The following is a 61,522-nucleotide window of genomic DNA, read 5'->3' as shown; positions in this document are numbered from 1 at the left end:
CATCCTCCGAGTAGCCTATCCTCCCCTCCGAGGAGCTGGGTCGGACCTGGTCTCAGCCCCGCCCACAGCTCTAATCCCGCCTTCTGCAAAACCCCGCACCCTTAGCGCACCTGCGCGATCACGTGGTTGTCATAGGCCCGCCCCCTCTGGAACCCCGCCTCATGCTGAGACCCCTCCCCCACCCCATCCCAGCCGGGAGATTTCCCCAGATCTAGCTAGACCCTGGCTCTGTGTCTGTGTCGCGTCGGGGACATCCCTCAGCATAACCCTCGTCTCTTTCTAACCTCTGCCTCGGATTCTGGGTGTCGCCGCTTGGTTTTCTGCTAGATTTCTCTCTTAATGTCTTTGTGTATCTCTCAGTATTTTTGCGTGCCCGTCTCCGTCCCGGTGTTTCTCTACTACTGGATATTTCGGTCCTGACGTCTCAATGTCGTTCTGCTTCTGGTCTTTGTCTCTTAGTGTTTCTGTGTCACTCGTTCCTTTTGTCTTTTTCCATCCCTTTGTGTGTGTGTCTCTATGTCTCTACCTCTTTTTCTCTCCGCGTCTGTCTGTGTCGCTTAATGTGTTTTTCTCAGTGTGTCGCTCTTTTCATGTCTCTGTCCCTGCTTCTGTGTTCTGTGTCCCTCTCTTGAGTCCTGAGTCGTCCTATCCACCTTTCATACAGGGTCCTCGCCGCAGCTTTACTCCGGACTCCCGCCAGGGGGCAGCCCAGACCCGCTCCGGTGCTTCGCTGACCCGGCCCTAGGCTAGGGTCCAGCCTCTGGACCTGCCAGTCCCTCCCCGTGTCCTTGTCCCACTTCTCCTATCTCCCCAGCTTCCTCACGTCTTTGTGTGTCGCTCTGACTCGACCCTTTTGTCTCCCTGGCGGCTCCGGCTTCTCCCCACCCCCACCTACCACTTCACATTCCTCCTGCTGCCCAGGGGAGCTGATGAGGCCACCGAGCCAGGCCCAGGCCGGTGAGGTCACCTAGCAGGGGGGATGCAGCTGAGGGCCTGAGATCTAAGATACTCTTGGGCCCCAGGTGCCAAGCTGGTAAGCTCAGGGCAAGCGCTTGGGGGCTTCTTGCTAGCAAGAGGGCCACCTGGGTAGGCTAGACCCTCCCCACCTGGCTTTCCTTCCCAAAGAAGCAACGAAGCAACGGTTCCAAATAGTGGAGGCTCTTACTGACCCTTCTTGGTGATGACAGTATTAATACATGTATTCAACACTGTGTGCCGGGCACTGATCTCGGCTGGTTGCAGGTGTTAACCCACGCAGCATTCTATGTAGTAAGGAGACTGAGGCACAAAGATGAAGTGACTTCACCTAAAGCCATAGTTATGAAAAAACAATCTGGGACTGACGCTGCTCTAACTATCTATTTTTCTTAATTAATTCCTCACAAGAATTCCATGAGGAGCACAATATCATGATCCCCATTTCATTGAAAAGTAAACTGAGGCATAGACTGACTGTTAATCTCCAAGCCATCAGCAAGGAGGTAGCAAGGCTGGGATTTGAACCTGGACAGTCTGAATTCTTAGCATCTATCTCAAGCTGGGCACAAGCCCGGTGTGAGGGCAGCTGGACAAACAGGTGCATAAATGCTCTTCAGAGCTCTCTGGCCTTCTCTCCCAAGTCTGTGGCCAGGTTAGAGGGCCAGGAGGTCTGGCTCTTAGCAGCAGCTGTTCGCTTTCTTTGCAAGACCTGCCTTGCTCCGCATTTCTCCCTGAGCAAGGGAAGCGAGGCCGGGGAATCTTCTTCCAGGACGGCCCTCTAGCACCTGCTCTTCCTGGGTGCTTGGCCTGACTTCGTCTTTGCTAGTCTTTGTGGGTGAGCCCAGAAAGGAAACCCAGAACGACAGGCTGGAGTTTCACACTACCAGTAAGGCTGAGCACTGCCACCTTTATTGACAAATGCCTGGGTGGGTCCCATGCCTCAGGAGTCAACTTCCAGTGTCAAGGAGTCCCAGAGGTGGCACTTCACTGAAGAGCCATAACCAGGAGGTAGGGGCACAGGGCCAAAGACTTTCTGATGGACCCTTGAAGTTGATGCCAAGTACTTTACCTGCCCAGACGACTCTCTCTTCTCCCAGCAGAGACTGCCTGTGCTGCCACCACCCCAGGTTTCCTTATTACTTAGTTCGTATTACTTGTTCAGAGTAAGGCCAACCTAGACCTGACCAGTCAGTGGCATTGTATCAAGGATGGGAAGGAATTTGAGCTCCTAGATCCAGCTATGCCTGGAGGCCATCAGCCCTTGCACTTCTCTAATATTTGAATGAAAAATGTTCCCCTTTTCACCTGCATGAATTTTTCACTTTGCCTGCTTTTCTCCCTCCCTACCTTCCTTCCTACCTTCCTTCTTTCTTCTTTCTTTTTCTCCATCATTTTTTTATTTTTATTTTTTGCAGTGCTGGGGATTTTGAACCCAGGGTTTAGGCTTGCAAGGCAAGTACTCTACCAACTGAGCTATAGCCCCAGTCCTCCTTCTCCATCTTTTCTTTTGCAGTACTAGGGATAGAACTCAGGGGCGCTCTACTCCAGAGCTATATCTCCACCCCTTTCTATTTTTTATTTTAAGAAGGGTTTCGCCAAGTTGTCCAGACTGGTCTTCAATTTGCGATCCTCCTGCTGCAGCCTCCCGAGTCAGTGGGATAACACCCATCAGCTACTGCTCCTTTTTTTTTTTTTTTTTTTTTTTTTTGTCATTTACAACCAAACACAGTCTTGCTAATAAAAGCTACACTAGTTAGAGGTACAGATTTCTGTGACATTCCAGGAGCAGGCAAAGGGGGCGGTAGCGAGCACTTTTCAGAATCTACGATGGCCAGGCTTTGAAGGATAGTCACGTTTTTTTCAGAGGCATTCCAGGTAAGGGGAAGTATAATGTCACCAAAGCCTGGCGGGGACAGGGAGAGAGGAACTCCGGGTGTGTGTGAGGAGCAGCACCTTAGAAGGCCTTGCATGCCAGGCGAAGGGTGGCCCTGCTCCTGGGAACAGGGAGCCCCGAGGTGAGTTTACGACAGTCTTGCTTTTACTTCCTGGAGCCCCGGATTCTGTGGCTCCCGCTTCCCTCTATGCTCCTCCCCCAGGCCCTTGGCCAGTGTGAGTGGGGGTAGTTCTAAGGTGGGACCAGACTGCCATCTGTATGCAGATTACCTGGGATGCCGAGCAGATGAGGGACCTTATGCAAATGTCCTCCTGGGGGACAGACTGGGACCCTACCTCATTAACTTGGGGACCAGGTGCTGGGTGGAGAACTCCATCCTCCCTGGGGTCCCCTCTTTCCCCTCCCCCACCCATCTGTTCTCTCCCCCTCCACCCCCCAGACTCCCTTCCCCAGTGTCTGTCCTTAGAGTGGCACCTCTCCACAGCTGCTCCTGTCCTAGACTAAGGGAACCTTCTCAGCTTTTCTCCGGGTCCCTCCATTTTTCCTTGCATAGGAATAATAACTAACATTACTGCACAGATATTCCATGCCAGGCTTTGTCCTCTACACTTTCCTTGGTTTCCATCTACCCTCTGATCCTCTGGGTGTTGGATATTTTGTGGGGGAGGTACTGGAGATTGAACCCAGGGCGCTCTCCCACTGCGCTACGTCCCCAGCCCTTTTTCATTTTTTATTTTGAGACAGGGTCTTGCTAACTTGCTGAGGCTGGCCTCAAACTTGTGATCCTCCCACCTCAGCCTCCTCAGTGGGACTACAGGTGTGCGCCACTGCCCCCTGCCCACCTTTGTTTTAAATAAACTCAATAAATTGTGAGATCAGAGTGCCTTTATCTGACCTGAGAGCTCTTTTGCTCTCCTTTCTGGGCAGACTGCTTGGAGGCTACCATAGCAGGCCCCCAATTTCCCTTGGTGCCAGATCCCACTAGGTGGGAGGAGCAAGCTGTGGGAGGAGAGTGGTTACTTGCCTGAGATGGGGGTGGGGGGCAGCAGCACCAGAAAGCCTTGGGGGGCATCTGGGAGGAGGGCCCACCCTCAACCCCACCTCCTACTGATGTAGCACAGCAGCGGGTTTGCATGGACTCCTCACAGCTGCCCTCTAGGGGCCACAGTGGGACTTACTCCAAATGATGCACAAGAATCAAGGCTCAGAGGTGAAGTCACCAGCCAAGGTCACTGATGCCTGCCTCCTAGGCGCTTCCGAGGTCCCTCTTGCAACATTTTCTTTCCCTTTCTTGCCAAAACCCTCTCTGAAGCCCAGGTTTTCTTCTTCTTTTTCTGTCTCTCACTCTGTTTCTGTCTCCCCCCAAATCTGCCTCAGTCTCTCTTTTATCTGTGAGTCTCCCTGCCCACCTCTCCCTCCTGCCTCCCCCAAAGTCTTCCCATCCTTCCTCAGATGGCTCCTCCAGGGCCTCAGAGGTCTGTCTCTGCCTGCCCCAGGCCGTCACCACATTCCTCCCAGCCGGAGTCTGCACCCCCCCCCCACCCGCAGGCGGCTCCATCGCTGTTTCCATCAACTCCACAGCTGGGAGGGCTCCCGTCTCCGCCCAGCCTTAATTCCCTGGGGGGCTCTGGCCAGGAGACTGGGAATTTTTCCTTAAGAGGACAGCACCCCATTCCCAAGGAGACACTGGTCCCTCCCTGGTCCTCAGGGGGAGGACCCCAGCATCTCTCTTTCACCTTCGGCTGGCTGAGTCGCCTCTGTGAGCCCTCTCTCTCCCCTCTCTTTCTCCATGACATCAGCCTCTCCTGAGGTCTTGAAGGGAAGTGAACGGGCGAGGCAGCTGGAAGGGGGAATCACCTGCACCCTGCTTCCCTTCCCTGACCCCAGAGGAAGATCTGGCCTCAGGATGGTGTCGACATGTCAGACAGCCTTTATTCCAGACTCCAGTGTCCACAGATGATGGGCCGGGGGTGAGGGCAGGGCAGGGCAGGGGCGGGGATCCAGTGTCAGACTATGCAGCAGGACGTCAGGTGGGGGGACCAGCAAGAGAGGCAGGAGGTAAAAATAGCCCCGGCCAGCCGACCCTCGGTGCCTTGTCCCGGGCAGGGCGCTGGGCTTGGGTCCAGGAGCTATTCTGGGGCCTGGGAGAGTCACCCTCCCTAGAGGAAGGCCCCCTCCCAGCCACCCACCCTCCCTCCTTCCCTCCCAGAGGCTGGAGGCCGGCTGGCCGGGAGGTCCCTGCCCAGCAGCGGAGGAAGGAAGGGAGGGCCCCAGCAGAAGGAAGAGGGGGCGGCAGAGCGAGCACAGCTTCTGATGCCCGCAGCTCTGGTCCAGTGACGGCCTCACGGAGGTCCTTGGGCTCAGCACTGAGGAGAGTGGGGAACTCAGCCTGTGCCCCAGCTGGTCCCCTGTCACCGGGGGCCCAGGCCCCTCACTCACCTCATCTCCAAAGCCCCCGCTGCCACCCCTGGCTCCTCCAGAGGAACCTCCCATGAGAAGGCCCTTCTGCTCTGGCCGCTGGGATCCCGAGTGGCTCAGCTCTGGCTCCCCAGGTGGCCTGCAGGGAGAAGGGCCACATGGGGAAGTGGGGGGGGGGTGGAGTGGTGTCAGTACTGGGGTTAGGAACAGTGGCAGGCAGGGGGCTGGAGGGATTGCCAGGGGGTCGGCAGTGGCTGGTGGGGTAGCCTTGGGATGAGTCTGGAACGGTTATGGGTTGGAACTGAGGTGCCCTGTGCCTGGGGGTGGAGACAAGCTCAGATGGGAGCAGGTTTAAGGTGGCGATGGAGTTAGGAGATGGCTAGGGAAGTTTCTTGTTTTTTTTTTTTTTTTTTTTTGGTACCATGGACTGACCCCAGGTGCTTAACCACTAAGCCACATTCCCAACCCTTTTTCTTGTTTTATTTGGAGACAGGTTCTTGCTGAGCTGCTTAAAGCCTAAGTTGCTGAGGCTGGCTTTGAACTCCAGATCCTCCTGCCTCAGCCTCCCGAGCCACATGGAAGTTCTGAATGGTGATAGGCAGAGACGAGGTCAGGGCCAGGGTGGCATTGGGGCCGGGTGGGGATAAGGTGATGCTGAGAGAGGGCTGTGGCTACTGAGGGCCTGGGCTGGACTGTTGATGGGACCGAGGCTGGGTGGAGAGGAGGCTGGGGCGGGAAGTGTTAAGAGGGGCTTGGGGCAGGTTTGGGAGGTGAGGGGGTGGGGCTGCGTTGAAGTGGGCGGGGCAGTCGTGGGTGAGGAGGCGGGGCTGAAGGCTGCGGGCTTGGCTGGAGAACTATGTGGGCCTGGGTCTGGGGCTGGGGAAAGGACGTGGTGGGCTTGAGGTGGCAGCGGGAGCTGGGCGTGAGGCCGCAGGGGATGGCTCGGGTCCTACAGACACTCACGGGGACCCTTTCTCCCGCCTCCGGCAGCAGCCAGGGCGCCCCTTGCGTCTCATGCAGTAGAAGGCGGCAACCACGAGGAGCAGGAGGCCCACGCTGACGGCCACGGCCATGACGGCCACTCCGGCCTGGGCTGTCTGGGGGGCCACTGCGGAGAGCGGAGGGCCGAGGGCCTCAGGCAGGGCTCCGTGTGCCGGCGCCCAGCTCCCCGCACCCCCGGGCCTACTCACCAGCGCCAAAGTGGAAGACGTGGCTGACCCTCCCGTGGGGGTTGGAGGCCTCACAGGAGACGCCCTCTCGGCCTAGGGCACTGGTCACTTTCAGGGTCAGGGAGCTGCTCACCCAGCCCTGGCCTCCGGGGGCTGGCTCTGCAGGCTGTGGAGGCTCGGGTCAGGCCCAGGCCCCTGGGCCAAGGGCGGGGTGAGGGCAGAGGTGAAGGATGTCCAAACCCCCCAGAAGCTGGGGGGGACAGGATGCTTGGATCAGTGACGGTCAGGGAGGGTCCCCTGTGGGGCTTAGGGAGGGTTCAGGTGGAGAGGACAGCCCCTTACACTGCCACCCAGCTGGCTCCAGGTGAGTTCAGGCTCTGGGTAGCCGCGGGCCGAGCAGGTGAGCCTGGCTTCATCCCCCTCCGTCCAGCCGCCCTCTGCCTTGGGCTCTATCTCCTCTGCCCTTAACTCTGGTGACCCTGTGGGTGGGTGGCCACCGGAAAAAAAAGACAGTGGGAGGCACACATGGGAAGGGAGAGGAAGGAGAGAGGAAACGAGGAGTGGAGAAGACGGAGGGCCCCACCTGGGCCACCCCATTTGTCCCCACGGGCCATCTTCCCACCCTGCCGACTCCCACCCCAACCTTGGACCAGCAGCTTGAAGCTCCGGGTGCGGCTGAGGAAGGGGACCATGGGCATGGAGGCCTCACACACGTAGGTGCCAGTAGAGTCGAAGGTGACAGAGCTGAGTGAGAGTGTGGGACCGTCCCCCAGGGGCACCGAGTCCTGGGAGGGGAGAGGAGAAAGCCAGGCAGGGCCATGAGGGAGGGGGAGGCGCCGATGGAAGAGGGTGCGGGCCCAGGGCGGGGGCTCCTCTGCTTCTCACCTTGGTCCAGCGCAGGGTGGGGGCGGGCAGGCCTCGCGTGGAGCAGTTCACGGCCGTGTGGCTGCTGTTGAGGAGCACAGAGAGCTCCTCCCCCGCGCTGAGTTCCAGGGGGTCCAGGTCTGGAGAGGGGTATAGGGCGTCACCTTCCCCAGCCCCTCGCCCACTCGCTAGGGCTCTCCAGGGCTGTCAGGGTGCAGACATTAGTGGACAGTTATCAGCAGAGGAACGCCAAGCCCTCCCGGCCCTGATTCTGTGAGCTCTCCACGCTCCAGGCCCAGGGGCCCACATCTAGGAATCTCACTCCACAGAATATGCCCGCTCGGCCACTTTCTCCAGAGCTGACATCTGAGCCAAGGTTAATGGATAACCTTGGGAGACAAGGTGCTCCTGGGACTTTCCGCCCCATTTTTTTTTTTTTTTTTGCAATACCGGACACTTTACCACTGAGCCACATCCCTGTCCTTTATTATTTTGAGTTGGGGGTGTTTCTATAAGCTGTCCAGACTGGACTTCAACTTGTGATCCTCCTGCCACATCCTCCCAAGTGGCTGGGATTACAGTCATGTGCCATTGCACCTGGCCACCCAAACCATTTTTTATCATTTTGCAGTGCTGGGGATAAAAACCCTGACCTCCGGCATGCTAGGCAAGTGATCTACCACTGAGCCACATCCGAGACCTCCATCCTCCCTCCTGCCCAACACCTGCCGTTTAAGACCGTCTGTTCTGCATCTTGTTAAGACTGTCTGTTCTGCCTCAAGATGCATCCTCCTGCCACCTTCCTGCTCTAGTCCTTGGTTTCACCTGTCTTGAGCACCTCTGCCCTGGTCTAGTCTTCACTTTCATCCTCCCAGTGAATCCTCCAGAGCAGCCAGAGGCAGCTTTATAAAGCACACACTGGTCCCATCTCCCGTCTTTAAAATCTGGCTGCTACCCTTGGCATTATGGCCAAACTCCTTGATGATGCAGAGAGATCCTGCCAGGTCAGGTCCGGCCTGTCTTGTTGGCTATCTCCCACCCTCCTCTCTTGCCCACTAATTTCCAGCCGCCTTGCCTCTTGCTGGTTTTCTTGAGGACACCAAGTCCCGTCCTGCCTCAGGGCCTTTGCACTTGCTCGCTCTGCCCACAGTGTCTTATCTAGATCGTTGTGCTTCTGCGTTCACTCTTCAGTTTCTCACTCATGTTCCCTTCTCACGGAGGCCTCCCTGGCCCCATTGAGGACACACAGATCTCCTCACAATGCTGAAGGATTTATTCTCCCAGCTGCCGAGGAGGACAGCAGCTGTCAGCCCTCAGCTGTCAGCCCTCTCTGGGAACTGCCTCAGCCGCAGGGACCCTTGTCCAAAGCCATGCCCCTTTCCCTGGGCAGTGACAGCCAAGGCCTGGTTGCTGTGCCGGTAGAAAGGTCCAGCCCACTCATCCCATCTGGGGACAACTGCAAAGGACCATCCTAGCATCCCAAGTGTCCTGGGGGTCCAGCCAAGGCCTTCTTTAGACAACGGCCACATGGTGTCCCCTGCCCAATCTTGCTTCCTTCACCTCCTGACTCCCAACAGAGGTACATCCCCAGGGCCTCCCTGGAACTTTCTGCCCCTAGACCTCCGCATCAGAATCAGGGGACTCAGGCTGCAAACCACCCCATCTAAAGTAGTCCACGCTCCACCCGGCCAGTTCTCAGATCTTATTAGGTCCTGGCACAGAGATGGCACAGAGATGCTAGTGGAAGTGTCTCATTTAGCATTTCACGACCCTCTTTCCTATTACTGTGGCTGGGGACCGGTTTGTCTGGCTCACAGATGTGTCCCCAATATCTACTGCAGAGCGGACTCCAGGAAGGGATCGTAAGGAATGCTGAGCCTTTACCCTGCACGCTAACTGAAACCCAGATCCAAGAGACTGGCTGGAAGTTGATGGAAGAGAGGACAGAGATTCAAGTAGGAAGGAAGAGCGGAGCTCAGGCCAGGTGGGAGAAGGGTCAGCTGATAGCAAAGCCGGCCAGGTGGGCCTCCAAAGCCGTGGATCCTGGGCTTTCTCCCCAGGGAACTGGGGAGCCACAGCAGGTTCTAGTTGTGTGTGTGGGAGGGGTCAGGGCTCTCTGCAGCCTGTGCAGGGTAGACTGGAGGAGGAAGGACAGGGGCCCAGGGGCAGAAACGCAGAGCAAGGGTGGAGGCAGGACGTTCAGGATGAGCAGAGCGAATGCAGGGCTGTGGGGTGGACAGGAGGCAGCCGACACGGGGTCCCCTCCTCGTCGCCCGGCTCTCACAGGCCACGTGCAGCTCCAGAGTCTGGGCGAGCTGGACGTCCTCAGCGGCATCGTAATCTTCCACTCTGCAGCCGTAGGTTCCGCTCTGGCTCCGGTTCACACCCACCAGGGTCAAGTTGCCCTCAAGGGTTATAGTCAGCACTTCCTCCTGCTTGTCCTGGGTGACCAGAGATGAGGAACGGAGCTCAGGGGTCACCAGGTTAGTGCCGGGGCCCATTCAAGTCAGGGGTTACCATCTCAGGTGCCCTACTAAGCCCAGGGGCACTCAAGTCAAATGACGAGATGGGGTCTGAGGGTGTGGCTTAGCAGAGCGCTTGCCTGGCATGCACCAGGCCCTGGGTTCCAACCCCAGTGCCACGGAAAAAAAAGAAAAAAAGAAAAGAAAAGAAAAAAGAAAGAAAGAAAAAGAAAGAAAGTTAGCAGTTAGTGCAGGTTAGTAATCACAGAGATCAGGGGCCAGAAACTCCAGAGACTACGGATGGGTCACCTGAAGGCGGAAAAACGTGTACTCCGGGCTGGGGCTGCCGTCCCCCTGGCAGAGCAGCTGGACGGAATCGCCCTCGCGTACCCAGCCCTCAGTGGTGGACGGACTGCCCACCCAGAACTGCACATGCTCCGTGGGATCTGGTGGAAGGGCAGGGAAGACAGGAATCCCAGTCAGGGCCAGGGTCAAGGTTGACAAAGGGAGAGACATCACCTTGGTTCAAGATTGGGGATTGTTTGTTTCAAGGGTCACTTGGCACTTCTGAGAATGGGCACCAGAGGTCAGAGGCTGAGATGAGTGGAGGGCACAGCTGAAGGATCAGAGGTGGATGTGGGTGACAGGTGTGAGAGTTGGAGCCAGATGTCACATGGGGACCCCATTCAGTGTGAGAGGGTGGAGCGCTCCACCGGCTTTGACTCAGAGGTCAGGATGGGGCTGTGTAACCATCTGAGGTCAGAGGCCAGAGGTCAGCAGCCCACACCGCTCACATTTCAGCGTAAAGGGGCCAGAGGGGAGCTTGAGGGAGGGGCCTCAGCGAGGCGGGGATCCCAGGTTGGGGGTCGGGGGCCACCAGGACTCACAGTGCAGGGTGAGGTGGAAGGCGCTGCTGTCCAGGCGGCCTTGGCGACCTGCGGGCAGGCTATAGTGCGCGGCGCAGTGGAAGCTGGCCTCCCGGTCCGCCTTGCGGAGGCGCAGGTAGAGGGTGCTGGTGAGGGACTGCAGGCCCGAGGCCTCGCGGACCGTTCGGGTGGTCATGTAGCCCTCTAGGAAGGAGGCGGGGCGCTCAGACAGCCTCCCGGTCGGCCACCCCCAACCTGGGGCTCTCTAGATCCCCGTGCGGCTCACCGGGGTTCACCTCCATGGGCACATCCAGGAGCTGCCCGTTTCGATACCATGTGATCTGGGGGACCGGGTTCCCATTCCGGCTGTTGCAGGTGGCAATCTGAGGCAGACATGGGCGTGGCCCCGGGCTTTGGGCCAGGACTCTGAAGTCTGGGTCCCTTCTGCCCTCCCGCTCTCCGCGTCAGAAGCAGGAGTCTGGGCCCCTCTCCCCAGAGCCCCGCCCCTGCTCCTCCGACTTCCAGGCCCCTCCTCCCCAGGCGCCCTGGAATCGGGGTTGCTCCGAGTTACCTCTTGGGCAGACTCTTCCATCACGGACAGCGTCCCTCTGTTGGGGATCACCTCAGTAGTCTCTGGCGTTGCTATGGGGAAGATGTTCATGTCAGGGGGCCCTTGCCTGGCTCCTCCCCCGCCCGGCCCCTCCTGAGGTGCTTGGGCACACTCACCAAACACACGGAGCTTCGCGGTGGCCTCAGTGGTGCCCGCTGCCCCAGCCCTCACCACGCACACATAGTCCCGCTCGTCTCCCACCTGGGCCTTGGGCAGCACCAGGCGCCCCTGGGGGTCCAGCTCGTATTGGGGGCTGCGGCCCCGAGAGTCGTGCACTGTGCCTTGGAGCTCAGAGCCCTGCTGCTCAGCAGAGGCCAGGCGGTGGCGGGTCCCTGAGCGGTCTGTCTGTGGGGTACAGGGGTCGGGGTCTCAGCTCTGGCCACCGAGAGTCTTCCCACCACCTCGTGGGTCTGCCCCTTCCTCCTGTTATCCTCTCGTCCCTCTGTGCCCATCCTGGCCTCTCCCCTCCGGGTCTCCACCTCTTCTCTTTCCTCCACAGCCCTCTTCAGGATCTCTTGTGTTCCCGTCTCTCCTCCCCATCCCCAGCCTCCAGCCTCCTGCCCTCAGCTCTCAATTCTTCTCCTCTCCCAGCCCTGGCTTTCTCAGTGTCTGTCCCCATGGGTCCCTCTATCCAGAGCCAGCATTCAGAAGGATGTCACTCTATACTCAGCCCTGCCCGGGACCTTGGAGAGGCCTTTCCCCCTTTCCCCTGGCCAAGCCCCAAGTTCCCCATCTGTGAAATGGAAACAGGTGGACGGATCTTGAGGCCCTCTGGGCTCTGAGGAGGGCATGAGTTCAGGCGTCCCTGGTGTGTCCTGATCCCCTGCCTAGACCCCAGACTCCCAGCCAACACTCACAAGGAACCATTCCAGCACAAAATGGTCAGGGTTCTCCAAGGGGGCACAGTCCAGGGTGACCAGATCTCCTCGCATCACCTCCACCAGTGGAGGCACAGACACATGTACCTTGGCCTGGGCACCTGCAGGACAGTGGGTCAGCTCTCCCACTGCCACCTACAGGCGCACTTTTCAGACCCAGGGGTCCAGGCCCAGCCCACCTCCCTCAGACCCAGAGGTCCAGGCCCAGCCTCCTCCCTCAGACCCAGGGGTCCAGGCCCAGCCTCCTCCCTCAGACCCAGGGATCCAGGTCCAGCCTCCTCCCTCAGACCCAGGGGTCCAGGTCCAGCCCTCCTCCCTCAGACCCAGGGGTCCAGGCCCAGCCCTCCTCCCTCAGACCCAGGGTCCAGGCCCAGCCTCCTCCCTCAGACCCAGGGGTCCAGGCCCAGCCCTCCTCCCTCAGACCCAGGGGTCCAGGCCCAGTCTTCCTCCCTCAGACCCAGGGTCCAGGCCCAGCCCTCCTCCCTCAGACCCAGGGGTCCAGGCCCAGCCCTCCTCCCTCAGACCCAGGGGTCCAGGCCCAGCCTCCTCCCTCAGACCCAGGGGTCCAGGCCCAGCCTCCTCCCTCAGACCCAGGATCCAGGCCCAGTCCTCCTCCCTCCGGGTCTGTGCCTCGAAGTCTCAGGCCATGTGAGCATTACACACCAGGTCTCCCTTCACCTGCAGAGCTGAGGGCTTCCCCTGGCCTTTGTTCAGTGTCCCTGGGATTAGACTTCATCTGCCTTGGCTTCTTCACTAGAGCAAACACCCCTCAAGGGCAGGGCCAGGCCTGGCTCCTCCTCTGCCTCCAGCACCCTGGGCAGGGACTGGTGCAGTGATGTACACTAAATGCCTCTCCATCTTGGTGTCCATCTCTGCATATGCACCTCTCATCCTGGGCCTCCTGCTCAGTCCCTGTCCCCGCCTTTCTGTCTCTCTTAGCCTCTCTCCCTCAGTCTCCATCGCTCAGCTCCTGGGGCCCTTCTGTTCTCTCATGCGTGGGGGCCTGGGGTGTGAGCTGCTGCGGCCGGAACTGAGGGCTGAGGCAGGGATGGGTGTGTGGGGGTGGTGAGGGGGGACAGGGCTGGGCAGGTTTCAGGAATGTGGGAGGGACAGGCTGGCTGAGACCTGCCCAGCCTGGCGCCAGAGCCCCCTACCCGCCCCTTGGCCCCCGTCTCTTTAATAGAACAGGGGAGAGGGTAAGGTGAGTCACCTCAAGACAGGAGAGGGGCAGGCCAGGATCTTGGGTCCTGTGAGAGAAGGCAGCTGGGGACCTGGACTCGGGTGGAGGGAGAAGGGGCTGGTGGCCTGGGCTCCCAGGGCCAGGGGGCCTGGGAGGCTGGGTCCCACCTCCTATCAGGGTCCTGGCAGATGGAACAGTTACTGCTGGGAATCCACCCGCTCCTTACCCTCTGGGCTGGCATCCGGGCACCACTCTGGGTTCTTAGAACTTCTTTACCGTTCCCCGCCCAGCCTGGCCCAGGCCTGGCCCAGGCCTACCCCTCGGGACCCACTATTTACCATCTTGTGCCAGGGGCCTGGATTCCCAGGCCCCAGCTTCTGGCCCCAGCTTCCCCCAGGGGAGTGAACAGGGGCCAGGCTGCTGCCCAGGGCTGGGTCTGAGCGGCAGATAGCCAGGGTGGGCAGAGATGCCCTCTCTCTTCTCAGTCTCTGTTCTCCTGTCCCCAGCCCCTCAGGGTCCTCTCCCCTCCCACCACCATGCAGGTGTGTGGATTTATGCAGGGGCCCCGGAAGGGGACCTAGGAAGGGGACCTGTCACTCGGAAACACTTCCATCCGCCACCACTGCCCAGGGCTGGTAATTTGGCCCTTTCCAAGGGAGGCCCATTCTTTATTGAGTTGGGACTCTGAATTTAGGTTGGGGACATTCTCAAATTATATGAATCACTGGTTTAGGCATAGGGTCCCTACCTTTTCATAGGGGTGCCTATATCCCTCGAAACTTGAGAATCTTTGAGGGGACAGCTCTGAGGTTTTGGTCCTCTGTGTCATGGGGAGAGCCACTTTAGCCACCAGGCGCTTGGACCCTTGGGTCTGAGGGAACAGGAGCCGAAGGGCTCAGATTCTGGGGACACAGCTCAGATTCCAGGGTCCCAACTGGGGAAGGGGCGCACTTCTCAGGTTGTCTCTGGTCCAGGGCTGTGGGATCCCCAGCTCTCCTGCCTGACTGTCCCAGGCCTTTCTCTGGGAGGGGCACTTCCCAACGTCCCCCTGTCCCTCCTCGGTGGGATCCCCAGATTTTGCTTCCTGGGGCGAGTGAGGGGCCCTTCCCCTCGCTTCCCGCGTCCCCGGGGGCCGGCCCCAGTCCCGCCCTGCTCTCTGCCGGAGCCGTACCTGGGTGCGCCGCCAGCAGCAGCGCGAGCCACAGCAGACGCGAGGCCGGGCGCGCGGTGGCGCGGGCGTCCGGGGGCTCCATGTTCGCGGCGGCGGCGGCGACTGAGCCGGGCTGGGGCTCGGCCGCTGCGGGGCTGGCACAGAGGCCCCGCCCCGGCCACGCCCCGGCCACGCCCCTCTCCCCGGGCCCCGCGCCAGGACCTCCCACTGCCCGGCCGGACCTCCCACCGCCCCGCGTCGACCCGCCAGCGCGCCGCGGGCCCGGGCTCCGCTGGCCCTGGCCGCGAGTCCCCGGCCGTCCCTCTTCCGCGGACCAGCGCCCGCGGTGGGGGACCCTGACCAACCAGTCTGGCCAGTGGACGTCCGGAACTGGCGTCTCAGCGGACAATCGCGGACCCCCTCCCCTTCATTCTGACCCCGGGCCTTAGAGACTGGTTTCCACTCTGGCAAGAAGCCTGGGCTTGCGTGGTGGATTTTACATCCAGTGGCCAGCACTGGTCTCTCCCAGTGTAACCATTGGCCCCCAGCATTAGCGGTGTCCCAGAGCAGCTGCTCCCAGCCGGCCCTCTGATGCCCTTCCCTGTGGCAGCGCCACTCATGTGACCGATCAGTGGCTTGGAACTGACCCATTCAATCTCTTATCTCGAATGGTCTTCAATCTCAGTTCCGCCTAAGCCTCTGTAAGGATGCGATGGAGGGGCCCGGTGCTCTCCCCCTCTCTCTGCCCTGGAAGGCCCGCCCCCTCTTCCCCCCATCCAGGGAATCCCAGGAATGTCACCCCCCTTCCTGCTTCTTCTCTCCCCTTCATTCCCTCCCCACCTTGGGGGGAGGGGAGGAGAATCTCGCTGGCGGGGGCAGGTGAGTGGAGGAGGGGAAGAAGCAAGGGCACCTGGGGAAGGCAGAAGAGCCCAGCCTTGGTTGCGAGGGAGGGTCGGAGGTCAGACTGACAGGGGTCACAGATCAGACTGCTCAGGGCTTCCCACGACCCAAGTCAGACTGGGACAAAAATCCCTAGGGTGCTGGTTGGGGCTAGGGGGAAGGGGCCGGCACTGGTTGCCTGGGAGAAGCTAACCTAGATCATTAGGCAGAATGTGGGGTCATTGGTCATGTTGGGAGAGGTTCCTCAGGTCTCAGATCAGTCCCTGGTAAGACTAGGGCCAGGGTCCCTGGAGCCCTGGCTTTGCCTCTGACCAGAGGGAGGGCTCAGTTACAGGTTAGCCTGGGAATTAGTGGCCAGACTGGGCAAAGCTACTTTTTTTAATCCATTAGCCCTACAGAGAACCACTGTTACACTGGGAAAGGTGACCTTGGAGTATTAGCATCACCATCCCCTCCTCCAGGAAGTCCTCCTTTGGGCTCCCCCGCCCCCAATCCTCAGTCCTTGGAGCCCCCACCTCAGCCCTGTGCACTCTGGGTAGTTCCTGTCTGGAGTGAGTCTGCCTCCCCCACTGGACCATGAACCCTTTGAGGGTCAGGACTCTCTTGGTTACTGTGTGTCCCCCACCTGGACCCAGAGCAGGTACTCAGGGAGGGTTTGCACACTGGTCATTGCAGGACACAATACAAACTTACTCATGGATACAGTCACTCTCCAAGACAGCCCCAAGTGCTCCCTGGGACAAGCTCACACTGACCCCAGATGCCCACTCCCTGGTCTTCTGTCCCTGGCTTGCCTACCTGCTTAGCCGGGGTTGGACTCTGGTAGGTACCCTCTCACCACCTGCTTTCCACCTTCAAGAACCCAGCCTACTAAGGTGCCTGTGACACCAGAGGGAGGGGCACGTGGAACGTGTAAGAAAGAGGGAAATGAGACATCCCAGCCTCGGCTGGGTACAGACTTGCAGGAACTGGCATTGTTAACGTCACCTGCCTGTCCTCTACAATTTAGTCTCACAAGACAGCCAGGGGGATCCTATTAAAACGTGACTCTGCCTGTGTCAACCTTGGCTTCTGTCTCACAGTAAAAACTGAAGTTCTGTTTGTGGCTTATGAGAACCTGGATCTGGTCCCTGGTACCTCCCTGACCCCATCTGCCACTCACTCCCCCTCCAGGTCCACTCTTGTCACCTTGGTCTCTGAGCCATGCCCAAGTCATTCCTCCAACACACCAGACATCTCCAGCTTCCCCGGCCCTGCTCTCCCCTCTGCTGGGACATTGCTGCCGGCACAGCTTCCTCCCTGGCTGCAGGTCTGTCTTCCCACCCGCCTCATTAAGGAGCTCTGCTTGGCTATCCCCTCTCCAATGGCCACGCCCCCTCTCCCAGCCACACCCCTTTCCCTTCTTTTACATTTTTTTTCCTCCATAGTGTTTATCGCCGCCAGATCCAATGTGTTTATTTTTTATGGTTTGGCCCAGAATCTAAACTCCAAGAGAAAAGGAACTTTCTTTGCTTTACTGGTGTCTAGGACCGTGCTCGGCACGAGATGAATAAATATTGTGAACTGAATTAAATCATTTTCCAATTCCGTCCTCGCGAGCTCATGTGTATAGACACAGGCGTGCGTCACTTAACAACCGGGGTATGTTCTGAGAAAGGCGTTGTCAGGCAATTTTGCCACCGGGTGAACATCACACTGGACTTAACACAGACTGAAACCGCTGCGACGTCACTAGACCATGTGATCTTATGGGACCACTGTTGCAATTGTGGTCCACTGTGACGGAGACATCCTTAGGTGATGCGCCATGTGACTGAATACAGCAGTCCTATGGTATCCAGGGGGTATTTCGTTCCAGGAGCCCCTTCCTCAGGGGGCTCAAGACCTTCATATAATAATGGCATTGTATTTGCCTATAACCTCTGCACACGCCCATATACTTTAAACCATCTCCCAATGACTTATAATGTCTAATATAATGTAAATATTATGTACTCAGTATGCTCATGGTTTAGGAAATAATGACAGAAAAAAGTCTGCACCTGTTCAGTACAGATGCAATTTTTTCCTGAATATTTTAGATCCAAAGTTGGTTGAATCCTTGCAGATGTGGGCTGACTCTTCTCATTAAAAAACCTTACCTTTTCTATTATTATTATTATTATTTTTATTGGTACCGGGGATTGAACTCAGGGGCACTCGACCACTGAATCACATCCCCAGACCTATTTTGTATTTTAGTTAGAGACGGGGTCTCACTGAGTTGCTTAGCGCCTGGCCATTGCTGAGGCTGGCTCTGAACGAGAGATCCTCCTGCCTCAGCCTCCTGAGCTGCTGGGATCATAGGTGTGCATCACTGTGGCCGGCTTCTCTCATTAGTTTATATATGGTATGTCCTAATTAACTTTCAAATGAGCCCACAGCTTGCAGAAGATGAAGATCATGGAATGTTTGGAAGGGAATGGTTATTCCCCCATGATTCCAGGCTTGGATCTGGAAAATGGAACTGTTGACATTTGGTGTCATACGAATTCATTTTGGGGTTGAACAAAAAGAGATACTTGTGGAGGGAGAGTTTAAAGAAAAGCTACTTCTAAAGATGGCTGCACCCAGTTTGTCATTTCCACGTGGTCACCTACAATCAGAGCAGCTTGATCCTGCCATCAAGAGGTGGTGGTGGACCGCACCTGTTATCCCAGAGGCTTGGGAGGTTGAGGCAGGAGGATCACAAGTTTCAAGCCAGCCTCAGCAATTTAGTGATGCTCTGAGCAACTTAATGAGAACCTGTCTCTAAATGAAAAAAGACGACTGGGAATCTAGCTCAGTGGTAAAATGCTTCTGGGTTCAATCCGCAGCACCCAAATAAATAAATAAATAAAATTTAAAAGCCGGCATGTTCAGTCTGATGCATTACACACACACACACACACACACACACACACACACACGTTGCATTGGATGTACAGTTGGCTGAATCCGTAGGTGCAGAACACGGATGTGGAGGCTGGCTGTCCTCCTGTGGAGGCCATCAGAGCAGTGGCGTCCCTGAAGCAGCCGTGCTGTGGAGCCTGCGAGGACCCCGGCCAGCCTCTAGCCGCCCTGCCCAGGAACCACTCAGCGAGCTCCACCCTGAATCTGCCGGGCACCCTGAGCGCTAATGCAACCCTTGCCATCCAGCGCTGCTAAGTGGGGGGGCTCGTGACGGGTGGCAGCTCATGAGAGGTGCGGCCACGTCCTGTTTCTGAGGTGGCTCCAGCAGCCAGGCGGCTGCAGTGCCCAGGGCTCAGTGGGCACCAGCACGTCCTCCTCAGACTGGCTCTGTGGTGTGACAGTGGCTGGGTGGCCATTGCTGGTCAGCTGCCAGCGTTCTGGCTCCTTTTCCAATCCTGGCTCTCCTGTTGACTCCTGGGTTTCTGTGAGTGACCCAGAATCCTCTCAATAGGTTCCCTTTCTGTCCCAAGTGGCAGCTGCTGTCGCTTGGAACTCGGTCTGTGATACACGTTCAAGCCCACGGCAGTCTGGGCTCAGAGTCCCCTCCTCCTGGATGCCCTCCATGACTCCCCAGGCTGGGTCAGGTGTCCCTGCAGCCCGGGGGGTTCCGCACCCCAGCTGTGCCCACTCTGGGCTCTGGGTCATCCTGGGTCTGTCTGCCCCACTGGACTCTGAGCTGCAAGGGGGGACAGTGGCCTCTGCTTGTCCTTGCACAGCACTGTCCGCCCAGGGCTGGAGCTCAGGGAGTGCACTGGCCTAACCTGAGGTGAGGGAGCCCATGTCGCTGGGGATTAGTGAGGAGGTGGGAGATGCTAGCAGAAGGATCCAAGGGGAATGGAGACAGGGAGAAGAGCAGGTGCTGGCGAGACCGGAGCCTTACTCTCAAGGAGACGTGGGCTCCTTGGACCAGGGATGCAGAACGCGGCGAGTCCGGGATGATGACTTTGCCGTGATGGGAGGGGGGACTCCTGGAACTGACCGCAGAGGCCGGGGACCCCACGCCATGGGGAGGTCTGAGGGTCCACAGGGCCAGGGCCCAGCCTCCCCAGTGGGTCAGGCCCGGGGACAGCCCTTTCCCAGTGCCAAGGTGCCCCCTGGTGGCCGCTGGCCTGCTCCTTACACACTGGAGGACGGAGCAGGCTGGACAGTTTATTCATGCTGCACAACCCGTCCGGCCCCCCGCGGCGCCCTTGAGCAGCACACCTGGGCACCCTGCGATGCGGAGAGAGGGGAGCGTTAGGTCACATCAGGGCAGAGGACGGGGAGGGCAAGGGCCAGCGGGGGGGCCTGGAGAGTCTGGGGGACTCACCTGGCCTCCAGGCGTGGGGTCCCACTGCGGGTCCCACAGGGGCGGCTGCGGGCATGAGCTTCCTTTAGAAATTCCTGTAGTGGAGGCAGTTGGGGGCCGTGAATCTCCGGGGTCCCCCATTTTTTCCTCTGCCCCTTCTCTACTCTTGGCGTCTCATGCCAGCCTCACTGTCTCCTCCACTTACTCTGTGGCCCCCTCTGTGGCCTGGGGGTGGGAGGCGACATCCCAGGGGGCTGAGGCCACATTCCTAATTCTCGGCAAGGGACAGGGAGCCCGGAGCCTGGGCAGAGCCAGAGGTACCTGGAGGGAAGAGATTCAGAAATGTCGGAGGCGAGGGGCAGCCAGGGACGGGCAGTGTCAATTCACAGGCCCAGACAGGGGTGACCAGGGGCAGTGGGGGCCCTGTGACAGAGTCTTGTCCCTAATCTGTGCTGTCTTTTCCCCTCATACTTCTGCCTTGAGTCGGAAGACGTTAGGTCTGTCCGTCCGTCTGTTCGTCCATCCATCCCTTGGTTCAATTATCCCACATGCATTTCCTGAGCACCTACCGGGCATCAGGCCCTGTTCTAGGCTCTGAGTTCAGAGCTGTGGATGAGAGAAACAAGACAAGAATTCCCGAGCTGGAGGAAGTCACCGTCTGCTGAGCCAGAGGCTTGACGTGAGCAGTCGGCTCACAAACAAGGAAGCATCTCAGTGTTCCAGGTCTTTCTGAGTGTGTGGGGGAGAACGGGGTGGGGGGGTGACCAGCGACAGGAGGGTGACTGGGGAGGCCTCCAGGAGTCAGGACTGAGCGGGCCGATGCCTGAGCACCAAAAGGCTCTGGACCGAGGCCCTGTGGGGGACGGGGTCTGCTGGCTGCTTGAAGGTGAGCAAGGGGCTCACCGGAGTGAGGGGCGTGGGCGGAGGTTGGGGGACGGTGGGCCAGATCTCCAGGCCTTATGGAGTGTGCCAAGGGCGTGGCTCGAGTCCCTGGAGGCTGGGGAGCTGGTAGAGTGTTCTGAGAAACGAGAGGGGGATCTGATTCGGGTACAGTCCCCAGATCTCTCCGCTTCACAGACCCCGTGGGGCTCAGGCTATGCTTGTCCCCATTCTTTTCATGGAGACACCAAGGATCGGAGAGTTCTCCAGTGGCTGGTGGGGTGCCGGGGTCTTGCTCGATGACCGTGTCGTCTCCTGGAGGCGGGTTTCTGACATGGGCAGGAGCTTCCTGATGAGGAGCCCCGTGTGCAGATCATGACCGCCGTGACCGGCCATGAGCACAGCCCACTGCAGCCCCCAAGGCGGAGCTGGCCATGATGTCCACCGCACAGACCAGGGTCCAGGCCACAGAGGGGTGGAGCACGAGTTCCGGCATGTGGAGCCAGGGGCCTGGGTCCTCCTCCCGACTCCATCACCCGTGAGCTGTGTGACGTTTGGCTCCCTGAGCTTCACTGTCCCCCTCTGTGATCACGACAGGGTCTCCCTCACGGGGCTGTCGTGACAGTTGTTTTTCGTTGTTGTCGCTGTTTGTTGTGGAGGTTGAAGTCGGGGGCGCTCTACCACAGAGCCACATCCCCAGCTCCTCTTAGTTTTTATTTTGAGAGCCAGGGTCTTGCTGAGTTGCTGAGGCTGGCCTTGAACTTGCCATCCTCCCTCCTCAGCCTCCCGGGCGCCTGACCTGTCCTTGTGACAACTGAATAGGTTACAAATGAACGCGAGGGCTGGGGGGTGGCTCAGCGGTAGAGCGCTTGCCCGGCAAGGCGAGAAAGAAAACAGAGAAAGAAAAGGTTGTGCGGAGCCCCAGCAAAAGTCACACATTAATCTTTGTCATGATGACAGTCACCTTGCTGGGAAGTAGCAAGCCCAGGGTGACGCTTTGAAGACTGAAGGAACAGGAGTAACCAGGCGGTGTGGTGGTGCACGCCAGCAATTCCAGCCCCTTGGGAGGCTGAAGCAAGAGGATGGTAAGTTTGAGGCCAGCCTCAGCCATGTAGTGAGGCCCAGGATCAAAGTTAAAAAAAAAAGGGGGTGGGTGCTGGGAATGTGGCTTAGTGGTTAAGCACCCCTGGGTTCAATCCCCGCTACCCCAAAAAGGAAACAAAAGGTGCAGTTGTTGATTAGAATTCCAATCAGGCAGGTCTGGGAAGGAGGAAAAGGAAGGGGCGGGCCAGGAGGGCACCGCCCAGGTAAACGCATGCCCATCCGGCCGGAGGTGCCCCTCAGCCCTGTTCCCGGCTGGCAGTGTCCCCTCATTGTCCCCAGGGAGCCCGCTGAGTGCCTCCTAATGTTTCCATTAGCTTTTGGCTGCAGGTCCAGTTCTGTTTTTAGCCTCCCTCGCCGGTTCCCTCCGCCCCCTTCCTGCGGGCTCCTTGTTTGCTTGGTCGAGTAATGCTCCCCGACTTCCTGGCCGTTTGTTTGAGGTCGGCTCAGTATTGATCTGGCGGTGCCTGCTCTGCCCGCCCCAGATGCTCAGGGACCCGCCCCCTGCCGCACCCGGGTCTCCGACAATCTGGGGGCGGGGCAGAGTATGGGGAGAAGAAAGCAAGGCCGGACTCCCTTAAAAAGTAAGCAGATGGGGCTGGGGCTGGGGCTCAGCGGCAGAGCACTTGCCACATGTGGGTTCCGTCCCAGCCCTGGGGAAAAAAAAAAAAAAAAAAAAAAAAAAAAAAAAAAAAGGCTGTTTTGGGGACCTTAAAGACCCCAGTGCTGGCTTGTCCTCTTTCAGGCTGTGTGGCTTCCAGCCAACTCTCTGAGCTTTTTTCTTTTGGAAAATGAGGACAGAAACATTATCAACTTTATAGGGCTGTTGGGAAGACTTGGTTCTGGTTATTCGACCCCTCTTTATTGAGCACCTATTAAGTGTAGGTGTCAGGCACTGTTCTAGACTTGGGAGACAGAACAGAATAAGACAATCTGGACCCAAAGAGGGTTCTGGCTTAGGAAACGACACCACACGCCATGCCAGGGAAAGGGACTGGGAAAGCATTGGGGGGCAGGGTCCAAAGGGACAGGGTGCTGTGTTTAATAGGATGGTCAGGGAAGGCCTTCCAGAGAAGAAGTGGGAAAGTGAGCCTGGGGAGAGGCAAGCCAGGCCAAGGAACAGCTGGTGCAAAGGCCCTGAGGTAGGACATGTCCGGACACCAGAAGGAGAGCAGAAAGCCAATGAGAGGGAATGAGTAAAGAAGAAGGCAGAGGACAGCCAGACCAGAGCCGGGCCTTGCCATGGGCGCTGAGGATGAGCCACATGCCTGTGCTCCAGAGAGCCACCACAACAGGGACCTACCACAACAGGGACCCTGGGGCCGAGGGAGGCCCCCTGCCCCCCCTCCCCACCCAGAACACCAACACTCACCACCTTCAACCCGCTTGCACTTCTGGGTCCCTTGGAAGACAGATCTAGCCGAGGTGGCAGCGGGGGAGCCGAGGGGGCCACCTAGAGGGGGCGGGGAGGGGCTGAGAGCTGCCATTTTCTCCACACTGTCCAGGCATCGCCCTGACCAGGCCCTGCTCTAGGCTCCAGATACAAAAGAAAACCACACAAGGTCCTAACGCTCGGGTGGCAACCAGAGGAAGCCCCGGCCCCAGGCCCTTGGCCGCTAGCGCCCAAGAGTCCAGGCCCAGGGACCCTGCCCCCCCGCTCACCTGCCCCAGCTCCTGCTCCCAGTCTTCTTGGTCACTGTTGTCCTCTGGGTTCTCGGCGGTGGCCTCTGCTGCGGGCCTCCCTTGGAACTGATAGATACTCACAGCCTCTCGGCCCTTGATCTCCCGGCGGCAGAAGGGGCAGGTCTGGCTGTCGGCATGCTGGGGGGAGGGGGCAGGGTCAGCGTCTCCTGCTGCCCCGTGTCCCTCGGGCCTGAGTGAGAGGACGACCAGGGGAAAGGAGGGAGTGGGAGTCCCGGAGGGGAGGCCGTGCTGGCCCAGAGGCCGGTGGAACCAGGGCGGCAGCCCCGGGCGAGGCCTCTGCAGAGGGCTCTGTGGCTCTGGCCATTACTCAGGTCTGTGGGAGGTCACTGTCAACAGCCTTGTTCTCTGGAGGAGGAGGCTAAGGCCCAGAGAGGCACAGCTACTGGCTCTAGATGGCCCAGCACTCTTCACTGATAACGCGGTCTGAGGAGACACAGTAGCCTTGCCGGCTGAGATGGAAGCGGGCACAGATGTAGACAGCCGGGCTCCTGAGGGATCTGAGCAGCTCTCTGCTTTCTGGGTCTTGTTTTCCCCCTCGGATAAACGGGGCACCTGGGAGAGGCTGTTGGGGCTTTTACTGTAGAGCGGGGAGACCGGGCGAGAGGGCAGGAGCCGGGCAGACCCACCTGCCACGCAGCCAGGCAGTGGCTGCAGAGCAGGTGCCCGCAGGGCTCGATCCTCACGTTCTTGTTCCTCTCGGCGCAGATCTTGCAGAGCTCGAAGGAGGAGTTCATAGCCCAGTAGAGCTGCAGCTGCTCCTGGCGGGCGAGAAGACGGGAGCGGGTGAGACCACGGGGAGCACCGGAAGGAAGCCCCCTCCTCTGCGCCGGCCCGGACTCCTCTCCCAAGTTCAAGGTCAGTGGGTGCATCAGGGCCTCCTTCGTGTCTTCCAGGCCTTGTCCCAACTCTTCTCGGGGGTCATCTACACTTGGGGTTGCTAGACTTAGCAAAGAAAAACACAAGATGCCCTATTACGTCTGAATTTCAGATAAGCAGTGAATAGAATTTGAAGTATAAGTCTATCCCAGATATTCATGGGATATACTTATACTAAAAAAAAAAAAAATTATTGGTTTCTCTTTCCCCTGGGGCGGCTCTGAAGATTGAGCTCTGGCCCAAGGGCTGTCACTGGCAGGCACTCAAGTACATTAGCTGTTCTGATGATCTAACCAGATCTTATTCCTTATTTAATCCCTGTGACAACCGAGGAGCTGTAGTTTCCATAGGATGAACTGAGCCTCAGAGAGGCCAAGTCATTTACCCAAGGTCACACAGCCACGAAGTTAGCACTCCGAGCCAAGGCCAAGCGGGCAATGGCGGGGGCGGTGAGTGGACTCTGGCCCAGGCCTGGGGGTCTCACCTCTGACACGCAGATGCGCTGGTGGGGTTCCGTGCAGCAGAGCTCGGACAGGTCTGGGTTGTGCTTCTTCCCATCTGGGTAGAGGTAACTGGGGGAAGGGGAGGGGGACACTGAATGGGACCCAGTACCTCCCACCCCAGACAAGGTCCCCCACAGTTCCCTGGGATCTACCCCCAATCCATTGCTGGCTTGGGATATTTTCCTTCCTCCCTCTTTCCACTGGGATTTCCAGAGCAGGTGTTCCAGGGCAGTGTGTCCCTCCATATCCTCCAAAGGTAGCGACGCCAAACCTCAGTGACTCGGCTCTAGAAACGGGATCAGACTGACCGAGTCTGCGGGCCGAGCCACCCAGGACCCCACTGGGCTTCTTCAGGCCCATGGTGACAGATCTTAGAGTCGCAGTGACCAAGTCCTCGGATCTCAGGCCCCCGCGGCCATCTGCACCGCTTCTCACCTTACAGAGTGACCCCGGGTTCAGCATGGGAGAGGAACCACCCAGGACACACAGCAAGACCCAGAGCAGGGCTGGCTGGCTCTTAGCACTGGTCTCCTGGCCAGCTGAGGCGGCTCTGGACCCCCCTGGGTGTCCCATCTGGTCACCGCTGCAGCCTCAGGCCAGCAGCAGGGTCACGGGACTGCTGACTGGGCCCCCACAGTGGCTTTTCCTAGGCTGGGCAACTCCACCTCTCTGGCCTCAGTCTTCCTGTCTGCACAATGGCCATGATGATACCCAGGGCACAGATGGGCAGCGGAGATGAATCAAGACAAGAAACACAGGCAGGAGGGGGCAGCCAGGACCCAGAAAGCCGCTGTGCTGGGACGCACAGCTTGGTGTCCCTGCCCCCCTCTGGTCTTGGTTTTCTCATCTGCAAAATGGCGGGCCGTGTGCATGTGCTGTGGAGAGGGAGTTGGAGGCTTAGCGATCTGCCGGTTACTTGGTGGTGATTGTTTGGGGTGCTGGCGATTGAGCCCAGGGGAGCTCTATCGTGAGACAAGATTCTTGCTAAGTGGCCCAGGCTGTCCTCAAACTTTGTTTTTGTTTGTTTGTTTTAATATTTTTTAGTTGTAGATGGAAACAATACCTTTATTTTATTTTTTAATTTTATGCGATATGAGGATCGAGCCCAGTGCCTCCTACATCCGAGGCAAGCGCTGTACCACTGAGCCACAACCCCAGCCCCAAACTTTTTTTTTGATGCTGGGGATTGAACTCAGGACCTCTTAACTCCCGAGCCACATCCCCAGCCCTTTTTGTGTTTTAGTTTGAGGCAGAGTCTCACTGAGTTGCTCAGGGCCTCGCTAAGTTGCTGAGGCTGACTTTGAACTTAAGATCCTCCTGTCTCAGTCTCCCGAGCTGCTGGGAATACAGGCGTGCGTCACCGTGCCAGGTCCTCTCATTTGTTTTGAACTCTGAGATCCTCTTCTCCAAGAAATCTGACCTGGAGCTGTCTGATGACTTGGGACTGGGCGGGTTCAGCGGATAAGGGCTGCACTCTGAGCCTGGCTGCCTGACTTCAAATCTCAGCTCTTGAGCTCAGTAGCTGTGTGACCGGGGAAATGTGTCTGCCTCTCTGTGCCTGTTTCCTGAGCTGTCAAGTAGGGATATAATAAAAGTACATGCGTGTGTCTGTACAAGAGCTCATTATTCACGGACTCTGTATTTGCGGATTTGCCTGTTCACTCACGTTGATGTGAAACCCTCAGATCAATACTCCTGTGCTGGTTGACGGACGTGCAGGGAGTGTGAAGAATGTGAGCTGCCCAGTGCTCCTGGTCAGCTGTGGCGGGCAAGGCAGCCATGCCTGCTGGCTTGGCTCCTGGACTGTCAACAAGTGTCTTTTCACAGTCTATTTAACACCACATTCCTCCCATTTTCATGCTTTTTGTTGATTTGCTGTTTTCAACGGCCAGAGAGTGGGACTCAAGTGCCATCTATTTGCCTAAGGGAGGGGTGGCTGCCATGTGCCTTATCCAGAAAATACGTGGAAAGCAACTCCATTCAGGCGTGAGCTGCGGTGCTACTGGCCCGGGTTCCGTGCCATTGAGCCAAGAGTATGTCTTAGTTGACTTTAAACAAAAAACACATTAAAGGTTATTATGTAGTGACTGCTTGGTCAAAATGTGACCCAATACTTGTTTTCTGACAGTGCTGGGGCTGGAACCCAGGGATTCAGGCATGCCAGACAATCGTTCTCCCAGGGAGCCACATCCCCAGCCCTTTTCTATTTCTATTTTGAGACAGGGTCTTGTAAATTTCCCAGGCTGGCCTTGAACTTGTGATCCTCTTGCCTCAGCCTCCTGAGTTGCTGGGACTACAGGTGTGGGCCATGGTGCCTGGCCCAATACATTTTTATGTTTTATTTTTGGTCAGGGATTGAACCCAGGGGCGCTTCACCACTGAGCCACATCCCCAGCCCTTTTTATTTTTTATTTGAGACAGGGTCTCCCTAAATTGCTGAGGCTGGCCTTGAACATGTGATCCTCCTGCCTCTGCCTCCAGAGATGCAGGGATTACAGCACATTTGAAAAAAAAACAGAACTGCAAAACACACAAACAACAATAAAAATCCCACAAAACAACAATAGACAAGAACAAACATCAAATAAAAAAGTAAATAAAATTAATAATGAAACAAAAAATGTTGGGACCAGAATCCTGAAGAAGCCTACAGGTTCTGTATGTCCCCTAGGAGCAGCGGCTCAGAATTTGAAAATCCAGACACTGCACAATTGTATAGAACATAACTAATATGAATAATGAGAATCAACAGCATATCTGCTGGCCGTGGTGGTGCCCGCCTTAATCCCAGCAACTAGGGAGGCTGAGGCAGGAGGATTGCAAGATGGAGGCCAGCCCGGGCAACTTAGTGAGGCCCTAAGCAACTAAGTGAGACCCTGTCTCAGAATAAAAAATAAAATAGGCTGAGGGAGTAGCTCAGTGGTTAGAGCACTTGCTTACCATGTGTGAGGCCCTGGGTTCAATTTCTCCTACTGGGGAAAAAAAAAAAAAACATTTCAAATCAAAATTAATAAATAAAAGGACCAGGGATGTAACACAGTGCTACAACCCTTCGGGGGTTCAACGAAAACAAACAGGGAAGAAACCAGCATCTCTATCCATGTATTCCGTGTCCACCATCCATCTCATCTCGTACCAGACACATGGACTGATAAGAAAGCCCTTATCAGCGGAGTGCGGTGTGGGGCTCTCGCTCAGCATTGCCTGAGGCCCCGGCTTCCAGCCACAGCCGCGCAAAACCAAGAAAACCCTGGTCAGAGGCGAAACTCCAGAACCTAAGCTGCCCTCCTCCCCTCTAACCCAGACGGGAAGAGGCAGCCTCGGTTATGGGTGGAAAACCACCAGTCTGGCGGCTCCCCAGTTCCCTCTCCACCCTGTCAGTCTAGATTCTAGAACAGGACATCAGATCTAGCAGCAAAGCCCAGGAGCCCAAGTTCAAGGTGTGGCCGCCCAGGGTGGTGGCCTGCTAGCCCATAGGCAGCCTGGTGTGGCCCCCGGGGCGCTGCCCCTTCCTTAGGACCCTTGACTGCCACCTGCTGGGGCGCCGTGGCATTGCAGGCTGCTGAGCCCGGCGCACCCGCGGGATTCTGAGAAGTGCACTTGACCGACCCCGTGCCTTCCAGGATGGGAACTCACAGGCCGTCTTTCTGTCCTTCCAGGAGCACCTGGAACAGGGGTCTGTTGGAAGGGATGGTCTGCAGGATGCTGCCGTCTGAGCTCACGTACCCGATGGCCCACTGCCCCAGGCGAGTACAACTAGGCCGGAAGATGTAGCTGGAGGGAGAGGCAGGTGGGATGGGGTGAGGGAGTGGTCGCTGCTGTCCCTTCTGGGGAGTCCCCGTCCCCTACCCTGTTGGGGATCCAGGTGTCTAAGTCCACCAACTTCCCATTTATGCCCGGAGGACCCCTCGGCTCTCCTTGTGATAATAACGTCCCAGACTCTCTTCAGAGACCTCTCCCTCCTCTGAAGTTTGGACAAGGCTGACCGCGGCTTGGCCATTCAGGGTGTTCTAGGACCCCTGACCACAGGGATGGGAGTCAGGGACTTTTGCTAGAAGTATCAGAACAAGGTACCCCAGCCTCACAGAGGTTGGTAAACTGGTGGGGCTTACAGCTGTGACTCCTGGATGCCATTTGACACTAGGTGGGGAGACCATGTCTGAAAAGGATGCTGATGTAGGCAAAAGCAGAGACGTATGGACAGAAGCAGAGCCCTGCCAGTAGGACTGGAACACCTGGATCGAGCTGAGCCTGAAACCCCCAAACTCTGGTCTTTCAAGTATAGGAATTAATTCACTCCTTTGACTTTTCTCTTAAACTGCTTTGAAGTATAATTGGAAGAACTGGAAGAGTGCAAATCAACCTGCCTTTCCGGGGCTCCTGCACGTGAGCCCTGCAGAGACTCACAAACCTGACCTCCTAGTCCCTGAACTCCTTGCTGTTCAGCTCCTCAGTTTTGAGTCCTTTGGGGAGACCCGGCAGCTCAAAACTCCTGACGTGAAATAATTTAATAATTAATATTTAATTATTAGATATTTAAGTCCTTAAATAATTTAAGGACTCGGGTGTCTCCTTTCCCAGTGTCCTACTGCCACAGGTGTGTGTAGTCATGGTCAAAATATTTCACAGATGACGCAACACCGCTCTGACCTATCAGAAATGGACCCGACCCACGGCTGTGATCCCAGCAGCTCAGGAGGCTGAGGCAGGAGGATGGAGAGTTCAAAGCCAGCCTCAGCAACTTAGCGAGACTGTAAGCAACCTAGTGAGACCCTGTCTCAAAATAAAAAATTTGAAAACAGAAAAAAAGGGCTAGGGATGTGGCTCACGGGTTAAGTGCCCCTGGGCTCAACCCCTGGTACCAAAAAAAAAAAAAAAAAAAAGAAAAAGAAAAAGAAAGGACCTAATCTGGGCAGGGTCTTCAGCATCCCCTCCCCCACCAGATGAAGTATTGTCCCTTTAGCTGCTGGGCTATGGGAAGGCCCAGGAGGTCCTGGGACAGAAGACAGGGTGGCTGAGGGACACTCGGCTGTCTGTCTTGGAGCTCTTTTCCTTTTTTTTTGGCGGTACTAGGAGTTGAACCCTGGGTGCTCTTCACTCAGCTGCACCCCTGAGTTCTCAGTGTTCTAATATGAGACAGGTTCTTGCTAAGTTGCCCAGGCGGGCCTGGAACTTTCAATCCTCCTGCCTTGGCCTCCGGAGCCAGCTGGGGTTCAGGTGTGTGCCACCGCGCCCACCCGGCCACCTCCAGGGTTCTTAATCCTCTGGGGTTCCGGGAACCTTGGCCCTAGGCTCTGAGGATGCCACACTTCCACCCCACCCCAGCCACGGCTGCCCTGAGACCCTGGCCTCGTCCTGCTGAGGTGGGGACCGTTTACCTGCCTGGCTTGTCCCTGCAGGCCTGCAGGCGAGCCTGGACCTCGTCATATGTGAGGAAGGCCATGTAGCCTGGGTGGTTGACCGCCAGGAGCTGCCAGTTCTTAAGCAGGGTCGGCCAGGGCTGGGATGGAGCAGGGCCGGGGTCACAGACCGAACAGGAAGCCGCCGTGTTGCTGGGGCTTCCTGGGGGCTGAGAGCCCGGCCAGCTGGATGGCACCATGGTGGGCCTCGGCAGTACCTCCCTTACACAGAGGGCCCCAGCCCCGCTTCCCTCAGACCCAGGGTCCAGCCCCAGCCTCTTCCCTCAGACCCAGGGGTCCAGAACCAGCCCTCCTCCCTCAGCCTCGGGGGTCCAGAACCAGCCCTCCTCCCTCAGCCTCGGGGGTCCAGGCCCAGCCTCCTCCCTCAGCCTCGGAGGTCCAGGCCCAGCCTCCTCCCTCAGCCTTGGAGGTCCAGGCCCAGCCTCCTCCCTCAGCCTTGGGGGTCCAGGCCCAGCCTCCTCCCTCAGCCTTGGGGGTCCAGGCCCAGCCCTCCTCCCTCAGACCCAGGGTCTCAGCCTTCTGACCTGGAAGAGCCTGGTGAAGATGTCGAACTCAAAGACAGACACGTGGCCACTGCAGGTGAGGTCCATGGTGGAGCGCAAGGCCTGGGCGGTGGGGCCTGGTTCCACTGGGTGGCAGGTGCACAGGAGTGACTGGAACTCTGCCCAGGGCAGCACACACCTGGGCAGGTGGGTGGGGAGAAGCTTTTGAGGATGGAAGGCTCTGTAGGAGGCGGCCTGGCCTCTGGGGTCCTGGGCGGGGCAGGCTGGGACTCTGGAGTGGCGGTGCTCACTCACCTGGACCCGCAGCGCTCCCTCCAGAAGGTGTGGGCTGGGGCTTTGGTGAGCTGGTACACGTGGCCACAGTACTTTCCCCCAGGAAATAGTGCGCTCAGCTCCGCATGCATGTGGCTGAAGATGAGGGCCAGCTTGGCCAGCTGTCGCCTGCAGGAAAGAACTCTGAGGATGGGCTGGGCCTTGGGGAAACTCCACAGAGACAAGGCTTCCAGACTCTTCTAATGCACAGTACAAGCGTCCATCCCTTGGCTGTCTCAGGCCTGAGACCCTCCCTCTCTGGGCCTCGGTTTCCTCATCTGTTAAGGAAGTGCAGAAGCTGCCCAATATCCAAATCTGACCTTGGCCAGAGCCCACTGGGGCTGGAGGAGACCAGCTTAATAGGGGACCACCAAATGTGCGGGCAGTCTGCGACAGCGCATGCTCAGATTTTTCTCCACCTGAGGAGGGGCGGGGCTGGGTGGAGCCCGGTCTGTTCTGCGGCCGCCTCCCTAAATATAAAAAGAAGACTCCTTTTTTTTTTTTTTTCCCCCAGTACTGGGAATGCAACCCAGGGGCCCTCTGGCACTGAACTCTATCCACATCCGCAGCCCTTTTTATTTTTTATTTTGAAACAGGGTCTCACTAAATTGCTGAGGTTGGCCTCGAACTTGCAATCCTCCTGCATCAGCCTCCCCATCGAGGGGGTGATAAGAGTGATCCATTGTACCCAGCTAAGGGAAAGCTATTTGATTCTGCCTCCTGGTGGTTCTAGTGTTTGACTAGTCAATTCTGCCTTCCAGAATAATAGAGCCTTTGCATTTTCATGCAAAAGAAATATATATTACCAAGAACTTTCCTTTGATCACTGTTCTATAATATATCTTGGGCACGACCCTGATTTTTTAAACTATGGTTAAGCAGGTTGTTGAAGCTGTGTGCTTCACTTCCAGATGAGTTAGGGAGACGCTTCGACCCGTGCTGAGGAAGGTGTCTGGGGCCTGACAGAGTCAGGAACAGCTGGTTTAGACCTTGTTCCTTCCCAGGCTCCAGGCCTTGCCTGCCCCTGCCCCTCAGCTGCCCTTCCCCTAGAGTTCAGAACAGGGAGTGTGCAGCCAAGTCCAAGGTCCTCAGCCAGCTGTGGGCAGAATGGAAGGCTAAGGGCAGAGATCAGGCCCCAGGCTGCATCCATCTTGTCCTCAGTCGGAAGCCCACCGAGTCCCCACGTTGCCAGGGTAGTATATCTAAGGCCCCTGGGAGAATGGGGCACCGGGATCCTGGTTTCGAGGTGACCGACTCCAAAAAGGGAGAGATGGGAGACATGGGGGCATAGATGTCCAAGGAAGGATAAAGCTGGTGACTCAGTTTCCTGGGTGGGAACAAGGGCCCAGGGGCACAAACGCCCGGGGCTGAGGGAGGAGGGGCGGGTTCTGGACCCCGAGGGCCGAGGGGCATCGGGCTGGGAGCATGACCCGGGTCTCACCCGAGAGACTTTGTTCTGGGACCAGGGCACCTGCTCACCTGAGTCTGGATCCCTCCCGGAAGAGCTCGTCGTTGGCACCGCTTGTGCCCCGGGCCGGCAGCAGCGCTGCCACCTGCCTGCCCTTGGTCTCCAGGTTGGCCAAGTAGACGAAGAGAAAGTCCCCGGCGCCGCCGGGACCATCGGGGCCGCCTCCGCCGGCCGCCCGCCGGGCTTTGGTCACCTCCCGCAGTAGCTGTGCGGTGCGGGGCAGCAGGTCCGGCAGCGAGGGGGGCCCCAAGGCCAGCCGGGGGTCCCCGCATTGCTCTTCCAGGCGCTGCAGCAACCTCACCGCCCGGCCGAGCGCTCGTGGCTCCCCCCACTGCCAGCCCCGCGGGGCCGCCGCGGCAGCCATGGGTCCCTCGGTGCTCGGGATTGATGGGTGCGGCAGGGAGAGGCGCGCGGCCCGGTGGGGGCGGGGCGCGGCAGGAGGAGGGGCGGGGCGGGTCCCCTGGGGCCCCTGGAGGTGGGGCTTGGAAATGTGATTTCCACAGGGGCCGGAGGGGTGGCTTCGGTGGGGGCCGAGGAGGGGACCTCTGAGAGGGTGGGAATCGTAGCTGGGATGCCTGGGTCCCTGCAGGGAGGAGCGGGCGCTAGGGAGGGGCTTAGGGGACACCTGGGGACCTGTCAGGTGCAGGAGCCACAGGGGTGGGAGTTTAGCTTTCCAAACTCTGTAGAACCTGGAGTCGTGGCTGAGGGTCTGGGTCTTCGGAGGTGGCGTGGGGTTAAAGTTCAGAGAACTGAGCTCTTTAGTAGGGAAAGTTCCAGGAGGAAGTGCAATTAATTCCTCTGTCCCCCAGAACGAAGGTACAGAGGGATTGGATGCCTGGGTTCCTACGGCGGGGACTCTGCGGGAAATTGGGCTGAAGTTTAGAGACCCAGGTTTCCAAAGGAAGTCGAGCCCTGGGTCCCCAAGGGGCGAGGCGGGGAGTGGAGTTTAGAATGCACAGGGCGGGCGTGGCGGGCCTGTCACCTCGACCTGCAGAACCTGTGGTGTCGGCCCAGCCTGGACAGCGCCAGGAGCAGCCACCAGAGGGCGCTGTGGCCTCGCCGTCCCTTCGCCGCTCCGCGGTCAGGCGGTGCCCCGCCCACTTGGCGTCCGGGCCACGCCCCGGGAGACCAGGCCAGGTTCCCGTCGCACCTACCGTAAGCACGCACCTGGAATTTTGAATTAGAGAATAATAATAGCGAATAATAAATAATAACTAGAAACATGATTTGAACACGCCCCTCGGTTCATGAAAGATGAACGTCCCGCGAGTGCCTGGCGCCCCTCCTCAGCTTCACCCGAGGCTCAGAGAACCCGAGAATCTTGAGCTTTAGCAATCTTTGATGTTGCATGTCACCCTAAGCAGAGACCCCCCTCTTTGCAGCTGGGTTGGCATGGCCCTGCCTCCGGGTGCCTGGCCTTCCTGATCTCTCTGAGACTCAGTTTCCTCCAGAAAACAGAAACTTTTCCCGGGCCTGGGAAAAGTTCAAACTTTTGGCTTCAGTCAAAGGTTGGCAACCAATTCTTTTGGAGGACAATCTGGCAGCGTACACGGCACCTCGGGGACAATTGGACAGGGCAGGTTCATGGTCCCTACCTCCTTCAGAGCTGTGGCTTGTAAATACTTGCTGGCATCAAACCATTAAGACAGGTATGGATGCTTGCAGCAAAACTTTCACAGCATGGCCCTTACCCGACTTGTGTGCATACTTAAATATCTTCTGTACTATTTACTGTCATTTCATTAACAGAAAAATCGTGTTCTCAACCCACCAAATTGATCTCACAGCCCACTAATGGATCAGGTTCGGCAGTTTGAAAACTCCAAGAGACACATTTGGGGATATTAATTGTAGTCTTGTCGGAAATGGAGAGAATAGGAAGAAGGTGAATGTCGGTCACCAGGAGGAGGGGTGAATGTACTGTGGTATACCTCCCACAGGGCTCCTGTGGCAGGTGAGATGAATGAACTGGACTCACATACCAAGAGCATGAGTCATAAAAATATAATGATAGGCCCTGGGTCGATAGTGTTTCCCCCACCTCCAAGTTCATGTCCACTGGATCCTCTGACTATGACTGTTTTTGGAAATAGGGTCTTTGCAGATGCAGTCAGGCTAAGATGAGGGCCTGTTGGATTAAGGTGAGCCCCACGTCTAGTGTGACTAATGTCTTTGTAAGAGTGAGGATAGCTGCAGGTGGTCATCCTAGCGGCTCGGGAGGCTGAGGCAGGAGGATTGAGAGTTCAAAGTCTCAGCAAAAGCGAGGTGCTAAGCAGCTCAGTGAGACCCTGTCTCTAAATAAAATACAAAATAGGACTGGGGATGTGGCTCAGTAGTTAAGCACACCTGGGTTCAATCCCGGCTTTTTAAAAAAAAAAACCCACAAGGATATTTGGATCTGGTTACAGGCAAATGTCACAGGTGTGTGCACCTGGAGAACACAGGGTGATGACAGAACAGAAGTTGGAGTGATGTACCTGTAAGCCAGGCCCTGTCAGGGATTGCTGGCAACCAACTGAAGTAAGGACAGGCAAGGAAGAGGCCTTCCCTAAAGCCATCAGAGAGCATGGCCCTGCTAACACCTTGATTTCCAGCTTCCGTCTCCAGAACTGAGCAGATAAACATCTATTATCTTAAGGCAACAGTTTGCGGCACTGTTACGTCCACCCTAGAAAACTAATTCAATGAGTTAAAAAAGCAGGTGCGGCCGGGGCAGGGCCTGCACTCCAGTAATCCCAGTGACTTGGGAGGCTGGGGCAGGAGGATCGCAAGTTCAAGGCCAGCCTCAGCAACTTAGCGAGACCTTATCTCAAATAAAAAATAAAAAGGACTGGGGATGTAGTTCAGTGGTAGAACACCCCTGGGTTCAATCCCCACTACAAGAGTGTGTGTGGGGAGTATGCATGGAGTGATTATTGTGTCACAATGTTATTTATACTGTTTGAAAACCTGGAAAACCAGATTAGTTAGGGATACACAGGGATGAGAAAAGAGAAGCAAAACATGTGGTCACGCAGAGCATCAAATCTGGGATCCAGGGAAGGAAAGTGATTGCATATGAGAAGTTTATACTGGGATTTCAAAGATCCTGCAAATGCTTTAATCTTAGAAATATGGATTGCATTTGGGAAAACAGTTTACGGGGGGAACACAGTGACCACAGAAGCAACGGACGACCTGAAAAGATGTTCAACATCGGGGCTGGGGAGATAGCTCAGTTGGTAGAGTGCTTGCCTTGCAAGCACAAGGCCCTGGGTTCGATTCCCCAGCACTGCAAAAAACAACAACAACAAAAAAAAAAAGATGCTCAACAACATTATCAAGTTGAAAAAACGAAAATCAGAACTACGGTGAAACCAGCAGTAGGCTTCTTGTCTACCAAGTACAAAGCCCTGGCTTCCACCCCAGCCCAAAAAAACAAGAAGCAAGTGAACCCAGCATCAGCAACTCAAAAATCCCACTCCACACCAAGTTGGCTGTCACAAAAAGATAGACGACAACAGATGTTGGACAGATGTGGAGAAACCCGAGGCCTCGCACACAGCTGGCGGGAATGTGGAATGATGCAGCTGCTTTGGGAAACAAAAGTTTCCCAAAATGTTTAACTTGGATTAAATAAAATAAATAAAATAAAAAATAAATTCCCGGAAATGTTAAACTTGGAGTAACCATAGGGACACTCCACCATATGTGAACTGTGGAAACAAGCTATGTATCCATTAATTGATGAATGGGTAAATCAAGAGTGGTTTCCTAGCACTTCAATAATTAATTAAAAATTAAAATAAAATTAGGCAAGGGGGTGCATGCCTGTAATCTCAGTGACTTGGGAGGCTGAGGCAGGAGGACTGCATGTTCAAAGCCAGCCTCAGCAAAAGCAAGGTACTAAGCAACTCAGTGAGACCCTGTCTCTAAATAAAATACAAAATAGGGCTGGGGATGTGGCTCAGAGGTCCAGTACCGCTGAGTTCAATCCCTGCTACTCCCCCAAAAATAAATAAATAAATCCAGGTACGGTGGAGCATGCCTGTAATCCCAGTGGCTCAGGAGGCTAAGGCAGGAGGATTACAAGTTCAAGATCAGGCTTAGCCATTTAGCAAGACCTTAAGCAACAGGAGACCCTGTCTGAAAACAAAAAATAAAAAGGACTGGGGATGTGGCTCAGTGGCAAAGTGCCCCTGGTTTCAATCCCCAGTACCCAAAACAAAAGAAAGCAACTCTGATACATGCTAATCAGTGACCTTGAAAATGATACTGAGAAGTCTCTCATAAAATACTAATATGACATGATTCTGTTTATATGAAATGCCAGAATAAGAAAATCTGTAGATTTAAAAATACAGTAATCCAGGTATGGTGACATATATCACGTGATCTCAACTACTTGGGAGGCTGAGGTTGGAGGATCAAAAGTTTGAGGCCAGCCTGGGCAACTTAGACCATCTTGAAATAAAATAAGAAGGGTTGGGATGTAGCTAGTGGGAGAGTATTCGCCCAGTGTGTGCAAGACTCTGCGTTTGAGCCCCAGTACCAATAAAATAAAATAAAATAAAATAAATAAAATAAAATAAAATAAAATAAAATAAAATAAAATAAAATAAAATAAAATAAAATAAAATAAAATAAAATAAATAAAATAATAAAATAAAATAAAACAAAATAAAATAAAATTATATTAAAGGATGCCTAGGAGTGGGGAGTTTGGGGAATAATAGAGAGTGACCACTAATGGAGGGTTTCTTTTAGGGGTTCAGATGTTTTAAAATGCATGCTGGTGATGATTGCTCAATTCTGGGATTATACCGAAACCGTGGAATTGTACACTTCAGGTAAATTGTGTGATGTGTGCGTTCTCTCTCGGTTAAATCAACAGTGAAGGCCAGACCTGGGAGCTGACCACAAGAGGGCGCGCGGAGTCCAGGGTTACCTTCTCCCTTGGGAACTGTTTCTCTGGCCACACCCCCAGCCCTCGGCCACGCCTCTGAGGCTCTGGTCGCACCCCTTAATACCCTGGCCCCACCCCCGAACCTTAATCCCACGCGGAGACAGTGGGTCACACCCCCTAGGCAGAGTCCGAAGCTGCAAACTCACCCTCCCCACGCCCCAGACTGCCCACAGATGCACGCACGGACAGCAGCTCTCGGAAACACAACCTCAGAAACCCTAGCCTTTATCCCAGCACGGCAAAACTAAAGAAAAGGACAACCCAGAACAAAGCGAAAAGACCCGGAGGCTTTGGAACCATGATTTTTGATGTGAAATCATCTTTTGGGGGGAAATCATTTTAAACTTGCCGAGAATTTGCAAGGACAGAGTCCTCCTGTATACCTTTCACCCAGATTCAAAACTGTTCAGTTTGTGACTTTCCCATGGCTGCTGTCCTCCTGCAGCCACCACCCCCACTGAGAGCGAGTTCCACATTATCGGTTGCATTTGCAAGTATAAGGGTCTACTTTTTTCTTTCTTTCTTTCTTTTGGTACTGGGGATTGAACTCAAGGGCGCTTAACCACTGAGCCACATTTCCAGCCCGTTTTTATTTTTTTATTTTGAGGCAGAGTCTCACTAAGTTGTTTAGGGCGTGGCTAAATTCCGAGGCTGGCTTTGAACTCGCGATCCTCCTTCCTCAGCCTCCTTCCTCAGCCTCCCGAGCCACTGGGATTACAAGTGTGCGCCACCACGTGCCCGGCTAAGGGCATCTAGTTACAGGTCAACAGCAGACACTGCACAGTGATATATCCTAGTATCTAACAATGCAGGCTGTATTCAAGTTGCTAATAATCCTCAAACATTCCCTTAAGGCAAAAATTTTCTACCAGTCCATATCCCCTCTCCTGTCTCGTTAGTTTCTGTCTGGTATGGTTTCTCAGGCTTTCTTTGTTCCACAAAATTGACTTTTTTTAATTTTAATTTTTTGACTGTACGGGGAATTGAACCCAGGGTTGCTCTATCACCAACTACATCCCCAGATCTTTTTACAATATTTTATTTTATTTATTTTGGGTTAATATGGAGTTTTAATAGTTTGTTTAAGTATTTGTTTTGAATCAGGTAAAGAAAAAAAATACTAGCATAAACATGCAAAAGTAGAACATTAAGAATACCCCAAATTACACTCACTCTTTTTTTGTTTCTATGGGTGATATTAAAGACAGACAGGTTGCTCAGTGGTAGAATACGGAGAGAGAATGTACATACAGTGGTTGAAATAGCATTGGAATGTTTCATTTACATTGTTGTGTAACAGTCCACATTTTATACCAGTAATCCTCACATTTTTTGACATCCACAATATTTTATTTTGACACAGGTTCTCCTTAAGTTGCTGAGGCTGGCCTTGAACTTGTGAGCCTCCTGCCTCAGCCTCCCAATTAGCTGGGATAACAGGCATGCGCCACTGTACTCGCGGCACAAAATTGACATTTTGGGAAGATTTTTGAAGAGGGCAGATGGTTCTTTTTCAGGACGTTCCCCATCACTTGGGTATATCTGGTGTTTCCTGGTGACTAGATCCCGGTGGCGCAGCGGTGCTGGATCCTGGTGCCTCCCTCAGACCAGGAGGCTCGTAGTGCCAGTCACCGGTGAGGAGCTGATGGGTGGGCAGTGGTGAACCATGGAATCCTGAACCTTTGGCCTCACCAGGCTGGCCTCTTCCCTGTCCAGCCTCAGTTTCCTTGTCTGTAAATGGAGGTTGATTTGCGAGGCCATCTGCAAGCCCACCTGAAGAGCAGATGCGTCCTGTCTAGTTCTCGCTGGCTTAAAACGGTTTCTTGGCATGTCGCCCGCAGTTAGGACTTGGCAGGTTTCATGCTGGGCCGGGAGAGGTGACCTTTGACTCCCTGGGTTTAGCCAGGGTGGGGAGGGAGCTAAGATGCAGCTTTGCCCCTGAGAAACGCACTGAAGGTGTGCCACCTGGTCTCGCCATGGACCCCAGAGTGCAGGCCGGTCACCCGCGAGTCCTGCTGGGTGGGGTGAGGTCTGCGCCTGGTGTTGAGGGGGTCTGGAGACCCCTTAGAGGCTCCTCTCCCGGTCCTTGGAGTTTGCCTCTCTGCCGGGGAAGGGGAGGGGGGAAGGATAGGCGCCCAGTCCCAGGGCCTGGGAGGCCCAGCGGGGATTTCCACGAGTTGAGAAGCCAGATCCTTTGTTTTAGAGAAGTGACTTACCAGGGTCAGCCTCCATCCAGCCCTTGAACCTGGGGACAGTTCCTCACAGAGAGGCCCCTCACCCACAGCCTGCGCCCACGGGGCCCTGCTAAGCGCCGGCCCTCACGCTCTCACCCCGGAGGGTGCAGGTCATTCCCGTCCTACAGATGAGGAAACTGAGGCTCAGCCTGGTGCAGTCACTTTGCCTAGGAGTTATTTGGTGGCAGAGGACCGCCACCACACTTGGGGTCCTTCATGACCATTCTTTTCTCTTTCTTTTGAAACAGAAATTCTGAATTTGACCTGGGTACCTGCTGCCCAGATAAAACTACATTTTCCAGGCTCCCTTGTGACAGGGGGTGACTTTGTGGCTAACTTCTGGCCAAGAGGATAGGACGGGTATTAAATGACTTCTGGGTTGTAACGTTAGAGCACAGGGATACGAAACTTGACTTTTGTTTTTTCTTCCACTGTATTCGCTTCCTAGGTGGTGGGAATGTGGATGTGATTATGGGAGCTGGAGCAGCTGCTTTGGGCCACATGGTGGAAGTTGTGATATAAACGCAACAGAATAATATAGTAGGACCCTGGGTCTCTGACAACCTCGAGCTCATATCCTAGCTCAGGGTGTTAACTGGAACCTTTACAGGAGAGAAAAGTGGACTTCCATCTTATTTAATCTCCTACATTTTAAGCTTTTTTGTTACTACAGTGGAATTAAAACATTTAGGATCTCATCTCATTTTTCCATCAGGATCAAGAGTGGATCCCACCAACTCCATGGTTTTATTTTGTCCCCCTGTCGGCCCTCAAAGCCAAATTCACACATGACCATGACAGCAATTCCCATTTTTAAGCTCTTCCTCAGCACTGTGGCCTGTAATAAGCACTGTGTATAATTCACAATGCCCTCATGTTTTATCTTCGGACCAACCCTCCAAGGTGGATGTGGTCACTGTTCCTTCTTTTTTTGGGAGGGGGGGCACTGGGGATTGAACCCAGGGGCGCTTAACCACTGAGCCACATCCTCAGCCCTTTTATTTTGACACAGAGTCCTGCTATGTTGCTGAGGCTGGCTTTGAACTCACGGTCCTCCTGCCTCAACCTCCCGAGCTGCTGGATTACAGGCGTGGGTTCCGACGCCTGGCACTCTTCCTTTTTTTGCAGATGAGGAAACTGGAGTTCAGGGCCATGAAGTCACTTGACCACGGCTACAGAACAGGAAGTGGAAGGACAGGACTTGAACTCAGCTCTGCCTCCAGGGCCTGAGCTCCTAACCACATATGCACCTCTTATTCCACGTGCTTTCCAGGAGGACACAACAGGTGCAGCTGCACACTCTTGCACGCGCACTTAGAAACTGGGCAGAGCCACACACGGCTCACTTGCAAGGCAGAGACCCAGAGATGGGCAGCATGAGCTTTTGAGGTGGTAGGTCCGAGTTAAGAGGTCACTTGCTCTCTGAGCCTCAGTTTTTCCCATCTGGACTATGGGACCATCATGGTCCATAAATGGCTGCTGATGTTTTCACATCTGGTCACACCCCCAAATTGGTCACACATGTGACACGGGACCAGAACTTGCTACAAAGAATCACAAATACCACAATGCAGGGGGCAGTGGGTCTGGGCTCAGTCACTCTGCCTTCCCTGCTCGGGGGTCTGCACCGTGCCCGGCGGTGTGGCAGCCTCTGCGGGAGGGAGCCCAGAGCACGGCGGCTCTCTTGTGGGGTGTTCTCACCCAGGGTTGTGTGCACCACCCAGCAGTCACCTTTGTAGTGGCCTGAATGGTGGCCCACATTCCAATCCTTGGAACCTGTGAAAATGACCTTATTTGGAAAAAGCATCTTTGCAGTAATTAAGCTGAGGATCTGGAGATGAGGTCATCTGGATTATCAGGGTGGGTCCTAAATCCAGTAGCAAGTGTCCTTAGAAGAGATGGACACAGAGGAGAAAGTCATGTGAAGACAGGCCACAGACTGCTGGAGCCACAAGCAAGATTGCCAGGAGCTGCCAGAAGCAAGACGAGACAAGGACAGCTCCTCCCGAGAGCTTGGGAGGGAGCACAGCCCCACTGACACCCAGAGTTCTGGCCTCCAAAAATGTGAAAGAATAAATAACTCAATATTGTTTTGTTTTGTTTTTTTGTACCAGGGGTGCTGAACCACTGAGTCACACACCCAGCCCTTTTTTGTATTTTCTTTACAGACAGGGTCTGGCTGAGTTGCTTAGCACCTCAATCAGTTGCTGAGGCTGGCTTTGAACTCGTGATCCTCTGGCCTCAGCCTTCTGAGCCGCTGGAACGACAGGCATGCACCACCATCCCTGTTAAATATCTGTTAAGTCACCCAGTTTGTGGCTACTTGTCACAGTAGCCACAGGAATCTAATGTACCCTCCAAGTTAGGCAGCTACCTGGACAACATAGGCCAGAGGCAGGGTCAGAGAAGCACTGGCACTGTGATCCCAGTGGCTCGGGAGGCTGAGGCAGGAGGATCGAGAGTTCAAAGCCAGCCTCAGCAATTCAGCAAGGCCCTATGCAACTCAGTGAGACCCTGTCTCTAAATAAAATATTAAAAAGCGCTGGGGATGTGGCTCAGTGGTTGAGTGTCCCTGGGGTCAATCTCTAGTACCAAATGAATAAATAAAAAATAAACGGGCTGGGCACGTGACCGGGGTAGAATGCGTAGCACTGGCAGAGTCCTGGCTTCGATTCCCAGAACTGAGGGGAGGAAAGACCAAACCAAAAACAACGAACTCAGCCTTGGAATCTGGGAATAAGTCCCAGATTCATTCAAAAGGGACTCTGCGGATGGTGAAGCCTAGGGGTGTTAGATAGGGAGACTGGATTCCCCTGGAGCACCCAGGGTCATCTTAAGGGTCCTTCTGAGAGGGAGGCAGAGCAGGAGGAGATGTGACAATGGAACACGAGGTGGAAGTGGTTCAAGGAAAGGCCTGAGACAAGGCCACGGCCTCGGCAGAGCTTGGGGGAAGGCCAGGTGACACATTCCCACACTCCTCACCACCGGGGAAGCTCCTGCTCCCAACTTAGCTCCAGCCTGTGAAGCGGAGCTTGGGCTTCTGATCCCTGAAAACACATTCCTGTCATTTTAAGCTATCGGATTTGTGGTGATGTGTTACAGCGGCCACAGGAAACAAGTAGAAACCCTGATGATCAGGAAGAGGCCACCTGGGGTCAGAGCGGACATCGTCTGGGGACAGGGGCACGAGCCAGTCACCACCCGAGGCGGTCTGCGGCACAGGCACAGGAGGCCCGGCGTCTCAGTGCGGGGAACACTGGCACACACCACGCAGCCCGGACCGCAGGCATCTGTAGGTGCCCTCGGCCAAACTTAGGGTCCTTCAGAAACACACAGCCAGGCACACTGAGGAGCCCGAGAGCGTCCCCTGGGAAGAGGTGCAGACAAAAGCACAGTGACATGATTCATGGTCAAGCACACCAAGGTCGGTGTGTCACACAAACGTCAGTCTGAACGTCACCCACGGCATCCGCATGCGCGCACACACCCTTACCCAGATCTCCTCCTGACAGACGCCTGGCCCAGCAGGGATTATGATACAAAAATAGTTTATTACGAAAGAAACCAAACGCCTAATAATTTACAACGACCTCAGTGCCACCTAAGGCCCCTCCCCCTGGGCGGGAGCTGCGATCCCTGGTTCCACCAGCCTCTGGGCGGGGCAAGGAAATGGATCTTTGGGTGGAATTCGTGACAGGGGGCCAGTGCCTGAGAATAATGGGGTCAGAGTCCTGGGGTGTCCCACGGGGCAATATCTATACACAGAAGAGGGGACTCAAGGGTGGGTCCATGTGCCTTGGTGCAAATCCTGGTCCCGAAGATGGGGGGGGGGCAGAGTGAGATCTTCACAGTTTCCAGAAGGGTCGACCCCCCAGGGCAGGGAGGCCCCTCCTCAAGAGTCCGAGATCTGCCCCCCCATCCCTCTCAGCTGCCTCCTGGGGCTGGGGAGGGAGGCACTGGCCGGCCGGGGCCTCGGAGGACCCCAGAAAAGGGCGGGAAGGCTGGGGGAGAGAGGGGAGGAAGGAAGAAATTGGGGGGAGCCAGGGAGAATCCAGGGGCGTCCTTGGGGGGAGAGTGGGCGGGCGAGGAGGATGGCGACGCGGACAGGAGGCCTGTGGAGGGGCAGAGAGGAGGGTGAGGGCGGGGAGCCGGCGGGGAAGGGGGCTGGCACCCCTGGCCCCAGGCTGCGGTGGGGACAGGGCTCTCACCATTGGAGCTGAGGCGGCTGCTACTCTCGGGAGAGGTGGTGGCACTTCGGTCGGGGGAGGGCTCAGGTTGTGATGTGGAGGAAGCCCGGGTGGCCTTCCCCCTCAGGATGTCGATGACCTGTGGGGAGAGGGGGTCACCACAAGGCCACCGCTGCCCTCACTGCCCGTCCTCCTGCTCCCGCTTGCTCCTGGGTCTGCCAGCGAGCACTGTCCCGGGTGAGCGCCTCTGTCCCCTGCAGAAGGCGGGCTGGCGCTCCCACTCCTCGCGCCTGTTTCTCATCGGGAGAAGCGACGGCGCATACCCGGAGGCTCGCCTGCGCCCCGCACCCTCACGGGCCAAGAGCCCGCGGACACGCGTGTGTGGCGCGCACGTCACGCCCCTCCCCAGGCCCGCGCAGCCCCCGCGGGCACCGGCGCTGCAGGTCCAGGCGCGCTCCCCACGCCTGCGCACATACTCACTCGGCGGCTGCGTGCCACCATGAGCGGCGTGTCGTTGTGGCAGTTCTTGAGGCCGCTGTCGGCGCCGCTGCGGACCAGAGTGCGCACCAGTGGCAGGAGCCCGCGGCCCGACGCCGAGTGCAGCGCGGAGCTGCCCGAGTACATCTGCGCGTTCACGTTGGCGCCGTGCTGGGGGGCGGGATAGAGGGTCAGGTCAGCACCCTCAGGGAGGGTCCCGGGAAGGGCGAGGCCGGGGTGAGGGGCGGGTCGGATCGGGGCTGGGGGCCCGAGACCGTAGCCAGAACCTGGCGTGGGGCCAGATCACGGCTGGGTCGTAGAAGGGTGCAAACTAGAACCAAAGGCCGTCCACAGCGGGTCTGGGCCGGCGGCGCTGCATCCACCAGCTCTAGACACCGCAGCTTGGCCGGTGCAGGGACAGAGCCAGAGAAGGGAAGGGTCTCCGGCCTGGGCCGGATCGTGCATGGAGTCGCCGTGGAAGGACAGCGCGAGGACAGGGCCAAAGCTGGAAGGCAGTGTCAACAAGGCCATCGCAGCCGGGGCCTAGGCCATCCGGGGTGGGGGGTGGGGGAGGAATGGGAGATGACCCGGGTCAAGTTGGCAGGCAGGGAATAAGTCAGAGGGTTAAAAGGAGGCTTAGAAGGAAGGGCCAGAGCTGGACATGGAGCTAGAGCCAGAGTCAGAATTGAGTTTGCGCCGGAGCGAGGGCGACAGCCAGGTTGGGTTCAGGACAGCGGGTGGCGGGCGAGGGGAGAGGCCAAGCCCGGGGCTCTGCCCACCTGCAGCAGCAGCTGTACCATGCTAAGGCTGTTGTTTTCCACGGCGTGGATGAGCGGCGAGCGGCCGCTCTTAATGTCCTGCGAGGGGGAGGAAAGATCAGCCTTCAAGTTCTGCCCAGGAGCCCGCGGCCGCAGCCCACCAGCTGGGTCCAGCCCCTCTACCCCGCTAGATACTTCAAACTCCACCCACCGGGCTCCCTCCCGCTGCAGCTCCACCCCTTGTGCCCCGCCCCTCCAAGGCCCCGCCCCCTGCGCCTGGCTCGCTCACCACCGCGTCGATGTCCGCGCCGCGCTCCAGCAAGAGCAGCACGGCCTCGTGGCAGTGGGTGTTCACGGCCACGTGCAGGGCGGTGAGCCCTGAGGGAAGGGGAGGCTTAGTCAAACCTGGGCATGGAGTTTTGAAGTCTCAGATGGGCTCCAGGTCTGGATGGATGGACAGCCCTACCCTGCCCGCTATAGGGACTCACCGTCGTAATTGCGGGCCTCCAGGTCCACGGTGCCCGGGGCTGCGCTGTCCAGCAGGGCCCGCAGGCAGGTGGGGCTGCGGTGTTCACATGCCAGGTGGGCTGCAGTCTGGCCATGGCGGTCCAGCGCCATGGGGCTGGCACCAGCTGTCACCAGGAGCCGGACCACAGATGGTAACGTGGTGATCACAGCCAGGTGGAGGGGTGTCTGGGGAACAGAGACTGTGAGGGACCCGCACCCTACTCTGCATTCCAGTCCTGGCTCCCTCAGATTTTCTAAGTCCTGATGCCCAGCTGCTGTCTGACCCAGAATGGAAACCTGATGAATCTGTTCCCTCAGATTCAAGAGGTAGGGCCTCTAGGCTCCAGAGCTCAGGGCCTCCGACCTCCCCTTTCCCCAGGACTCCAGTTCTGAGCTGGAGGCCACTGCTCCCTCACCTAGGAATCCAGGTCCCTAGGCGCCCTCCCTCCTCCGAACAAACCCCTATGGCCCTAGGCACCCCTAGGAGCCAGGAGTCTGGAGTACCCCCTCCACCCTCAGCCCCTGCCTCACCTGCCGCAGGTTGTTGTAGATATCTAGTTCCCGGCCCCCATGCTGGAAAAGGTTGACCAGTTGATGCACTGCTGGCAGATTCGCCTGCACCACAGCAATATGCAGAGGCCTGAGGAGAGGCACAGGAGGCAGTCAGACATTAGGGGTTGTCACCTGACGCCCCTGCTGCTGCAAGTGCCAACTCCAGTTTGTGTTGGATGCTCTGGGAGTGTCCCCGCATCCCAGCACTCCACCCCATCCCTCCACCTGGTTCCACCACCAGTGGTTCCCTCCTGGACCCTTAGTCCCCTCCTGCTAGCCTTCCTGCTTCCGCCCTGCTCTGCTATGAGTCCCAGCAAAAGGGGTCCTTTTTCCTCCTTTTTCCTTTCTTTTTGCAGTACTGGGGGGTGGGACTCAGGGTCTCACACAGGTTAGGCAAGTGCTCTACCACAGAGCCACATCCCCAGTCCTTTTAAAATTCTGTTCTGAGACAGAGTCTTGCTGAGTTTAGGGTCTCATTAAGTTGCTGAGGCTGGCCTCGAACTGAAGATTCTCCTGCCTCAGCCTCCGGAGTTGCTGGGAGACTGGCTGGTGGCACAGCGCCTGGCTCATTCGAGTTTTCTGGCTGTATTTCTTGCAGGCCTCGTTTTGCTCTGTGCACAGTGGTCTCCACACCATGTTCCTCAGACACATCACGATGCTTGCCTCTGGACCTCTGCCCTGGCTCTTCTCTCTGAAGCAGACTTCTCCAGATCTCTGCAGGGTCACTTCCCTTCTTTGGGCCTCTGCTAAAAGGTTCAGCAGCTATTCGCTCGCCCTCCCTCACCTTATTTCCCCCCAGCTCTCGGCCCAGGACACTGTAGTTTACAGTACTGTTTCCTGTCTGAATTACCCCCTAGAATGTCACCCCCCCCTCCCCCAGGGCAGGGCATCTGCATGCTTCCTCCATTGCCCAGGGCTTAGGAAGCACCTAACCCGAGCAGCTCTGAGAACACTCGACGACTACGTGAATCTACGTCAATGATCACCCTGGCCATCCTTGAACCTGAAGATCACATTCCTGTCCCTCTCCGGTCACAGCTTTCTCAGTCGTGAAACAGAGGGGGAGAACTTGATGGTATAAAGCCCTCTGCAGGCTCTACATCAAGTTCAACTTCCACAAGAGACTCAGGGGTGGACTGTGGAGCACAAGCTTTGACTAAGGGGGGAGAAGGCACGTGCGATGGGGTGAGGTTCTGGAGCTGGGCTTGCAAGTCCAGAATCCTCTTCCAGATGGAAGGACTCACTGCCCCAGTATCTGGGAAGCTTTAGCTTCAGATGACCTGGGAACTGCCCTCAAGAGAGCTGCTTGCCTAAGGTCATGCCCCATGGGAACGGGGGCAGCTGCTATGCAGAGGCATCCAGTGATGGGCCGCTGCTGGCTGAGCAGGCCCAGCCTCCAGGCCCAACTCTGAAGGCCACTTGAGCTTCAGCAACAGCTGAGGCCCTGTTGAGAGGACACAGCAGCCCGACCTCTCGCTCTACCCAGACTGTTGCCTGGTGCACCAGGGTGATCTGGGCAAGCAATCCCCAGTGAACCTCCTGCTGGCTTCCAGGACCCCAACCTGGACCAGACATTTGAGATGACTGAGCATGTGGACTTGTGTGTTTGCAAGGGTTGGTTTGGGCGGGGTGGGGGACCTTGTGGAGGGTACAAGGTTGACTGCATGCACACAGCCTCATGACCTTTATTTAAAGTTCACTTACTAGAGCGACATCTTCCCTCCTACCCCCTGCTTCTTACTAATCGGGGCCTTGCTCTGGCAGCGACTCCCCAAGTGCGCATTGTGTGCCCAGAATCCCCAGTCCAAACTAGTTTCCCAGGCGATTCTGATGGAAGTGCAGAAACGCTGGGGCCTAGCAGGCCTTTGGGGACTCGGCCAGCCCCAAGGTGCAATTTGGACTGCAGCGCTCCCTACCGGTGGGCGAGGGCAAAGTCACGTGGCCGTGTGAGCTCCATTTTCCCCCTGCAAAGTACTGCCCTTGCCAGGACCACATTGTGCAGGTGAGTTCCCAAACCTGGACTACAATCCATGACAGAAAAATTCAAACAGAAAATGTTGGGGAAAGGGATGGGCCTGGGCCAGGGGTCCCCAGAAACCCTGGTTCTCTCCATCTCCCAGGACGCCCGGCTCGGGTCCCTCTCTGGGCCGGCGGGGTTAAGTGAGGGCAGAGGGAGCGATGATTTCACAGAAACCGTCCAGGCCTGAGTTCCCATAAACGCGCGGGCCGCAGGGGGTGGGGCGGGGCTGGAGGAAGTGGGGACGGGAGGGGCGGCCCAGCCCTCGGACTTCCAGTAACAGGTCTGCTGGGCGGGGCTCCGCTTCCTGCTCCCGGGGGAGGGAAGCCTGTCCCTCCGGGGATCTACCCTGCCACTCCAACTTCCATCCTCGAATGGGGCGGGGGAGGGGAGAGTCCAAGCCAAGGGGACTGAGCTCCTCTTGGGGGTAGATCCCCGAATCCTCCAGCCTGGGGACCCCTCCGGAACTCCGCCCTACCGGGCTCAGATTACAGTTGGCTGCCTGTCCCCCATATCCTGGCACCCACCCCCAGGAGCTCTTGGGAGCCAGGAATACAGTGCTGCCATAACTCTCCTTTAAGAATAAGGACTCCCTCTGGGCGCTAGGTCCCCAAGTTGCCCCTCCCTTCCATGCCCCCTTGAGGACCTAGGAATACAACTCCTAAGCTTTGCTCCTCTGGGGCTTCCAGGCCCCTAGGCGCGATCAGTTTCACTGGCGCCTGTGCGGCTGTGCAGCTGACCAGGGTCTGGCACTGAGTGGAACATTCTGCTGTCACTGTCATGAAATTCTTAATTTTCGAAGCCAGTAAATTAAGATAGCTGGTCCTGCCCCTCAGGTCTCTGAGCTCCCGATCCCCAAGCTGCCCCTCCTCTGGTTCCTTACCCCCTCGGAGATCAAGGAATACAAGATCCCAACTTGGGACCTCGGAGACGCAGAGCATGTCCCACCCTGCCCGGCCCTGGACTTCTAGCTCCTCATGGGGGATCCAGATGCTCTTGGTCCCTCGTATGGAGCCAAAAGTCCAGCCTCCAACCTTTGCTTCTTTGGGGACTCAGTCTTAGCATCCCTGGCCCCTTTCCCCCCACCGCCCTCCCCCGCCTGCCAGAGGTGGGGCGGGTGGCGCAGGCTGGGGCCGCTCCAGCTGCCCGTTCCGGTAAAGTCCCAGCCCCAGCGGAAGGGGTTAAGGTTGGAGGGAGCGCCAGGGGGGTAGGCTGCGAGTGAGTGAAGGGTGCTGACGTGGGGGAGGCAGAGCAGCTGGGCTGCGGTCAAGTTCTGCGGGAAGGGATTTCCCCCGGCAGGCAGCTGAGGCAGAAGTGTTTGCGCTGGGGGAGAGGCGAGGGGGAGGGGAGCGTGCAGGGCTGGGGCTGGAGGCTGCGGGGCCCTGTGGCCTCTAGCCTGCACTCCGCTTCCAAGCCACGAACAGCTCACCCCTGGGGACAGATACAAAGGAAACCTGCTTCACAGTGACCCCCACAGATTCCCAGGGTTGGAGGGAGCTGGATTTGATAGAGCCCTTTCTATGTCTCTGGCACTTGCCCGCTTGGCCCTACTCGGATGGCCTACCAGCACCCCGGGAGCCTGTTCAAGCCTACCCACCCCTAAACATGGAACGCTGACTCTCCGCCCAGCCTGTTCTGCATGCTAGACGTGTGCATGGCCTTGCACTGAATCCTAACTGTGATAAGTGCAATGACGAAGCCTGACTCCCAAACAGGGAAACTGAGGCTCGGGAATATGTCACCCAGTGGACCCTTCTCTGCAGAAATGGGCCTGTTCATCTCTACCTATGGTTTCTGGTCCCCAAACCAATTTCCACAAAAGTACTTTAGATAAATCATCTCATATCTTCTTCACAAAGAAACTTCCACACTTATAACTCCTGTTTTCCGGGAGGGGAGACTGAGGCACTGTGGGACGGGAAAGCACTCCGTGAGGCTGAAGCTCGAGTCACTGAAGAGTGATAATCCTGACTTATCATGCATTAGGCACAGGGCTAAAACCTCCCATGCAGGATTCCTCAGCAGGTGACAAGGCAAGGGACAGTGAAATCAGCTTAGGGGACTGTCGAGTTAACCTAGTGGGTTATGAGCAGGAGACAATGAAGCAGAGTAGAACAGAAAAGATCAAAGTGGATCCTGTGCAGGAAGGGTGAATAGCGTTTCATTTTGTGCAATTTTTATTTCAAAGTTATGTCCCTGTATGTGAGCACACCCTGGGTTTGAGATAAAGTACTAATAGCCTTTGTTTGCAGTACTGGGCATCTAACAAGGGCCTCCGGCATGCCAGGCAAGCGTGCTGCCACTGAGTTCCATCCCCTGCCCTTTTGATTCTATGTGGGAACAGGGTCTTGTTAAATTGCAGTGCTCCTCCTGCCTCAGCCTCCCCTGTAGCTGGGACTATGGCATGTGCCACTGTGCCTCCCTATGACAAGAATATTGAGCTCATACTATACCAGGCCCTGTGCTAGGAGCTTTACAAGTATCACTGATATAGGAAACCAATCAACTACATGTATTTCTCATTTTTGGATTGTGATAAAGTTTTGGGGGCCAGAGGTGCAGATCAGTGGTAGAGTGCGTGCTTAGCATGCATGAGGCCCTCGCTTCAATCCCCAGCTCTGGGGGGAATAATAGAGACCACTGCTCCCAAAGCAGGAGGTAGGTGCTCTTCCTGTGCCCATTTTTCAGAGAAGGCAGTTAAAGCTCAGAGGGGGAGGGGCTCGCTCAGGGTCCCACAGCCAGCAGGCTCTGACTCAGGTCCACAGAGCCGAGTGCCCCCCGTCTGAGGAAGGCCGGCTTTCCCACTCTCCTCCCATCAACAAGGGACTGTCACTCACGTGTCGCCGTCCTCATCTGCACGCGTGGCCATGGCAATGTCGGCCGACAGCGGGTGTTCTATGGAGCACATCATGGGGTACAGGGGTGTAGGCAGGTTCAGCAGAGGAAAAGAGGGGCTCATAGGTGGGGTGGAGTATAAAGGCAGTAAAGGTCCTAGACAAGGGGGACAAAGAAAGTCTGGGTGAGGCTGAGCCCACAGACCCTCAGCCCGCTGCCTGTCCTGGGCCATCACCGTGTCCTCATCCTCTCCCAGTTTCCTTCTGCACCTCTAACTGGGTCTGGAAGCCCCAAGACAAACCTCTGGTCCACACCCCTCCTGCAGCCTGCCCCTCCCCAGTCCTGATCACCCTCCTGGTCACTTATCTTCCATGTTTCTGACCTCCATCTCCTACCCGAATCCCTCAAGGGCTAAGGAAGCCCAGCAGGGGACCACAGGGTCTGTTTACTGAGTGACTTTGTGGCTGAGGGAGGTAAACAATGGATGAAGAGCTGGGTAGAAGGTTTGGAATCGGGAAGAAAGGAGGGCCTGAGGGGGTGGCACCGGAACTGTTGGAAGGGACCATGGTGGCAGGCAAATCCAGATCTACCCATCACGCAGATGGGGAAAACTGAGGCCTGGGTTCTCACCCTGGGAATGGGAAAAGCTGGGAGGCAGAGACAGGTCTCCCGAAGGACTGCTGAAGTCCTGCCATACTGACTGGGTGGAAGGTTCAGAAACTGGGTAAAGATCCGGGGGACACTAGAGATAGGTTCTCAGCAGCTTTGGGGGTTCCCTGGGGATGGTAAGGTGGCTGTGGTAGGAGATGCCCCTTCGTGGAGACATGAGGTGAGGAGAATGGTGTACGGTTTTCTCTGCCATCTGTTGATGCTTGGGGTCTCCTTCCCGAATTCAAAGTTTCCAGGTTCCTCCCTCTTCAGAACCAAGTCTTAGGGTCCTAAATCCTCCATCCAGAGATCCTTGAATCCCTCATCTCAGTCCTAAATCCCAAGTCCCAGAATTCCCTAGTACTACCACCACCCCTAGAATCAAAATCCCTGCCATCCCCAAACTCCTGCCACCTGGCCTTATGACCTCCAGTAGGGCCCTGATCACCTGTGGCTGCATAGAACCAGGTGCCCGGAACCCTGTATCTCTGCCCTTGGTTCCTGGGAACCTGTGGTATCTGGGGCTCTGAAGCTTCAGTTTTTTGTTTTTTGTTTTTTTTTTTTCACTTGGATCCTTGTGATCCCTGACACCGGTGTGCTTGGTCCCCAACTCCAGTCTCCCAATTCCCAGGCCCTCTGCTACCTTGGTCATTGAGATTTTAACGACCTGGGATCCCTACAGTCAGTCTTGTTAGAACCCGGGTCTCTGTTCCATGAGTCCTTTGACTTCACATATCCCGACCCCAGGGCCTCGGCCTGAGTGGCATGCTCAGGGGCCTGGATGTGTTTTGTTTTGTTTCGCCTGCAGTACCAGGGATCCAACCCAGGGCCTCTACCACCGAGCTCCATCCTCAGCCCTCTGCAACCTTAGACAGGGTCTCCCTAAATTGCCCAGGTTGGCCTGGGACTTGCCATCCTTCTGCTGGGGCCTGTGAAGAGCTGGGATGGCAGGCTGCACCCCTGTGCCCAGCATATATCCGGCTCTTAAGCGTTTCTAATTCTGTGTCTCGGAAGCAGGTTCTGACCCATGATTCCCTGACACCCCATATCTATACCTCTAGGCACTGTCCCCTGGCTGCCCATTATCCGTGCCACTTGGCCCCTGGGCTCTGTTCCCAGGGCCCCTGACCTCCGGCTCCCTGGGAACCTTCCTATCCTGGTCCTGAGGCGCTGCTCTCCTGATGACCTCCTATCTGCGCTCCCGGAACCCCACGTACTTGGGTCCCGGACTGTGTCTCCTGGATCTATGATCCTAGGTCTGGGCGGCCCCGACCTGGCCCTGACCCGCGGGGGAGTCACTCACCCGGGTAGTAAAGCGCCTCCGGCCTGGGCAGGCCGTGGGGGGGCCCGGGGACGGCCGGCGTGCTGCAGCCGCCGCGCAGGGGGTCCGCGGGCACCGCTGGGCCGGCGGCGGCGCGCGGGGCGGCGGGCTCCGGGGAGGGCGCGCGCAGGGGGCGCTTGCGGAGCGGCAGCGCGGCGCCGGCGGGCACGGCGGCCTTGGGCCGGGTGCGAAGGTCCACGGGCCCCTCGTCCATGGCCCCCGCGGGGCATCGGGGCATGGGGCCGCCGGAGCGCGCGGCGGGAGCGCGGCTGGCTGGGCTCGGCGGCACGGGAGGGTGGTTTCGCCGGGCGCCGGGACTTCCCCTGCCGCCGGCTGAACTGAAGGGACTTTTGTCGTCCGGGGCGGTGCCGGGCGCCCGCCTCCCCGCCCCCGGCCCCCCCGGGGCCACCCGTCCGCCCCAGGGGTTTCCTGGACCCGCGCCGCTCCCGCCGCCCGCTGCCCGCCCCTCGGCCCGCGGCGCCGGGCGCTGGGATCGGCGGGGGCGGGGCCAGCCGGTCCCCACCCACCCCTGCGCCGCCGCTCCCGCGGTTCCGGCCGTCGCCTCTGTCCCCGGTCCGGGTCTGAGTGCAGGTGGCCCAGCGCCATCCGCTCTCTGGTCTCTGTTCTCACCGGCTCTGCCTTTCTCTCCTGTCTCCGCGTCTCCCGCCACCTCTCTGTCTCTCTCCCGGGACGCAATTCCTGCAGGCCCTGGGGTCACTAGGACTCGGGTTCGAATCCCCATTCCCAATTCCTCGCTGGGTGACCTTGACCGGGTGCTTCCCCTCTCTGAGCCGTTTCCTTATTTGTGGGAGGGAAGAGACGTCCCCAAGGCTGGGAGGGACTGGCCCTGGACAGGAGCGCAGGCACCTGCCTCCCCTGCCATCCGGGCCTCCTCCTGGGCCTCACCCGAGGCGGGTCTGGGGTTGACCGTGGGGTGGGCACAGAAACACTGAATCTGCCTCTCCCCGTGGGGTCCCTGCACGCAGCCAGGACCCGCGGGGCATCAGGCGGTGCTCAGGGAATCCCAGAAGCACAGAAAGAGACTTGGAGACCGAGGCGCAGAGAAGAGAGACAGAGAGATAGCGAGGGGCCCAGGCGAGCCAGCGGGCCAGTTAGAGCGACCAGGGCCAGGCCCCGGGAGGGGCAGCAGTCGAATCCCCTGTCCCCACTCCCCGGCTGCCCGGGAGGGGCTGGTGGGTGGGGAACAGGCCCGGCGGGTCGGGCGCCTGACTCAGAGCGGCCGCGGCCTCGCGTCCCCGCCCCTCCCGCGTCCCCGCCCCGGGGCGGAGCCTGGACGCTCGGGGCTTTCCCGGATTTCCCTGGGGGCGGGGCCGCCGCTGGGGTTGAGTCCCGGTCACTGAGTCACAGGAGAGGGGAGGCTTTAGGGACCCAGGGGGCGGGGAATTGGGGACTGCACCCCAGACCTGCGCAGAGGGCATGCGGGGTCTCCCGGGTCCTCTGCCCGGGTCTTCTTGTGTCTGCAACTCTGTCCCTGGCTTCGCTCCTCCCCTCTCCCACCGCCTGCCCTCTGTTCCTTTTTGGGACCCTAAAAGGTGTGGGGCCCTGGCCCCCGGGGAGGGACTTTGGCCAGTTGGAGCCCCACCCGATGGGTAGTTAACCCAGGGTGCAAGGAGGCGCTGCGGACAGAGGCCCGGCCCCTTCCCTTCCCTTGCTGTCCTGCCTGGATGTCCCGCTCAGCGCCCTGTTGAGGTCAAACACGGGAGGGGCGCAGACCTGGGTGCGAACTCACCCTCGCCCCTGCTCCGTGGCCCTAAGATAAGCTATGCCCTTCTCTCCAGACTCAGTTTGTTCTGGAAAATTGGGCTGATATCGACCCGGCCTGCTGGTGTGACCTGGGGGCTACAGCAGGGAAGGGACCGGATGGGGCTGGAGATCCAGGGTGCTGCTCCTGGCCCCCAGCCTGGCCCTGGGACCCTCTGACCCAGGAGGGGTGTGGGGTGTGGAGTGTGGTCCAGGGTACAACAAAGGGAAGCTGAGACCAGGGGCCGTTTTTTAGGGCAGTGACCCTAAGAGGTGGGGTTGGAAGGACACCTGAGTTCCCCTCTCTAACGCGCCACCCTGGGGAACACAGGGCAGTGGCTCGGCCCAGGCAGGCATTGGAGGAAGCAGTGCCTCCACTTGGCCCAGAAGGGACTTGGGAGGGCCAGGGAGAGAGCCCAACAGCCCCCGTCTCCCAGGAGAGATGAGGGCCGGGAGGTCTGTGCAGGAGGGTCCGAAGGTGGAGGACAGAGCTGAGAGGGTTCGTGGAGGAGAGGAGGTCTGATGGAGGAGGTCCGGGTGGCGGGGTCTGAGGGAAGGGACCCAGCCTGCAGAAAGCTGGAAAGGACTGAGGGAAGGGAGGTTCCGAGGGAGGAGTGGGGGCAGGTTGGGAGGGGCGGGAGCTGGAGGCCAGTTCTGGGGGAGGAGAGGGGGCTTGAGGAGAAGAGCCGAGGGTCTGAGGGAAGCAGGCAGCAAGGGGGCAGTTTGAGAGGGCGTCCTGGGGGGCAGGGGAAAGGGGAAAGGCGGCCTGCCTGGGGACCCGCAGGGACGAGGGGAGGGAAGGGAAGGGAAGGGAGGCCAGGAGTCAGCCCCGCCCTGCAGCTGTCTCTAATTTCCCAGAATCTTCTGCTGCTCAGGAAAGTCCCAGCTCCCTTAGCAGCCTCCCTCCAGTGTCGGGAATGGAGGATGCGGAACCAGGATGGCCAGCCCCTCCTTCCCCCCTTGCTTCTTGCACCCCAGGAGGGGAGGACTAGGGTCTCCCCTCACTGACTCTTGAGCTCTGGAGGCCCCCTGCCGCAGGGCAGGGGCAGCCCCTGGATGAGTCCCAGAAACATCCCGGAGAAGGCCAGGAAGTCCTGCTTGGTGTCTAACCACTTTCCCTCATGCAGGTTGCTCTTTGCATCTATTCAGACCTTCTCCCTCTAACTCCTGAGGGAGGAAGGGCCCGGGTTTCACTGGCTGGAGGTCCCCAGAGGGAAGTAAAGTCCTGCCAACAGGCAGAGGGTCTGAAGGCGGCTCCCTTCCTCTCTGAGTCTCAGTTTCCCTTCTGGAGAAGGTGGGGCTGACTGACCCTTGGACTTCCATCCCTGGACTGCACCGCTCTCCTCCGCACAGAGGTACGGGGGCAAGCCTGTCCTCTGCTCGGGGGCTTCGCAACGTCCAGGCGGTTAGTCGGCCTCCTGCATCCTCAGTTTCCTCAATTGTAAGATGGGCTGCTCCCCAGGGGTCTGCTGTACAGAGCGCGCCGAGGCGGGAGGAGCCCAAGTTCAAGGCCAGCCTGGGCAACTTAGTGAGACCCTGTCTCAAAGCAAGAAATAAGAGGGGCTGCGGATGTGGCTCAGTGGTAAGGCGCCCTGGGTTCTGTCCCCAGGACCAAAAGAAAAGAAAAGAGTGCCCCACGCCAATGCAGCTGCTGTTATTTCCACTGCAGTAATGAAGACACCATCTATAATAATGCTGTTACCGTTCACCTCCGTTAGTTCATGTTTGCAGCCGCAGGACTCATGTCATCGGGAAGAATAGGATTCCACACGCTGGGCTTAGAGACACTGGGCTAAGAGCCCCTGCTCTGCCATGGGCTAGCTGTGTGACCTTGAGCAGGTAGCTTTCCCTCTCTGTGTCTTCACTGTGATATTAGCGGTTGAGGACGGTGACAGCCCTTGCTTCACAGGGTTGTGGAGCAGATCAAGGGAGAGTGTGTGGAGTACTGACTGGGTGAGCGGCCCCCTTGTCACCCTTTTAGACCCACAGACGAGACAAAATGAGCCCTGGGCCGGGCTCGCGCTGGGAGGGGGCCCACAAGCCCTCAGCACCTGGGGAGAGGGAACTTCATCTGCGCTCTCCCCCCACAGGCCCAGGGTGGGCGCGGAGATGTGCACACTGAGGAGCTGGGAGGAGCTGAGATGCTAGGCCAGGTCCCGGGGACCCCCGTGACCCCCGAGCCCTGGCCAGTAGTCCCAGAGGTTGTCCTTCTAGCTCTCCCTCCAGATGGGGAAACTAAGGCAGGGAGGGGCAGAGTCACGTGTCTGTGGCACGGGCCGGGACAGTCCACACAGTCCGCACGCTACAGCGTGGCTCCATTGCCCCTAGGAACGGGGGAGCCGGACGTTGAGCAGGTGGAGAGAGTCGCACTGCGGGAGGAGGGACTGAAGTTAGACTCCAACGTCACTCGTGAAGAGCAGCCCGGGCCTCAGGGGGAGCGAGCAAACCTCAGACTAAGGAAAACAGAGGCAGCCAGGGGTGTGACCCAGCCCTGTCATCCCAGCGACTCAACTCGGGAGGCTGAGACAGGAGGACTGTGAATCTCAAGCCAGCCTCAGCCACTTAGCGAGGCCCTAAGTCACTAAAAAACCCAAACCAGAGACTCGAGTCCAGATGGGGAGGGACCTGCCCAAGGTCACGCAGTCTCCCGTCTGGGATCTGGGCTGGACGTCGCCCTTGGGTCCAGCACCGTGTTCCCCAGGCCTCCCTGCCCCACCCCCAGCGGCGAGGGCAGGCCTGCTTCCTGGTGCAGGGCGCGCCTCCTGGTTCCTCCCCACCCTGGGGCCTTGGCAGCTGATGGGGCCCCTGGCACCAAGCGGAATCGGCCCAGCTGGGGCTCAGCCAAGTCTTAATCTTCCCCTTTCTCCCTCCTGCTGGGTCTGCACGCACCACGCTGAGTCAGAAGATTGCGACATCCGCGCTGACACCCATGGGCCCCCTTCTCCCGAGGCCTTGATTAGACAGGGATGATTTGGTAGGGGGTGTGACTGGCATCTGCCCTGAGCAGGTGGCTGGGCGTCTGGCAGGGTTAGGCGTCAGACAGGACAGAGGGGTCTCAGTAAGGTGGGGACAGACAGCCGGGCAGTGTAGTGTTGGGGGCCTCAGCATCCTCGTCTCTAAAGAAGACACTATCAAATTGTCTGAGTTTCAATTTCAGCTCTTCCACTTATCGGCTGTGTGACCCTGAGTAAGTGACTTGCCCTCTCTGAGCTGCAGTTTCCTCACCTATCAAATGGGGGCAAAACCAGTGCCTGTCTCCTGGGCCGATCCTGAGGGTCAGAATGAGTTGACGCCTGTTAGCGCAGGACTGGTGCCACGGAAGTTCTCAGCGGATGGAAGACAGTTTAAAACGATCGCCCATTATAAATACAGAGTGTGGGAGCGGCAGCCGCTCAGAGCTTCAAGAAAGGACTTGCGGCCTTGCTGCCAGGTGTGCAGATGGCCGACAGCCTCCGACACGGCTCCTTCGCGGTCTGCCTTGACTTGCTGGTTGGGGACACAGCATCCTGCCCAGCCTGGCCACGATGACGGGGCTGGGAGGGTCAGGCCATTTCTGGGTAGCCGGGGACTCTGTGGAAGGAGGCTCCCACCGCCCCAGGGTCCCCCGTCCGGGCCCCTGTCTTTCTGGTGCTGCTCCTCACGCCTCTTTTGTCCCCCACCCCCCGAGCCTCTGGTCCCCGGATTACCAACCCTGCCACCATGGGCCGCGAGTGCCAGCTCTGCCTCTGACCTCCTGCGTCTCAGTGTCCCCCTCTGAGTCACGGAGTAATGACGATCAGAAAACCCGAGCCCACGGCCGAGCAGACGCAGTGAGTCAGCCGGGCCCTCCGGGCGGCCAGGCCCCTGCCTGCTCCCCGGGCAGTGAAGGCGCAGGCCTGGGTCCGGCCTCCGCGCTCCGGCTCCTGGCAGCGTGGCCTTGGACAAGCAAGCGCCCTCGAGCTTGGCCTGTCCTTCCTGGGGCAGGGCCCTGGGGGAGGCAGCCGTGGAAAGCCCCCAAGGAGCCCGGCACGCTCGCTGGGGACACCCGGTGACCAGGTGGGGCTGGAGCAACAGGTGAGCCCGGATCTGCAGGGCGGACCTGTCTGCCCTGGTGAGGCCCCTGGGTTGGACTGACTAAGGGAAGTCCCAGACTGGTGACCGGTGGCGTGGTCCTGAGGAAGGTCACCACCAAGGTGCGCAGGGGACCCCTGGCTGCTCCTTTGGTCAGGCGGAGAGGAGACAGTGCAGGAAGGACTAAGGGCGCCCCCCCGCACTGGACTGGAGCTCCCAGGGAGGAGGAGGCCTCAACGCCATCAGATGCAGAGGCCCTGAGGGAGGGGCGCGTCCCCAGCGGCTGCCCACTGCCCGCTCCCTCCCCCAGCAGATTATTGTTATTATTTTTTGGTACCAGGGATTGAACCCAGGGGTGCTCTACCACTGAGCCACACACCGGCCATTTATACTTTTTATTTTGCGACAGGGTCTCTCTAAGTTGCCTAGGGACCTGCTAAGTTGCTGAGGCTGGCCTCCAACTTTCCATCCTCCTGCCTCAGCCTCCCGAGTTGCTGGGATGACAGGTGTGCGCCACCACACCTGGCAGATTCGTCCTTACTCTCCAGCCTTGAGCTGGGAAAGCAGGCCATTCCCTGAGTGGGGTCAACCCTCCCCTGCCATCGAACGAGGATCCCGCTTCCGAGCGCATCCTGTGGAGCAGAGCTCAGGACCCTTTCCCGCGCCTCCGCCGTTTCCCCTGCAAGTCAGAGCTCCCCCGGTGGAGGCCACAGTCTCCCCTTTGGCCACCGGGCCTAAGAACACAGACACAAAAGTCCCTCAGGCTCCTGGGAAAGCCAATGTCACAAGAAGCCCCTCCTCAATGGAGCCCAGACCACTGCAGACTCACCGACCCGTCCCCACCACACCCACGTGCCCGCCAGCAGGTTCTCACGGTATCGGGGAGCAGCCCTGTGTGGCCACTGCCCTGACCCATGGAACCAGGTGGTCTCCAGCTTGAGCTGGGAGCAAGTCCCTGTGCCAGTCTGCACCCGAGCACGCTCACGGTGGGCCCCGGTCTGGCGCTGGGGACATCGCGCCCCGGGGTGGGGAGAGCCTGGTTCTGGGCTGGCTGTACGCGACCCACTGAGTGGAAGCTCCTGTTGTCTCACTCTGCAGAGGGGGACGGTGGCCCCTGCTCTGCCCGTCGCCCATCCCTGAACTGGTGGCTCCAGCCCCTGTGGTCGCAGGCTCGCAGGCTCACCACTGGGAAAATGGAATCTTGTTCGGTGTTTCAGACCCGAAGCCTCTTCTCCTGGGTTCCCGCTGGGCCCGCCGCCCGCTCGGTGCCAGGCTTGGGGATGTGGCTCCCTAGAGCCGAATCTTCTGAGGAGCAGAGAGGTCTGGGATCTGGGCTCGTGGGGAGGCGGCTGGGTGGCGTGCGGAAGCCCTGGGTTCCTTCCCGGGGACACAGCTAAGGCGAAGTCTTAAAGTGAAATATAATCTGGAGACGCGCAGGGCATTAGCGACTAAGGTTCCATTCCGCAGGCTACTGTGGAAACCAGGGCTCCTCAGAAGCCCTTCAGGTCTTTTCCAAGTCATGGCTCCCTTCCTGCCCTCCAGGTAACCTTTTCTTTTCTTCCTTTCTTGTACTGGGGATAGACCCGGGCTAGGCAAGCCCTCTACTCCTGAGCTACAGCCCCGGCGCCTTTTAAAATTTTATTTTGAGATGGAGTCCCTCTAAGTTGCTGAGGCTGGCCTTCACCTTGTGATCCTCCTGCCTCAGCCTCCCTGGAATTACAGGCATGGCTTAGTTTCTGAGTCCTTTGACCAATGCCATATTCATATCCTGGTGCCCTTGGGCACATGTTTTTCTGCATTATCCAAGAGAAGGATTTGGGGTTCTAAGCTGTCCAGCAGGAGAAGATGTGACCAGATAATTCCTGCACCCCCACCCCGTTGTGCCGATTTCATTTCCATCACCGGTGTCTGCTGTGACTGCTGCTTGTCTCATATCCTTGGCGGCCCTGGGTCTTCCATACTTTCTGCTGTGAGTCACCCCGCTGTGTGTGAAGGCGTGCGTGGGAGTCTCAGGGTTCTACTTTGCATTTCTGAATCAACAATGAGATGGAGCACCTTTTCCTGCATCCACTTGAATCCAAGTCGAGGAGAATCTTAAGAACTCAGTAGTCCAGAATCCTAGAATCTCAGGGGCAAAAAATTCTGAACTCCTAGACCTTTAGGAGCAAGGGATTCCAGAATCCAGGCTGGGTGCAGTGGCGTGCACCCGTAATCCCAGCAGCTCGGGAGGCTGAGGCAGGAGGATCGTAAGTTCAAGGCTAGGTTCACAATTTGGCGAGGCCCTTGAGCAACTTAGCCAGACCCTGTCTCAAAATAAAAAAGTAAAAAGGGCTGGGGATGTGGCTCAGTGGTTAAGCACCGCTGGGTTCAGTCCCTGGTACCAAAACAATAAAAGGGGGGCAGGATTCCAGAATCCTGTGCTTGAGTTTCCTCACTGGTATGATGGGGATAATAGAAACTTCCAGCAGCTCAGGTGGTGGTGTAATGAGTGTACATACTGGAGGAGCCTGGTGCAGAGGGAGCTCGTGAGCATGGTTTTCCTGAAGACAAGGGCTCACCTATCTCTTCTCCCCTGTGTCTGGACCTGGAACAGAGCGAGACCTCACAGAGTCCACAGTGAATGACTGGATCTTAGCATCAAGTGATCAAAGAAACTTGCAACTTGCAATCATAGGGTTTTTTTTGTTTTGTTTTGTTTTTTTGGTACCGGGGACTGGACCCAGGGGTACTTTACCCCTGAGCCACATCCCCAGCCCCTTTTTATTTTTTACTTTGAGACAGGGTCTCACTAGGTTGCTTAGGGCCTCGCCAAGTTG

The 61,522-nt window shown here is 57.4% G+C and overlaps 3 protein-coding genes and 1 long non-coding RNA gene across 7 annotated transcripts; 1 reads left to right on the top strand and 3 right to left on the bottom strand.

The window, feature by feature from the left end:
* Window positions 1-4,779: 4,779 nt before the first annotated feature.
* Window positions 4,780-14,646, bottom strand: Bcam (basal cell adhesion molecule (Lutheran blood group)). Its single transcript, XM_047529982.1, has 15 exons — window positions 14,491-14,646; window positions 12,119-12,240; window positions 11,378-11,606; window positions 11,223-11,293; window positions 10,938-11,034; window positions 10,673-10,855; window positions 10,095-10,231; window positions 9,608-9,764; window positions 7,345-7,463; window positions 7,103-7,244; window positions 6,802-6,938; window positions 6,481-6,625; window positions 6,254-6,398; window positions 5,312-5,429; window positions 4,780-5,238 (listed from the first exon to the last, which is right to left on the bottom strand). Exons 1-15 carry the CDS (start codon window positions 14,570-14,572, stop codon window positions 5,233-5,235), a joined length of 1,890 nt encoding a protein of 629 aa, XP_047385938.1. The 5' UTR covers window positions 14,573-14,646; the 3' UTR covers window positions 4,780-5,232.
* A 2,203-nt stretch (window positions 14,647-16,849) lies between these two features.
* Cblc (Cbl proto-oncogene C) lies at window positions 16,850-32,798 on the bottom strand. 2 transcript variants are annotated; one of them, XM_047530012.1, is made up of 12 exons: window positions 32,426-32,798; window positions 30,929-31,075; window positions 30,656-30,812; window positions 30,090-30,211; window positions 28,348-28,485; window positions 24,693-24,780; window positions 23,959-24,090; window positions 23,291-23,449; window positions 23,001-23,081; window positions 19,854-19,969; window positions 19,670-19,743; window positions 16,850-19,572 (listed from the first exon to the last, which is right to left on the bottom strand). In XM_047530012.1, the coding sequence occupies exons 1-11, from the start codon at window positions 32,776-32,778 to the stop codon at window positions 19,734-19,736; spliced, it is 1,503 nt and encodes a 500-aa protein (XP_047385968.1). In that variant the 5' UTR covers window positions 32,779-32,798; the 3' UTR covers window positions 16,850-19,572; window positions 19,670-19,733. The 2 variants fall into 2 exon arrangements, with proteins under 2 accessions (XP_047385968.1, XP_047385969.1); XM_047530013.1 differs by lacking the exons at window positions 16,850-19,572; window positions 19,670-19,743; window positions 19,854-19,969 and adding an exon at window positions 21,722-22,281.
* Window positions 21,908-25,814, top strand: LOC124967570 (uncharacterized). Its single transcript, XR_007105550.1, has 3 exons — window positions 21,908-22,212; window positions 24,038-24,187; window positions 24,968-25,814. It is a non-coding gene; the product is annotated as an uncharacterized LOC124967570 (long non-coding RNA).
* A 10,326-nt stretch (window positions 32,799-43,124) lies between the features above and the next one.
* On the bottom strand, window positions 43,125-54,047 carry Bcl3 (BCL3 transcription coactivator). 3 transcript variants are annotated; one of them, XM_047529634.1, is made up of 9 exons: window positions 53,526-54,047; window positions 50,929-51,082; window positions 46,054-46,162; window positions 45,504-45,708; window positions 45,305-45,393; window positions 45,037-45,114; window positions 44,261-44,428; window positions 43,802-43,919; window positions 43,125-43,705 (listed from the first exon to the last, which is right to left on the bottom strand). In XM_047529634.1, the coding sequence occupies exons 1-9, from the start codon at window positions 53,635-53,637 to the stop codon at window positions 43,518-43,520; spliced, it is 1,221 nt and encodes a 406-aa protein (XP_047385590.1). In that variant the 5' UTR covers window positions 53,638-54,047; the 3' UTR covers window positions 43,125-43,517. The 3 variants fall into 3 exon arrangements, with proteins under 3 accessions (XP_047385590.1, XP_047385589.1, XP_047385587.1); XM_047529633.1 differs by lacking the exon at window positions 53,526-54,047 and adding an exon at window positions 52,878-53,396 and having other exon boundaries at window positions 43,125-43,594; XM_047529631.1 differs by lacking the exon at window positions 53,526-54,047 and adding an exon at window positions 52,878-53,391.
* Between the last annotated feature and the right edge of the window lie 7,475 nt (window positions 54,048-61,522).

The sequence above is a fragment of the Sciurus carolinensis genome, chromosome 16 (assembly GCF_902686445.1).
Source record: "Sciurus carolinensis chromosome 16, mSciCar1.2, whole genome shotgun sequence".
NCBI classification, from domain to species: domain Eukaryota; kingdom Metazoa; phylum Chordata; class Mammalia; order Rodentia; family Sciuridae; genus Sciurus; species Sciurus carolinensis.
The sequence above is the reverse complement of the archived record's forward strand: the minus strand, read 5'-3'. Positions and strand labels throughout refer to the sequence as shown.

Excerpts from the sequence above, each read along its gene's own strand:
- Bcam (XM_047529982.1), bottom strand. The coding sequence starts at position 14,572 with ATGGAGCCCCCGGACGCCCGCGCCACCGCGCGCCCGGCCTCGCGTCTG. Across the intron at positions 11,294-11,377 it reads CGCGAAGCTCCGTGTGTTTG|CAACGCCAGAGACTACTGAG; the intron begins GTGAGTGTGCCC and ends TCTTCCCCATAG. Across the intron at positions 6,939-7,102 it reads CTTCAAGCTGCTGGTCCAAG|GGTCACCAGAGTTAAGGGCA; the intron begins GTTGGGGTGGGA and ends ACCCACCCACAG.
- Cblc (XM_047530012.1), bottom strand. The coding sequence starts at position 32,778 with ATGGCTGCCGCGGCGGCCCCGCGGGGCTGGCAGTGGGGGGAGCCACGA. Across the intron at positions 31,076-32,425 it reads CGGGAGGGATCCAGACTCAG|GCGACAGCTGGCCAAGCTGG; the intron begins GTGAGCAGGTGC and ends TCTTTCCTGCAG. Across the intron at positions 24,781-28,347 it reads GAAGGACAGAAAGACGGCCT|TTACCTCTACCCAGATGGGA; the intron begins GTGAGTTCCCAT and ends CCCTTCCCCCAG.
- Bcl3 (XM_047529631.1), bottom strand. The coding sequence starts at position 53,133 with ATGCCCCGATGCCCCGCGGGGGCCATGGACGAGGGGCCCGTGGACCTT. Across the intron at positions 51,083-52,877 it reads GGAGGCGCTTTACTACCCGG|GACCTTTACTGCCTTTATAC; the intron begins GTGAGTGACTCC and ends CCCCTTGTCTAG. Across the intron at positions 43,706-43,801 it reads CAGCCGCCTCAGCTCCAATG|GCCTCCTGTCCGCGTCGCCA; the intron begins GTGAGAGCCCTG and ends GCCCCTCCACAG.